This window comes from Perognathus longimembris, chromosome 7 (genome assembly GCF_023159225.1).
Source record: "Perognathus longimembris pacificus isolate PPM17 chromosome 7, ASM2315922v1, whole genome shotgun sequence".
Lineage (NCBI taxonomy): Eukaryota > Metazoa > Chordata > Mammalia > Rodentia > Heteromyidae > Perognathus > Perognathus longimembris.
The window spans coordinates 70,909,485-70,980,519 of record NC_063167.1 but is presented as its reverse complement, the minus strand read 5'-3'; the positions used below and the strand labels follow the sequence as shown (position 1 = coordinate 70,980,519).

Genomic DNA, 71,035 nt, shown 5'->3' with positions numbered 1-71,035 from the left:
ACCCTAGAGAAAGCTTTGGCCGACCCCGTGGCACCACTGTCTCTCTTCTTTCTGAAACACAGATCGTGAAACATAATAAATAAACATGCACTCTGTGCTTTCTGAGAAAGGTTGAGCTTATTATTATTAATTTTTTCTGCTGAAATGCTACCCTTTAGCCATGTTTTCTCCTTTTGACCTAATATCTGAAATTTATGCCAGTGGGAAGCATTCCATAGTGGTCCTAGCTGAAATGTTTTTGGTAAGAAAAAAAACTGAAATCATTTGTGTGTGTGTGTGTGTGTGTGTGTGTGTGTGTGTGTGTGTGTGTGCGCGCGCAGGTACCGGGGCTTGAACTCAGGGCCTGGGTGCTGTCCCTTTGCTTTTCACTATAAGCATCCTGAGTAGCTAGGATCATAGGCATGAGCCATCAGTGCCCAGCTATTTTGTTCACGTTAACTCATGGGGAAGACCAGACCTTCTTTTTCCATAGCCTCAGGTAGTAAGTGCTCTTGTCAACTTTCTTCCACCCAGCCACACCTGAAGGCAAATCTACCCAGGCAAACCTCAACATCAGACAAACATAAGGGCTTTCCCTCCCCGACTGGCAAGGAGACGCTCTCCCTCCCCACTGCTCAGCGCAGGAGCATGGGGCAAAGCTGGAGCCACACAAAACCAGCAGATCAAAATAGCAACTGAGGGGCTGGGGATATAGCCTAGTGGCAAGAGTGCTTGCCTCGGATACACGAGGCCCTAGGTTCGATTCCCCAGCACCACATATACAGAAAACGGCCAGAAGCGGCGCTGTGGCTCAAGTGGCAGAGTGCTAGCCTTGAGCAGGAAGAAGCCAGGGACAGTGCTCAGGCCCTGAGTCCAAGGCCCAGGACTGGCCAAAAAAAAAAAAAAAAAAGAAAAAAAAAAGAAATAGCAACTGAGGCAAACCAGCACAGACAGATGTGAAAACCTATGAGATCTGGTATATGGGAATCACCCAAACACCGCCCCCCCAACCCAGATGTCCAGAGAAGCCAAGAGCTGTCATCATAAATAAAAAATGATTGACAGATGGGTGCTGGTGGCACATGCCTGTAATCCTAGCTACTCAGGAAGCTGAGATCTGAGGACACAGATTCAAAGCCAGCCTCGGCAGGAAAGGCCATAAGATTCGAATTTCCAATTAACCACCAGAAACCTGGAAGTGGTGCTGTGGCTCAAAGCAGTAGAGCACTAGCCTTCAGCTGAAGAGCTCAGGGACAGCACCCAGGTCCAGAATTCAAACCCCACAACCAACAAAACAATTAAAAAATGATTGTAAGTGAGTGGCATATATATGAGATATATATATATATATATCATATGATGTGTGTGTGTGTGTGTGTGTGTGTGTGTGTGTGTGTGTGTGTAGAAATAGAGAGGGGGAGAGAATGTATAGAGAACATACAGAAGTATGCATTTATGGAACTTACTCAGAAAGAGAAAGACCGATGTCTCACACAGGGCCCGCACTCTGGGGATCACTGCCAACCTTTTACCAAGTGTCACTGAGATGCTCAAAAGCTGAGTGACAAATGTCACACTCACATTACAAAGGTAGAGAGGAAACACTCATGTGGTTTTCAGCATTTGGGGAAATTCAGACAGCTCACACAAAGCAAAGCTTGGCCACAGTACAGGTCTCTGACTAATTCCTCACATCTGAGTGTGAAATAATTCATTATCTTCATGGATAAGTATAAACACACACTGATTAAAAATAAGATGGGGCTCATCCTGGCTAAATATGTATCATTTGGTAACAAGGGTATTTAAGTAAAGTGAACAAGTAACAATTCACCAGAAATGTTTGCTTGATTTTTTTTCTTTTATATTTTCAATTTATGGGGTTTTTGTCGTTGTTGTTTTGGTTTGGTTTGGTTTTTTGCCAGTCCTGGGGCTTGAACTCAGGGCCTGAGCACTGTCCCTAACTTCTTTTTGCTCAAGGCTAGCACTCTGCCACTTGAGCCCAGTGCCACTTCTGGATTTTTCTGTTTATGAGGTGCTGAGGAGTGGAACCTAGGGCTTCATGCATGCAAGGCAAGCACTCTACTGCTAAGCCATATTACCAGCCCCTCAATGTATGTTTCTGAAATTATCTTTAAGTGGTTGTACCAAGGGATTTTGATTCACTATATCAATGAGAAATGTTTACTTGTTAACTTTTCCTTTAGCTCCCCTGCAGAGAGAGGAAGGAAGAGAAAGGCCCTAGACAACATAAACCAGGCTCACGACAAACATGCAGAGAGCAGGCTCTGCATTCAGGCTGTCTGGGGTGCATGAAAATTCTACTTTTTGTAGCTTGCTGTCTTGGAAAAGCTAGTTAACTTTTCAACATAGTCTTCATCATAGGCAAGATGAGCTAAATCAATTAAAGTCTGGGTACCTCATCAGTATTATGAGATATTTCAGTGCATCCACCTACCCACCCACCTATCCATCCATCCATTGGTTCACCCATTATCATCCCATCCATCCATCCATCCATCCATCTACGCACTCACCTATCCACCCACCCATCCATCCACTCACCACCTACCTACCTATCCATCCATCCATTGGTCTACCCATTATCCATCCATCCATCCATCTATTCACCCAGCTACACATCCACCTACCCACCTATCCATCCATCCATTTGTCCACCTATTATCCATCCAGCTATCTATTCATCCATCTATCCATTTATCCATCCATCCACCCCCCCTCCCAACCACCCACTCATCTTTCCATCTTTATCTGCCCATCATCCATCCATCCATCCATCCATCTATCCACTACCCACCTACTCACTCATCCACCCATGGATTCATCTAGCAGATTTTTTTTGTAGTCCTTCTGCATTCTTGGCATTATGATTTGCACATACACCAATGGTCACAATTCTACATTTACCCTCACAAGGCTCCCTGTACAATGCAGTAACGTCCAGTGCAGCACCTGTAGGCAACAGGGGGAGTTGGTGGGAGGACAGGTCAGGATGGGGCTGGGCCAGGTGAGACAAACACGGAGGAAGGGGCCCAGATGCAGCTGGGAAGAGACAGTCAGGCATGGGTAGTAAGGCACAGGCCATAGCTTCCTGCTGTAGTAAGCAAAGTTTGAGGCTGGTGTGAGAAGAGAAAGGTCTACAGGTTGGCTGGGGCAGGCTGGGGTTGGCTTCTCATGTCAGGTCTAAGGGGTGACTTTATCTTACAGAAGGAAGCTGTCAAGAGGTTCAGTTTTTTTTCTGGATAATTACTTATTTATTGTCAAAGTGGTGTACAGAGGGGTTACAGTTTCATATGCAAGGCAGTGGGTACATTTCTTGTACAATTTGTTACTTCCTCCCTCATTTGCCCCCCTCCCCCCGCCCCCCTTTCCCTCTCCCGCCATGAGTTGTTCATTTGGTTTACACCAAATGGTTTTTTAAGTATTACTTTTGGAGTCATTTGTCTTTTTATCCTAAGAGGTTCGGTTTTGTTTTTTGTTTTTCATACGAGAACAGCCTGGTCCAATTTTATTTTACTTGTGTGTTGTTTGCTGAGGTAGATAAAGGTCTAACCTAATTCAATGATTTTTGCATTCATTTGTATGGGGCATGATGAGGCTCTAAATTTAGGCACTTAAAAGACAGGATGAATAGATGAAGCACCAAGTATTTACTTAGGACCTATATGTAATAAGCTACCAAAGATGGGGATCACACATTATTTCATTATTATTGATATTTTTCTAGGGCTTGAACTCAGGGCCTGGGAGCTCTCCTTAAGCTTTTATGTTCAAGGCTAGTGTGTTACTACTCAAGCCACTGCTCCATTTCTGGCTTTTTGATGGTTAATTGGAGAGAAGAATCTTGTAGATTTTCTTGCCCATGCTGGCTTCGAACTGTGATCCTTAGACTGCAGCCTCTTGAATAGCTAGGAGTATAGGTGTGAGCCTCCAATGACGCCAGCCCAAAGGCTGGTTTTAAGTGGATACTTGGGGCACTAGAATGATTTATGATTCTGCACAGGGTCAAGGGTGTGTAGACTGTATGTGGGAAAATATGAAAGGGAAGTTTGTGTGGGATGGAAATTTCAAACTAACTCGCTCAGCTATTAATTATCCTTTCAGTGAACCTCCAAGTACAGGAATTTGTTCACAATGTCAGTTAGAGAAGTAGTGACCTACTTCCAGGCAGTGATATTTAAAGCAAATGCAAGGTTTTCGTTACTATGGTCTAACAACCAACAACAAGACTTTGGTGGCTTCTAACAATAGATATTTGTTTTTTATGACCATCCTCTGGGTCAGTTGTTTAGTGTGGGCGGGTTTGCTCTTGCATCTGTGGTCAGCTGCTGGGAGTATAGCCCAGGATGGCCTTGTCTTGGGTAATCTGGCTCTCCTTCCTGTCTCATGCTTCTCCTGCAGGTTAGCCTTCTATTGTCACAGTAATGTCACATTCCCGAAGAACTAGAGGAAACAGCAGCACTTTCTAAAGCTTGCATTTACATCATGATTGGTAGCAACCTCAGGCAGAGCTGCTGTTCGTATGCCCATGTTCAAATAACACAGACACATTAATCTTCTTCCTCCTTCTTCCTCCTCCTCCCCGCCCCCCCCCCCGCCCTCCCCCCCACTCCTTTCTTCTTTCATGGTACCAGTACTGGGCTTAAACTCAGGGCCTTGCGCTCTCACTTGTTTTTTGTTGTTGTTGTTGTTTTGTTTTGCTGTTGTTGTTCAAGGCTGGCACTCTACCACTGAGCCACGGCTCCACTTCTGGCTTTTTAGGGAGTCACTGGAGACAAGTGTCTCATGGGCTTTTCTGTCCAATCTGGCTTTGAACCAAGATCCTCAGACCTCAGCCTCCTGAGTAGCTAGGATTCCAGCTGTAAGCAACAGGAGCCTAGCATATTCTGCCTCTTTTCTGGGGAGAACTGCAATATGACAGAACAATGGGAAAGATTTAAAAAACAATCAACAACAACCTAGAATGTCAATGCACTCAACCTGCCAAGAACCCTGAAAAGAGATTTTGGATATGCATTAACCACAGAGACAATCACTGCCTATAATACAGAGTACCCTATGTCCCCAAAATACAAACAGCACAGTAAATGCTATGCTTCCATATTCCTGGCTGTTGCCAAAATGTATTTTTTCCCTCCTTCTATTTTAGTGGCTCCATTTCTGCCAGAATTTAACATTGACAGAGTGATGTTACCTCTTGTCTGGAGGGGAAAAAAGCTTTTTGTTGTCAAGGGAAAAAAAAGAAGAAAGAAAAGGGAAAAAAATAGAACTGGAGAAGAGACAGTTATTCTATTGCCCCCGGGAATCACCACATTGCAATTGTACCACTTGAAAGGGATGTAGAAATGTCATTTCTGATCTAGAGGGATGGAAGGTGGGCAGATGGGAGGGCAGTCGGGAAAGGGCCACTCTTGGACAAAGGAATCAGTAATGTATTAAAGGGAAATTTTGTTCCAGTTCCTGCAAGATTTTTAATAGAGATCTTTGCTCTAGGTTGGCATGCTTCAATATTGTTTGTATAGATTCATGGAAATTACAAGTATTGGTGTGAGTGTCTGTGAGTGTGTGTGTGTGTACTAGAGATTGAACTGAAGACCTTGAGCTCTCACTTGTGTTTTTTTTGTTGTTGTTTTGTTTTTTTTTTACACAAGGCTGGTGCTTTATGATTTGAGTCACACTTTGACTGGGTCCTTTCGCTGGTTAATCAGAAATAAGAATCTCAAGGGCTTTTGAGACCAGGCTGGCTTTGAACAGGGATCCTCAGAGCTCAAGCTCCAGAGTAGTTAGGATTACAGGTGTGAGCCAGAGGTGCCCTGCTCACCTGCAGTTTTATAGACTTAACTCACATCACTGCGGGGTACAAGTCTCAACTCTTCAGATGAGCAAACTGAGACTCCGGGGTCTTAGGATAAACTATCCAACCTCTCACATGGCTAGGAAATGGAGTCTAGGGCTACCTTCTCATTTAACTTGTTTTGAGCTGGCTGCTCATGGAAGGGAAAGTGTGAGATGGTGAATGGTTGGAGAAAGAATTAAGGAAGAAAAAAAAAAAAAACCTGAATAGATCCGCAGGAAGCTGATCATTATTCTGACTCCTGCCCACTCCCCCACACCGGAGTTCTTGAATTTCAAGTTAAATGTATTGCCACTCCACAGAGCCTCAATTTACCCAGATGCAGAAAGCCTCATCCCTCCAGGTACCGGAGCTCAGGCCGCAAAGCGCCACCCTGTGACCTCAGCCCCTCGCCTACAAGAAAGGAACTCATCCTGCGACCCAGAACAACTCCTGGTGGCCACTCCAGGTCCCTTCTTCTCCCCCAGATACCCTCTAGGGCTTGGGGTTGTTCTCTCCCCTGATTGAAGGGCAGGAAAGTGTTTAAAGCAGAGAGAGCTGGTGTGTCTGAAAACAAAATGGACCCCACGCATAAGTCAGGGTTTGGAGCCCGACATCCACAGGGCAGGCTGCTCGTTTATATAAGGCCCCTGGTCTCCACCCACGAAGAATGTGTACTTACTCTGATTGGTTGAAGGGCAGACGTGTGCCGTGGGGGGGGGGGCCTAGTGATTGGTTCCCCACCGCACAGAAAGGACTTCTGATTGGATGGGAGCTAGGAAGCCCCTTACTGACCCTCAGCCACGAAGGGCACATGCATTTGGTACCCGGCGCCTGAGCAGAACCAGCTGGATGTTTGGTGCTGGAGCTGGGCCCGGCCACCATCTTCTCTCCCAGGCAGTCCAGCCAAGGAGGCCTGGCTTCTCCTCACACGGTGTGGCTTCAGCGGGAGCTGACCACGAATCCACTGAGGCAGGAGAGGTTTGCGAGGCCGTGACCGCTGCCCTCTGGGGGAAGTCAGAGGCCGGGGTGGGGAGCAGGGTGAGGTGGGTGCAGAGTGCAGCATGCGCCTGGCTCCAGGAAGAAGGAAGCCCAGAGCAGCAGCTGAAGGCACTGAGGTTGGGGTTGGGATTGGGTTGCACGCCCTTGGGAGGGGCCATGCATCACCTTCTATGGGGGTGCTGTGAGCCCAGCAACAAGCTTTGATGAGAATAGCGTGGGAGGGTGTGGGGTGAGCCCCAGAGAGAGAAGGGGCCCGGAATTACTTGCCACGGGCCTCAGGCCCCTCTCAGCCCCCTCCATCGTGGAGTACTCAGCTTTGCAGTGTGTTCCAACATCTTTCTTAGCTCCCCCTACTTCCCCCCACTGTCTCTCCCCCCCCCACCTGCAAAACTTCTTCCCTCCTCCCTTCCACCTTCTGTGGGGGCGGGGGGAGGTGAGGGTACTGAGGCTTGAACTCAGGAACTCCCCTAGTTTTTTCACACAAGGCAGATACTCTGCCATTTGAATCACAGCTCCACTTCTGGCTTTTTGCTGGTTAGTTGGAGATACAGCTCACATGGATTTTGATTCCCAGGCTGGCCCTGAACCAGGATCCTCAGATTTCAGGCTCCTGAGTAGTGAGCGTTACAGGTGTAGCCTTCAGTGCCTCTGCTAAGACATTGCTCTGAATCTGACTGTGAAGCCAAGAGTCTCCTATCATAGTCACTTTCTTGTGCACACCTGTGTTGTCTCTTTTACAACTCTGATTACTGTAACCTTTGTTTTAAAAAAATTGCCGTGGGCAGACCTTCCCATGTCCTTGTGATCCTTGCCCCCACTTTACCTTCCATCTCTTACAGTATCTTTTTTTTTTTAAAGCAATGAATCCCTATTGAATTTTTCCCAGAGAACCTTTTAAAGTTCATACCTCTTTTTTAATTACTGTGGGAAAAGCACACATAATGGTAATTTCCCATCTTGGCCATTTTAACTGCACTGTTTAATAAGCACACTCACATTGTTGGGCAACAGCTCTCAGGAATCTCCTCCTTGCAATCCTGAATCTGTGCCTACTAAACAGGAACCTTTCCCCCCCACAGCTCTTGGTGATCACTTTTCTTCCTTCTGTTGCTGTATTTGTTGACTATTTTCTAAGAAGAAAAATATGTGTTTGTGGTGACCAACATTGTCACTTAGCGCAGTGACAGTGAATTTCCTTCAGGATATAGCATTAGTCAGGATTTTTCTTTTCCTAAAGATGGCACCATTGTGTGCACGAATGTTTCCTTTACTCATTCATCTGAGGGAAACTTGAGTTGCTTCTACCTCTTGGCCATTCTGAGAATACCACAGACATGGGGCTGCAGGTGTCTCTTTGAAAGACTGCTTTAATTTCTTTGGATGTCTACTCAGAAGTCAGACTGCCAAATCATCATATAGCTCTGTTTTTAATTAACTCTTAAAAATTAGCATGCATTAGTTGTAGCAGAGTTTCATCGTGTGATATTTCCACTCACGTAAACAGTGTATCTGGACCAACTTCACCCCCTCCATCACTGCCCCATCCCACTCCCCCTCAAAGTGGCATCAGCAGGTTTCCCTGTTCTGTCCTCACACTTGCAAAGCAGCAACATCCACATAATCATTTTCATCCACCCTTGTCGTTAGCCCTCCCCCCTGCCGCCCCCTCCCAGCCTAATTTATTCGCTTGTCATCCAGGTATTTTAATTTGTGTTCATTGCACCAAAGAGACTCACTATTTTTTAATTTCTCAGAGAACCTCCATACTGTTTTTCATAATGGCTGCACCATTTTGCAGTCTGATCATTCATACATAGGAATAACACCTATCATTTTCTATTCTTCGTTTTGTTGCAATGGTATCATACTGGGATTTGAACTTGGGGCTTTGTGCTTGCTGGGTAGGTACTCTACCATTTCAGCCATACCTCTGGCCTCTTATTGTCTTGGTTATTTTGAGGTAAGGTCTCACTTATTGTCTGGAATGGCCTGGAGTGCCCCCATCCTATTTATGCTTCCTTTGGTAGTTGGGATAGCAGGTGCATGCTACCATGCCCTTGAGATGGACTCTCAGGAACATTTTTGCCCCGATTGGTCTGGAACCACAGTCTCTGGAGGAGCTAGGATGACAGGTATGAGCTACCAGCATCCTGGCCTTTTGATGGCAGCCATGCTAATACACATCTAGTGATATCTCACTGTGGTTTTGATATGCATTTCTCTTAGGAATAATGATTCTTCTCATACGCTCACTAGCCATGAGTATATATATTTTTGGTGGGTTTTCTAGTCAAGATCTTTGCTCATGTTTTAATGGGGTTGCTTTCTGATTGGCAATGACGTTCCTCTTCTATTTGGAATATTAGCATGCATTTATCAGATGCATGGTTTGTAGATGCTCCTTCCCACTGTCACTAGCCCTTTCCCTCTACCAACTTCACATGCAGTTTGCAGTTCGGTAAAATCCCATTTTTTTTTTTTTTTTTTTTTTTTTTTTTTTTTTTACTGCTCATGTTCTTGGTGTGATATTCAAGAATCACAGCCAAGCCCAATGTTCTGAAGCTCTCTCTGTTTTATTCTAGGGTTTTACAGCTTTAGTCTCACATGTGAGTGCTTAATCCATTCTGAGTTAATTTTCATATATGGTGTAAGGTTAGGTCCAGCCTTGTTCTTTTACATGCAGACATTAAATTTTGCAGATAGGATCTTTTTCCTTTTTTTTTGTTTTGTTTGAACTTTACTTTTTCACTCCAGGCTGGCACTCTACTACTTGAGCCATACGTCCACTTCCATCTTTCTGCTGGTTAGAGATAGAGTGTCATGGACTTTCCTGCATGACTTTGATCCTGGATCCTCAGATCTTAGCCTCCTGAGCAGCTAGGATTACAGGTGTGAGCCACCGGCACATGGCTTTTGCTTTTAACCCCAATTGAGGAAGGAATATGTTTAATAATAAGTCAGGGATTGGCAAAGACTGGCTTTACTGCACCAGTATTTGGACATGAGTGAGTTTTCCAGATCACCTAGAAGCAGGTAATGACAGGTCATTTCAACAGTATCATGTAACTACGTTTACAGAGTCCAAGTACCTCCTACCTGCCTGGAGCAGTGCCAGCTACTCCACAGTGAGTACCACAGGGGCTCAGCCCAGTCCTTGAAGAACTCACAACTGCAGTGGTCCCTGGATGGGACATGAAAGACAACAGAAAGGTCAAGCTGGGAGTCAGTGCCTCATGCCTGTCATCCCAGCTACTCAGAGATCTAAGGATCATGGTTCAAAGCCAGGCTGGGCAGGAAAATCTGTGAGACACTTCATTTAGCCAAACAAAGCTAGAAGTGAAGCTGTAGTTGAAGTGACAGAGTAGCAGCCATGAGCAAAAGAAGGGTTCAAACCCCAGTACTAGCACATATGCATGCATGTGTACACGCATGCATACACACATACACACACCCTGAGTTCAAACCCTGGTACTAGCACATATCACATATGCATGCATACACATACACATACACACACACACACACACACACACACACACACACACGCATGCACGCACATAAAACTCAACCAGAGTGGTGAGGGAGGCTGGCTGAGGGCAGGCACCCGCTGTCCATGTTAGCTCCAGGTTATATTATGGAGCAGGGCACATGCTGTTCAGTCACAGTGTGGTCATGACCTTCGGTGTGCACACTTCCTCCTCTGGGGAGGAACGGCATCTGACTTCTCACTGAAGGAAAACCTGTAAGGTCACCTGGAGGCCAAGAGAGACCTCCCACCAGAAATGAGACGCTTGCCCTCATCCCCTGCCCCTGTGAAGCCTATTTCTTCTTTGGACAGAGAAGGAAACCTACAGTGTTTGTCTGGAGTCCCAGAGACGGCAAGGAGCCTTCACCGCTGCCGCTGGAATTCAGCTCCTGCCCTCTGGCCAGAGGGAGCTAGAGACATAACAGTCACATCAAATTCCTCACAACTTCAGTTTAAACTGCCTTTAATGAAATAAAAAACAAACAAAATAACCAATGGTGCATTGCATAATGTGTATGGTCACAGTATAAAACAATTACAATTGGTTCATATAACATTGGATATAGAGAAGAAAATCACACAGACCCCTTGCTTTGTCTATGGAGAACTCCACAGACTCAGATGGGCCAGCTAAAGGAAGCAAGTCCACCTTGCCCCCCACCATGTGCACAGGGGAGCGTGTGCTCTAACAGCAGAGGGCTTTCCCAACCGCAGCTCACTTCTTCCTCTGTTGTCATCACCGAGGCTAAAGGAAAAGGAAAAAACCAACAACAAACAGCTTTTCTAAAAGTAGCAAGTTGTGTAGTATTGCTTATTGTTCCTGCCAAAAAGAGGCTCAGTCTTTGGCTAACAGATGTCAATATCAAAATCATGGCCAGAGCCATCAGGGAAAGAGACAGAGGGCTGGGCAGGGCAGGGGCTAGGGGAAACACACATAAATACATTGCTAAATTGGGATTTAATCCAGCTGGTGAGTTGAGAGCTCTACTGTCCCATGGAAAATCCAAAAGGTTGTTAAAAGCCAAAGTTTGCATTTTTCTTGTTTTCTCTTTTTTACAAAGTGAACACGGATGTAAACATCATAAAGTAAACGATTGGAAGAATTTCCTGGGCTTCATGGAACAGCTTGGGCTCTTTCTGGGGGATGTGTTTGTGATTTGAGAAAAGATCAGCCTTCTAGAAAGTTCCTGTGCAATCTTCCTGCATGTGAGGCCTTCCTCCAGCCTCTCCCAAAGAGCACTTTGTGGGAGCCCTATTTGGTATGTCAGATGGGGGCATCTCACACCTTCACAAGACACATCCTGCACAGCTTCTCCGTGGAAGGACCTTGGCACAATACTCTGGCTGTCTGACCCCTCCCACAGTTCCCAGGGGACCTGGGATCGGTCAGTCCAAGGGATGCCAGAAGGGCAAAGGTTGGAGCCCAAGACGACTCACCCTTGACTACGTCAGTGTGAGAGGTGAGGTATAGTGCGTGAGCACACACTCCTTTCACCACCCAGGCCCAGCAACCTAAGCCTCTGGGGGTGGGGCCCCTTCCAGAGTCAGGGGTTCTTAATGTCTACTCCGAAGGCCTTGCTACAAGGATCCTGAATCTGCCAGGAGTAGATGCAAGGTTTCAAAGTGCACACTGTGCAGTGAGGAGATGACATGCAGATGACACCCCAATAGTGCCACGCTCTCTCCTCTGTCCCCTCCCCCTCCCATCTTCTCACCAGATGCCAGGCCTGGAGCCTACCTGCCACCAGAGGCTTTAGCACACAATCTGGAGTTTGTGCCACAGGAGCAGTGCCCACACTGGGCAAGCTTACCCACAGGGGGAACTTCGTGGGTATATGCCCCCCCCCCCTTGCAGGGCAGCTCAGAGATGAGCAGAGCCAGTCATGGCAACGAGAGCAGGAAGGAGAGGAGACTGTGAGCCCAGAGTAGCAGGGCTCATCAGCCCACAGGACAAAGCTGCACGGGAATGGCCATCCTTTTCCTTTTGTATTTCTTTATTGCTCAAAACAAGTGAATCTTTTTTTTTTTTTCCTTTTGGAAGACAGGGCCGGGTGAGACCCTTCAGAGCCAGAATTCACGCACAGCGCATGTCCACCGAGCTGAGCCACCAGTGAGCCCCAACACTGGAAAGCTTCTGGAAGGCCAGTGCTGGGTGCATAGGGCAGGGAGGGGGTGTTACAGGAGGGACCTGGGGGCTCTAGGCTCAGAGGGGCACTGTCAGCAGGTGAGAGAACCTGGAGGATCTTCCTGCCCACCCTTTTCTTCCTGAGGGGAGCAGGCAGTCAGAGCCGTCCCGCCCTCCTCCGTCCCAGGGCAGCAAGTCTCTGGCATTCCTTTGTGCCCACAAGTACCTAGAAGGTCGCGGAGAACGCATGTTCCTCTAGGCAGGTTTTGTGTGTGCCAGTCCTGGGTCTCGAACTTAGGGCCTGGACACACTCAGCCTTTTCACTCAAGACTAGTGCTCTACCACTTGAGCCACACCTCCACTTCTGGCTTTTTGCTGCTAATTGGAGATAAGAGTCTCATGGACTTTCCTGCCTAGGCTGGCTTCAAACCTCCATCTCCTGAGTAGCTAGAATTCCAGGCATGAGCCACTGGCTTTGGACTCCTGTGAGCAGATTCTGAATCTTGCAAGTCCGTGGAGCCTTGCGAGCGGCAATCTGTTCTCACAGGAGGGATCCTGGGGCAGGTGGAGCTGGGCCTTCTCTGTGGGGCCCCTGCAAGTCTCCTGGCCTCCAATGTCGCACACCAGGCAGGAGGGAGTGAGCCTAACACAGCCTGGGCTGCAGGAAGTGGGTGCCCCAGGAGCCTGCTCCCTGATCCCGGGGGTCCTGCAGGGCCCAGTGGCCTCGGCTCTGCCAGAGCATGCTTCCTGCTTTCCTTGCCCCTGCCCTCCTCCTGGCTGGCCTGGGCAGAGGTCGGGCTGTGTCACGGTTCCTACTCATTCTTAAGGCTAAGGTGGTGAGCTAAGGTGCTCGGCGGAGTCTGAATTCCAGACCCCAAGGCTACCATCTCCTCACTCTCACAGAAATGGATACAAGAGTTGGGAAAGGGCCCAAAAGAAAAAAGAAAGATAAATGCATTTGGGCTCCAGGAGAGTTGCATGCTCCAAATTTAGATTTCAAATGTAGACAACGCCCCACCCCCCCAAAAATAACAAAGGCATGGGGCAGGGTCGTGAGAGCCACAAGAGCCTTGGGCCTGGGCCTATGTCACCCCAAGGCCAGAGTGGAGGGTGGTAGTGCAGAGTCCCTTGCCTGAGGCCCAGCGTGGACGCAGGCCCCCTGGCAGGCAGGCCAGGAGGAACTCCATGCCACTGTGCACATCCTCCCTGCCACCCTGCCAACCAAAGTCACCAACACACACACACACTCACACACACACACACACATCAGAGATCTGTCAGAGGAGAACAAAACTTAGACAAAGGTTTAACTGTTAAAAAGCTGCAGTCAGGAAAGAGCACACACTTGAGATTGTTCTAGAGCAGAAAGTGCCGTGGGAGGAAGAGCTGTGTCAAGGTAAACATGTCCGCGCTCAGAGCTTGACGTGAAGAAAGGAGAGCGCAAGCTCCCACCTGAGATAGAGAGGACTGGTCTTTAGTGTGACACTTTGTTTCCAAACATCTCTGTCCTCACCCCACTGTCCCTGGAACCTTCTGGATGGCTGAGCTGGGTGTTCACTCCATCACCTCACCCCACTGTCCCTGGAACATTCTGGAAGGCTCCAGCTGGGCATCTAATCCATCTCCATGGACATAAGTCGGCGACGCTCCCGCCGTGTCTCCTGCACTTCCTTCCTGCAACACCAGTGGGCGCTGCAGTAGCCGATGAGGCAGGACAGGAGGCCCACCACGGTGGACAGCCCCACGCCGATGAGGAGGGGGTACTTGAAGGCGGTCAGCACTGGGGGAGAACAAGGGAGGCAGTTAGTGCTGCGCTGGCAGCCCCGGGGGACCAGCACCTCCCTCCCCGACCTCGGAGGGCTCTCCTTGGGGATCAGACCTCACAGATCTTCCACCCCAAGTTCTTCCCCCTTGACAAAGTGAGCAAATGTCCCCCACCCCGTTCTCAGGGAAGGCAGAACAAGAACTCACTGCCTCTGAATGTCAGTTTGCTTTTTTAGGGCTCTGGCAGGAGATTGATTTTTAAAAGTCGGTATAAGGGCACTGCGCATTCAGCAGCAGATGCGTCCTTAAAAATACCATGCATAAATCAGCCCTGTGCACGAGAGTACTGAAGTGTGCTAAGCAGCTATTTTAAGTAACACTGTAGTAAATTATCGAGCAAAGTGAATAATCACTCCCCTACTTGTTTGAGAAGATCTTGAGTTTTCATTTGGAATTAACTTCAAGGAAAGAATTTAAGACGCAAACACAGTACAAATGACAAGTTTCGGAAATGCACGCACACTGTGTGGACCTGAGGCCCCAGCGCTCTGCAGGTGGATGGTGTCTCACAGGAGGTGACCCTCCCACTTCACAACAGAGGAGACAATCAGCAAGGCCATGTGACCCACCAAAGCAAGGGCTCAAGTCTATCTCCTTGTGCAGAAGTGTATAAGGAAACTCCTCCCAGCCTCCTGCTTAGGTTGGGAGACACCTGGACCCTCATACTCTCCAAGGACTTACTCTAACTGGTACTTTCTTTTTTTTCCCCCTTCTATTTGATTTTTTAAAATTGTTATCATAAAGGTAAGGTACTCTTTAGTACATTTCTTTTTGGACTGTGTCACCCCTTCCCTCGCTCTCTCCATTTTTCCCTCCTGTCCCACCCACAAGTGTATAGTTCATTTTCAACATGGCATCCAGTGAGATAATTACTTTCTGATGCTTTTTGCAGGTGAGACGGATACAAGGATTTTTTGTTTGTTGCTGTTTTGTACCAGAGCTTGAACTCAGGGCCTGGGCGTTGTCCCTGAGGTTTCTCCCATGGCTGGTCTCTACCACTTGAGTGTCACTTCTGGCTCTTTACTGGTTAACTGGAGATAAGAGTCTCGTGGATGTTCCTGCCTAGGCTGGCTTTGAACTGTAGTCCTCAGCTCTTAGCTTCCCGAGTAGCTGGGATTACCGGTGTGATGCCTGGCTTCCAGTAAGCCCTGCAATCACTCCCCATGGTGCCTCTGACACACGACAGTAAAGCCAGGAACTGGCAGGGCTGCTTTCGCTCTTTCTGAGCGCAGACCAGGTCCGGCCCAGTGAGAAAGCAGACTGCCCAGTTGTGGTACATCCCTCAAGCTGGAAGCCTGGATGGCTGTCAGCCAGGCCTGGAGAGACACTACCTGCAGGGCCCGGGAGTACAGCCGCTTGCGGTACCTACCATCCATCTTCACGGTTATAAAGACAGGCTTGGAGTGAGTCTCTGTCTCCTTCTGCCAGGAGCCTGTTGGTGACTTCACCCATGGTGTCACGGAACAAAAGTAGTTGCCAAAGTCCTGGTCCTCAGAGCCATGCACCTGTAACAGGAACTCGAGCGTGCCCACGCGCTCCAGGCTCAGGCTGCTCTTCCCAGGGCGCGGGGCAGTGGTGACGATCCCCTTCCGGTCCAGAGTGGACAGCAGCACCGGATCCTTGTCCAGACCAAAGGAGTGCACAGCAAACCAGGACACATCGAAGGCCATGTCATCTAGAGTGCCAAGCCAAAACCCTGGGTCAGCACCATGAGGAAAGTGCAGCCTGCAGGCAGGCCAGCTGTTTCACAGAATCCTATTCCAATGGTGGGTCATGGCCTGAGCTCCTCCCTGCAGTCCCCGCACAAAACCACACTCTTGCCACTGCCCAGCCTACGGAGCCCGGGGAGAGAACCTGGGGCCATGAGCCCCACTCACACAGCCCCAAAGGTAGAGCAGGCAGCCAGCCTCATCACACTCTATGCCCCAAGACACTAAACGAGCCCCAGGCAGGGAAAAAACTAAACTTACAAGGAACAAAATGTCACGCTGCAGAAACAACATGGCGTAAGATATCACAAGAAATGTACACACTGCCCTACTATGTAACTGTACCCTTTTTGCACAACACCTTGTCAAAAAATTTGTGTTCAATTAATAAATAAATTAAATTTTAAAAAAAAAGATGAAAAAAACAAAAAGAAACAACATGGCTCACAGTCCCCAGGTGTTGCCGCTGGGGTGGCAAAGGCCCTCAACATTAAGATTTAGCCCAAAATAAATTAATATGCACAGAAGAGCAACAAGCCTAACACAGAAGCAAGTCTCCCAGAATGCAAAGGCCAAGCGGACCTCCTCAACTCAGACCCCCTGAACTGGCTCCTGTCAACAGCACTAGCCATGCCATGGAAGAAGGGCTGCTTGCCTTTGCTTTGCTCTTTTTGGTGGCAAGACTGACGCCAGGGCCTAGTACATGTGCCACAGCATCCTACCACTAAGCCACACCTCTAGCACAAATCTTTTTATATTCCCATGTGCCAGTGGCTCATCCCCATACTCAGGGGGCTGAGATCTGAAGATCACAGTTCAAAGCCAGACCAGACAGGAAAAGTCCATGAGACTCTTATCTCCAACTAACCACCAGGAAACTGAAAGTGGAGCTATGGCTCAAGTGGTAGAGTGCTAGCCTTGAGCACAAAGAAGCTCAGGAACAGCACCCAGGTCCAGGGTTCAAGCCCCAGGAGCAGAAAAAAAAAAAAAGAAAAAAAGAAATCAATATATATAAAGCAGGAATTGCTAAACCCTACCACAGTGACATTCTCACTTCAGCTCTTTGGAAAGCAGCCTCATTCTCTTCAGATTGACTCACTGAGGCGCTTGGGTACCATTTTCTGGTACCTAGAGAGTGAGTCATGAGGAGACCGCTCCGAGGGGTGGGTGGAGGGGGCAGAATGGGCCGGGGTCCTGCCCATTGCGCTGGGAATGCGCCGTCACACACAGGTGCTGGTGGCTTCTGAATACAGCATGCTGGAGGGACTGTGTCCCCACTACCCACAACCACTCTCCAGTCCCCGACTCTGTGCCTGCCACACAGAGTCCCAGCACCAGAGCGCCCCAGTGAGTCCTACATTCGTCCTGATTGTGAAGGTACTGAGCACAGCACCCGGAACACAGAATGCACTGAGTGATCTCCACATTGGACAGACATGGGCCAACAGCAATGCTGGACTAGCAGGTGTACTCTCTGCACCTGTCACTGCAGACGCCAGGGGGTAAAGCGCCTGTACTTGCACCACCAGAAACTGAGACCCCTTGGCTGGTCTTGTGGAGGTCACGCGTGTTCTCACTCCTCGGGCCCCCACGGTCCTGATAATTATGATGCAAATATCTGGGCTTGCTTCCAATTGTGCAACAGGTAACACAACTTGCTTCCATTCAACCTAGCCGGTACAGGGGGCTGGTGGGGGGGGCAGACCCTTGGGGGCAGGATGGCACGCACTCGCAAGGACTGGGAGGAGATGGAGTTTGGTACCTGGCTCAAGCATGGTGCCCTCCACCGTCAGGATGCAGAAGACCTTGATGGGCTCGCCCCGGGTGACAGAAGGTGTGTCTGAGTGCACGGAGGCATTGAAGACCGGACCTAGGAGAAGGCAATGCCGTCCCATCAGTCTCTTACATGGGCCCCTCAGCCATGCATGCTCTCCAATGCTGTTTGAATGTGGCTCGCTTTCCCGGGAACTGTCTAGAAACTCACCAAGTAGCTATGCTAAGGTTGCCTGCCTCCTATGCAGACGTAGGAGCGCGGTCTGTGGAACTGACACCAAATTAGAGCTCATACCAGAGGCCCTGGCGCCCCAGCTCTTCCTTTTGCTTCTCTCATGATAACCTCAGCCTCATTTCAAGCGCCCCTAGCTCAGCACCACCTAGGTGTCTGTGCAGGGCGGGTTGCGCTGGCTGGGTTTTGAGGGTCTTTTGGCTAATCAGAGGGACAGGGACTGACCCCTGGCTGGCAGGGGTGAGTGGGAGCTCCGTGACCGGGGACAGAGGCCCATTGAAGAAAGGAGACAGAAGTGACAACAGTCTTTCCACAGAGTGTGCTGGGAGCACAAAAGGCATAGGGGGCTCCATCCAGGGGGCAGGAGGGACTGAGACAGCTGGGATATTCCTTGAAGAGACCACCGAGCTGGGGAGGCAGGCATACTACTGGAGCTCTCAGTACTTCTTGCTCAGTTTTCACTTTGAGTCCCAAAGATAAAACCTCTACCCAGTCCAGTGCTGGTTGCTCACACCTATAGTCCTTGCAAATGAAGACCACAGTTTGAGGCCATCCTGGGCAGGAAAGTCCAGAAGACTCCATCTCCAACTAACCAGGAAAAAGTCAGACTGGAGGCATGGCCCAAGTGGTAAAGAATCAGCCTTGACTGAAAGAGTCAAGTGAGAGCATGAGGCCCTGAGTTCAAATCCCAGTACTGGCCAAACACAAAACCCAAACTAAAACCCCCACACCTCTCTAGCCAAATTTTGTCTTGCATGCCTCCCTGAGAACACGGCAGATGAAATTACTGCTTTCAACCTGTCTAAGAACCCAAGTTCCCAGCTCTAAACTACACTCTCCCCAAGAGGTCAGTGTTTAGTGTATGATCCTAACTCCTAAAACTCAACAACAGGCAGAGCAGAGAGAAGGTTCCAGAACATTCAGTGTTGAAGGATTTCCCATGGGTTTCCTGAGAAGCAAAGGGGATGGCCCTGGCTTGCTGGCTCCAAAACTCATTAGAAGTTAAGGAAACAACTGCTATCTTCTCATCCACAGTGACTAGAAAGGAACAACCATCAGACAGACAGATGGACACAGACAGAAAGAGAGGTCACAATATCTGATGAACTAAATTTTCATTTCAACCTGAGGCCCAGTAAAACAAATTTATGAGCTTGCTCCTTTGACAAGAAGTGTGTGAAGAGTCTGTGTGGTTCAGAATGTGGAACGCCTGGAAAGTTCTGTGCGTTCTTAGCACTGGAGCGCAGTGGGCTTGGGGACCAGGGCAGGACGCCACCCAGTGCTGGATCCTGAGCTTCCACCGCCCCCACCGGCCCCCTTGCTGCTGGGAGCAAAGCAGAGACTGACTGCCCTGGGCAGGGGTGGCCACCAGCAGCTTTGTCACCCATGGTCATTTGTGAGTTCAGAGCAGCCCCACCATCGTGTCAGAACTGGGTCAGAACTCAGGGCCTCACACTCTTAGCCTTTTTTTTTTCCTTTGAGATGATAAATTCTATACTTTCATAGAACCACACTAAGAGGCTTTCTTGGGCCTCTTGTAAGAGAATACAAAACGATAAAAACATTAAGAAACCTCCATACTGGATTTATGTCCCTGTTTATTTAATGTGAAACAGCACATATTTACTTGATTTGGACTAATGTCACCTTTTCTTTTTCTTTTCAAAGAAAACTCCAAATGCCTTCTCGGCTGTAAGTTCAAGTTCTCATTTTCCCTGTGGGGCTGTGGGGATGGAATGGGGACCTATGCCAAGGCTGCTGGCAGACTGGGCTGGGAAGAAAGGTTCCATTGTGGAGTCTGCTCACAGGGGTGATTTCCTTCTCTCCCACGAAGCCAACGGATGACTGGCAGCACGGCACAATTTCCTCACGATCATTTCTGGGGCAATGCTGTGCTGTGCAGGGGCTTGTCTGGTTAGCATCACAGGCGGCTTTCACAGAGTTTGCTCTCCCTGCACTCTACCATGTGCCCTAGGATCTCAAGTAGCCCAGTTCCAGGTCTTTTAAAAATGAGGACAGAAACAAAAATGCACATTCACCCAATACTTGTATAAGAATGTCCCAAGTAGCAGTCAGGAACCAGAAACATGGAGGAGATAAACAGAATGTGGCAGATCCTTACAATGGAGTATTATTCAATGATTAAAAATAAAAGCATGAAGAGAGCCGGGTGTCTGTGGCTGACACCTACCATCCTAGTTACTCAGGAGGCTAAGATCTCAGGATCACAGTTCAAAGCCAGCCTGGGCAGGAAAATCTGTGAGACTCTTATCTCCAATTAACCTCCAGAAAACTGGACATGGAGCTGTAGCTGAAAGTGGTAGAGCGCTAGCCTACCACTGACAAAATTTTTAAAAAAGCACGAAGTGCTGAGGTGTGCTAGAGCATGGGTGGCCTTTGAAAACATTGCGCTCTCTTAAAACAGCTGGATAATGAGAGCATGTCTTACCATACTTGTAGGAAATGAATGAACAGAACAGAGATAGAATGTAGATTTAGCGGCTGGTGAGGGGCAGGAAAGGAGAAGGTAGGATTGAAGGGTGTTGGTTGGGTGTTGTCTGGGTATTAAGAAATGTTCTAACACTTGCACACTCATGTTCACTGCTGCACAGTAAACCACAGGTAAGTCAGGGAAGCAGCCCAGAGGCCCTGCAGTGAATGAGAGGATGGAGAAAATCTCTCTCCCCCTTCTCTCTCTCTCTCTCTCTCACTCACACACACACACACACACACACACACACACACACACACACTTTACTCATTCATTGGGAAGAATATGGACCTGGAAAACAATTTGCATTGAGTGAAGTCATGCTCAGAGAGACAAAAGGAGCATGTCTCCACTTCTATGTGGAAGTTAGATCCAAATTACAAATATACATGAAAACATGCAGGGTCTATGCAGATGTATGCAAACAAACTGACTAGCAGATGGTGTATGCAGGAGAGGACTCAATGGTGTAATTGCTTTGAACAAGAAATTTACAGTAGGGGCTGGGAATGTGGCTTAGTGGTAGAGTGCTTGCCTAGCATGCATGAAGCCCTGGGTTCGATTCCTTAGTAGCACATAAACAAAGCCAGAAGTGGTGCTGTGACTCAAGTGATAGAGTAATAGCCTTGAACACAATGAGGCTTAAGGACAGTGCCCAGACCATGAGTTCAAGCCCCAGGACTGGCAAAAAAAAAAAAAAAAAAAGGGAACTTAGGGCTGCAACTGGGAGGCAGTGGGGGGCACAGATGAATGGAAAGAGGAGGTACATGTGAATAGTCATAATACTCAGGGCAGCCATCATTTCAATAAGCCAACACTGAATCAGAGAACTGGGAGGCTGGGTGGGGCTGGGAGCCATTGGGGAGAATAATGGTGACATTGATCATAAACTGGCATGTTCAATTAAAGCCCCTGTATCAGTACTTAAAGATGATTAAGAAAAATAAGTTCTACACATGGATTTTGGTGATGGCTGCTCCAGTGTGTGGGGTGGGTGGGGTCTCTGTGTGTTGGTACTAGGGATCAAACTCAGGGCCTTATGCTTTCACTTGGATTTTCCACTCAAAGCTGGTGTTCCTCCATTGGAGCCACACCTCCACTTCCAGCTTTTTGCTAGTTAATTGCTGCCAGGCCAGCTTAGAACCTTCGTCCTTGGATCTCAGCCTCCTCAGTAGCCGAGATTACAGCATGAGCCACTGGCACCTGGCAAATCCCATGCTCTGGGATGTGTAAGTTGATGGCATTTGAAGCTATTTGAAAGCATGAGGCCATCTGACAGAAGCCCGAGGTGCGATGGCCGGAGCCTGGCTCACCTGAGGTCTGGAAGTCGATCTCGATGGGGTTGGAGAGGCCGGTGGCCGCCTCCCTCCACAGGCTGCCCCCGGCCGGCGCCCAGGCGGTCACCACGCAGCGGTACAGCCCAGCATCCGACACCTGCGTTTGGTACATTCGGTAGCGAAACTCATCCTCCTGCACCTTCTCCAGCACCACGCCCTGTGCCCGCGCGGCGTCTGTCCAGTTGCCCGGCCTCACCACGGCGTCCTGGTCCAGGGAGACAATGCACCTGGTGTCGTTGGGCCCTGGGCCGGCCGCGATGGCCTTCTCGGCCGTGATGGCCACGGAGTAGCGGGGGGACCTCACGTTCTGGGAGGACACCTTGCAGGTCATCTCAAACGTGCTCCCCGCCGCTAGCAGGGGCTTGGGCTGCCGGGCCTTCACCACAAGCACAGAATCTGGAGAGAGAAGAGGGCAGGGAGGCTCTGAACTTTTCTAGAAAAATCTAGAGGAAGAAAGGGAGGCCAAGACGAAGCAGTCTCATGGGCATACAGAGGCAGGCAACTGCCACAGACAGCCTGGTACGGAGGAACTCCAAGTCCACGATGTTTTACCCAGAAGGAGGACTGGGGAACCCAAAGGTGAGCCCTTCCCAGGGCAGCAGGCAGAGTTCACTCCTTAGAGGCACGGAGGGTGCGGGTGAACCCCATGCCCAGGCCTGGCTGTGGGCCCCACCACCGCCCTTCCCTGAGACAGGGGAGCCGGTGTGGCCTTGATGGTTTCACCCAGCACAGCACACACTCATCACCAGTGCAACCAGAGTGCGCATATCTGTGCTCCATGCTCCCACATCACACCGGATTCATACTCAAAGGCCAGGGCCGAGGGCTGCACAAGCATCCCGTGTAAGGCAGCCACCTGCAGCCCATGCCCGTGGTCCCAGCGACCCCGCAGGCTGAGCTCCAGAGGCCTCTGCAGAGCCCTGGCCAACTCCAGTCCTCAGACTCCACCTCCACCTAGCCAGCTAAAAGGTAGGCTAGAGGTGTGGTGTAGGTGGTAGACTGCAGCTGGTCTTTTGGTGAAAAGCTAGGGGATAGCTCCCAGGCCCTGAGGACTGTGCTTCAAAACCAGCCTGGGCAGAATAGCCCAGGAGACTGTGCCCCGCTAACTACCAAAAGGCAGGACTGGAAATGTGGCTCGAGTGGTAGAGCTCCAGTCAAGCAAGCAAGCAAGCTGAATAAGCTCAAGGTATTAACTGACCAATAATAATAATGATGATAATGAAGAACAAATGTTTTCTCCCCCTACCTTCTGCTGCCCAGAATATGCTGATGGGCTTGGAGAAGACATCTTTGCTCTTCACCCAGCTCTTGTTCTGATGCTGGGTCCAGGCAGACACAACGCAGAAATAATTGCCCCTGTCTCCCTCCGTAGTCCTTTGGATCCGGAAACTAAACGTGTCCATGTGCTCCTTAGAGAAAATGAACTCTCCGTCCTGGGCCCGCCGCCTGCTTCTCTCTCCGTACCGCAGCGTCCAGTCCCCGTCCATGACGGCAAGAAGCTCATTGGCCGCCATGTCGTCACTGCGCCGGCTCAGCCGGTAGTACCAGGACACTGCCAGGCGGACTCGGGCCTCCGTGTTCCTCACCTCCACCACCCGGCACTCCATTTCTGTGGGCTCGTCTGCAAACCCAGGCATTCGGGACGCATTCAGGAACACCTGGTAGTCTGGCTCTGAACAGGAGACAGAGAAGCTGGCTTAGAGGCATTAATCAACCGGCTACGGTGGCTCATGCTTGTAATCCCAGCTGCTCAAGAGGCTGAGATCTGAGGATCACAGTTGAAGGCCATCCCAGGCAGGAGTCCATGAGATTCTGATTTCCAATTCAGCAGCAAAAAGTCATTCGTGGAGGTGTGGCTCAAGTGGTAGAGCACCAGCCTTGAATGAAAAAGCCAATCAAGGGTGCAAGGCTCTGAGTTCAAGCTCCAGAGAAAGGAAGGGAAGGAGGGAGGGAGGGAAGGGGAGAAATTGTCTCTTCCTGCTGTTTTACCCTTAAAAAAATGAGTTACCAAGATGGTGCATTTTTCCCGGGGCCTCTTTGCCCATGACCCTGGGATGAGGCACCACTCCTCCTGAGGGAGGGAGCCTCCTGTGAACTCACAGCCAGCAGCCGCTCTGATTCTTTGTTCAGCAAGGGCTTACCTCACTCCAGGCCTTTGAATGCTGTCCTGTGGCAGGACTGGCCCTCCTACCAGACTCCACCCCGGGGACGGCCCACCTCCACCATCTGCGCTGGCAAGAGCCCCTGCTACACGCTAACATACTTGCTGAGTTGAAGGAAATTTATTATTTGCATAAAAATGCTCATTTTGGTGATAGCATTTCATCACTGATTACAGCCACATCCGGCTTGATCTCAATCAAGAAATCAGCTAAGAATGCAATGGTGCTTGGGTTTTAAAATGCTTATCAGTTCAGATGCATCCTAACATACTCAACATTAAAATGAGGTGATAGCTGGAGGCTATAGCTGAAGGCTGGGCGTGTGGTCCATGCCTATAATCCCAGAGGAAGAGGCAGAGGCAGAAGCAGGTGGATTGAGAGTGCAGGGCTGACCCGGGCTACAGAGTAAGACTCTGACTCCAGAAAGGGAGATGACGTAATCTCAGAAAGTCCTGGTAGCTGGGGAAGTGGGTGGCTCCTCTACGATGGGATTTGCACATTTCTTTTTTTTTTTTTTTTTTTTGGCCAGTCCTGGGCCTTGGACTTAGGGCCTGAGCACTGTCCCTGGCTTCTTCCCGCTCAAGGCTAGCACTCTGCCACTTGAGCCACAGCGCCGCTTCTGGCCGTTTTCTGTATATGTGGTGCTGGGGAATCGAACCTAGGGCCTCGTGTATCCGAGGCAGGCACTCTTGCCACTAGGCTATATCCCCAGCCCCAAGATTTGCACATTTCTATCTAACCCGCCTGCTCAGCCTCCAGGCTGCACCGCAACACAGCGGCCCTCCCCAAAGGACAGGCCTCCAGGACAAACAGTGTTCAGTCAACAATGTTTGTGGCAGTGCTGGGGCTTGAATGTAGGTCCTTGCATTCTTGCTTAGCTTTTCCCTTAAGGATGGCACTCTACTACCACTTGAGCCAAGCCTTCACTTCCGGCTTTTTACTGGTTAACTAGAGCTAAGTCTCAGGGATTTCTTTGACCATGCTGTCTTCAAACTGCAATCCTTCAAAGTTCCTTGAGTGAAAAAGTGAAGTACGAAGGTGAGGCCCTGGCTTTAAGCCCCACTACCCATACAAAAATACAAAAAGCAATAAGCTGGGATAATCCTAGACAGACAGCTGATAATTGTCATCCTAAAAACATGCAAATATTCTTTCCCACAATGACAGATCTCTGAGGTTGCTCCCAAGTACTTAGCAGATTAATGGCTCCTTTTAAAGAAAAATAATTCCTTTCCTTGGTGGCCCCAGTGGGCAGAGGGGCCTGGCGGAGCCCCAGCAGTTGCGCTGGGAACCTCTCCAATTATCACTGCACAAGGCTAGGACTTGGGGCCGGAGCTCAAGCGTGAAGTGATTAGAATCCACCTTGGCCAAAGGCTCATTAAGACATCTGATGGCAGAAGGCAAGCTGGTGTGCAGATTAACCAGCTCCCCACCCGGCTAAGTTCTAGCCACACACTAAGGAGACCAACACAAAGCAACCTTTGTCCCTAGGTGGAAATTCAGATTCTTCTAGTCACTCCTTCACACACTTAAGATAGGGATCCTTAGCCCGGCCACACAGCTGTAATGTTAGCTAGGAGGCTGAGATCTGAGGATCACGGTTCAAAGCCATCCTGGACAGGAAAGTCTATGAGACAATCTTATCTCCAATAAACTACTCAGAAAAAAAAAAAAAAACCAACAAACAGTAGTGGAGCTGTGGCTCAAGTGGTTGAATGCCAGTCTTGAATGAAAAAGCTAAGTGATTAGTCCTGAGTTCAAGGCCCAGGACTGGCACATGCACGCGCGCGCGCACACACACACACACACACACATATACACACACATACCCTTAGCTTTGAGTGAGGATGCATAGAAGGATATCCATATGAACACTCATTTAAGGCATTAGAAAGTTCTTTCCATTATCCAGTCTTATGCTTCTGCGTTGAGAAGACATATGATAAATTCAATGCCAAGAAAAAGCTTGTTTTCCTTCCTTGGAGGATTATACATGCACATCTTTTTGTCTCCAGTCTTCAAATCTCAGAAGCAAATTCAGGGTCTCCCTTGCAGTAACTAATTCATCCGCCACCTCTCAATATCTATTCTTTAGATTTTTTTAAAAATCCCTTTTGATCTTGATATTATTTTCATGTCTTCTGCTTTATGCTTCATTTTGCAAGCCAACTTAAATCTCTGCCCCCTTCAAAGTAGGACATAAATCCTAAGCTAAAATACAAACACACACAAAAGATTTCTTTCTCATCCTTTAAAAAAATCATCATGATTCTGTGTGCTGGTGGTTTATACCTGTAATCTTAGCTACTTGGGAGGCTGAGTTCAAAGGTTCAAGGCCAAGAGGGACTAAAAAATAAAAATGATGGGAAATCCAAAACACGCAGATCATGGTCTGGTTGCATGCTGAGGCAGAAAATGACTCCCTGTCTCAAAAGGCCTGGCTAAGTGTAGAATGACTACCCAGAAAGCATAGAGCCAGAGTTCAACCCCCAGAAACATCAAAAAATTAATACATATATCACACAGTGGTAGATCCCACTTTCCAAAGATGTAGCACTCCCTCCATGCCCTCCATCACTGTGACCTTGCTCCTACCAAGGCAGCCTTCCCCCCAATATCTGATGTTGAGGGGACTCTGGATAGCTTTGAGTAGCAGGAGAAAGCAGAGGGGTGGGTCAGCTGGTCTTAAGTTGCTGTGGCCCCTTCTTTTCTGTGGGAAGGCAGCACCGCAGGGAGCAGAACCTCCCTGACAGCACCACAGGGTGTAGGTGCCATGGGGATAGGTGCTATGGGGGCAGGTGCCATGGGAGCAGGCACCACGGGCAGCAGGCTTCAGGGCAGTCTGTGAAAATACAAACCCACAGCCTCAGAGTATACCCCAAGAAGAAAGCCACTCTGAACCAGGGGCCCCAGCACACCCCATGGGTTAGAGCTGAACCATTCCTGACCCTCACAAGCATAAGCAAGATACAAGGCAGCACGCTCTTGGTCAGACGGTGGGAGGGAGCAGGATGTGAGCGTGTGTGGTGCATGCCAAGCCCTCAGCCGGGGCTGGGGACATAGGATGGGATCCACAAATGGTAAGGAGCATCACCGCCATCATTACTATTTTGTTTTAGTCCTGGAAGGGACTTGAACTTGGGGCCTCCAGTTCTTTTCTTAGCCTTTTTGTTCAAGGCTGGTGCTCCTCCATGTGACCCATGACTTTACTTCCGGCCTTCTGGTGGTTAGTTGGAGATAAGAGTCTCTCAGATTTCTCTGCCTGGGCTGGTTTTGAATACTGCTCATCAGATCTCAGCCTCCTGAGTAGTTAATAGTACTACAGGCTTGAGCTACAGCCACCTGGAGAATCATTATTCTTTATCTGCTAGGTGGCAAAACTGAGTTTTGTGTCATATCTGCATAACAATCTAGGTGTCTCCCCTCCCCCTTCTCTTTCTTTTTTACTGGGGATTTGAACTCAGTGTTTCCTGCTTGCTAAGCAAGTGTTTAACCATGGTTTGTGCCATGCCACACACAAGCGCATGCGCGCGCGCACACACACACACACACACACACACACAGCTCTTGAGCTTCAGTTTATTATAGGACCTCATGCTTTCTCAGAATCAAGCTCACCTCAGATTGCCATCCTCCTACCACTGTCTCTCAAGTAGCTAGGATTACAGGCATGCACTACTGCACTCAGCCTCATGAATCCAGCTTGCTTAAGAATGGTTTGGTGACAACACTTCATGGTTACCTAAGCTGACCTCTACTGGACAGGTCAGCTTTCTTTCTATATATATATATTTTTTAGTCATGTTTTAGGTCTTTATCTCATACAGGCCCCAGGCTGTGTCTGATGTGGAATGTGGTTACATCTCTAGAGGTGATGTTTAGGGTCAGGCAGACACTACATACTCAAGCCTGGTCACATGGCTGCCACGGGGTCACAGCGCGGGGCCAGGGGGAAGATTTAAGAGGAGAGTGAGAGTGGAAGAATGCAGTTGCTCATACTCAGGTTGGCTTCTTCATGTGCAAATATCCCTGACCACATGTGCTTGTTTTTGCACATGCAATTACGGTTTTCCCTAGAACACCTTTAACATGCCCATGGCTGGAAACCATTCAGCCAGTGTTTATTGAGTGTCTATTTGGGGTTGAGTAAGTCTTTAATTTCTTTTTGGTGCTAGAACTGTGGTGTGCTAAAACCTTGTGCCCTTGCTTAATTATTCTGCACCAGGGTGGAGCTCTACCACTTGAGCCACAGCTCCATTTGGGGCTTTTTGCAAGTGATTAGAGTCTCACAGACTTTCCTGCCCAAGTTGGCTATGAACCGGTGTCTTCAGCTCCCAGCCTCCCCAGTAGCTAGAATTACCAGCGTGAGCCACCAGAGCCTTGCCCACAGTTGGCTTCTTTGTTTCTTTTCAGTGTGGAGAACACGGGTGTCAAGTCCCCCCAGAACTCCCCCTGGTGTCTGACACACACACCCTCATACTGCAAAGAAGGCCTGGAGTCAGGCTGCATGCTGGGGCTCAGTGTGGGGACCTGAGAGTTGGGCCACAAGGTGCTGGGCCACAAGGTGTGGGGTCACAACCATTATTTGGAAAGCTGCTAAGGAGTCCTGGCTGGCCCAATTCCTCCCCACTCAGTGCTTCCATGCCAGGCCCGCTTCCTTGCCCTTCCACATGTCAAAACGACAATGGGAACAGGGCTGGCCCCAGGGCAGGCCCCAGGGCAGCTCACTCCTCCTCACCCTCCTCCCCTGTGCCCCCTTGGTCCCTACTCAGCCCCCACCTTTGCTAGCTAAAGGAACGTGGAGCAGTGAGTCCAGCACCCAACCTGAGAGCTCACGCAGAGAAGGGGAGAGCTCACCATGCTCCACCCAGAGCTAACTGAGGGGACACAGATGGGAGCGAGGCCAGGGGACAGAGGCCACACGGGCGACATGTGGTTGACAGAGATGACAGATAGTATGTCACCATGAATAAAGCAGACAGGTCCCGGGTGGAAATCAGGTCAGCTGGGCCCCGGTGGCTCCCACCTGTCATCCTAGCTACTCAGGAGGCTGAGATCTGAGGATCAGGGTTCAAAGCCAGCCCAGGCAGGAAAGTCTGTGAGACTCTTATCTCCAATGAGCCACAAAAAGTAGGAAGTGAAGATGTGGCTCAAGTGGTAGAGCACTAGCCTTGAACACCAAAGTTCAAGGACAGCTCCCAGGTCCTGAGTTCAAGTTCCAGGGCAAGCATCAAAAACAAATTCTTCCCTATCCAGCTTTAGAAAGCAGAAGCCCTGTTCCTGGAGCACCTAGGAGTGTGGAAGAGGAAGGGGGACGGAAACCCTTCCCTCCAATAAAGATCTAGTCCCTTTTCTCTTTCTTTTGTCTGTGTGTATGTGGGGGGGGGGGTGGGGGGGAGGGATATACTAGAGCTTGAACACAGGGACTGAGTGCTGTCCTTTAGTATTTTCACTCAAGGTTGATACTCTACCACCTGAGCCACAGCCCCACTTCCGGTTTTTTGCTGGAGGTAAGTCTCATGGATTTACCTGCCTGCTCTGGCTTTGAATTATGATCCTCAGATCTCAGCCTCCTGAGTAGCTGGGATTGCAGGTGTGAGCCACCACATCTGGCTTGACCCATTCGGACAATGAAAGGAAACATTACCCTCTCAAAGAAGGTAGAGCTGATGGAAGGCAGGAAGGCAGGTTTCCTAGCACCGTCCCTGCCTCCAAACTCCATATCCTCCTCCCACACTTTGCCTTTCTGCCTGGGATTCGTTCTGAACAGAAGACTGTCTCAACTCATAATCCCAGCACCCAGACTCTGCCAGAGGCCTGGAGGCAGGAAGAAGCCATTGGGCAGACCACTTACCTAGCCAGGTCACGTCCACGCTGGCAGGGGCAGACCTGGCCTCAGCCACCTTGTGCCAGCTCCTGTTGTGCCCCAGAGTCCAGAGTGCCACTTGGCAGAAGTAGTAGCCGGTGCTGTCTCTGCTCACATCTCGCACGAGTAAATGGTAGGACCGTGTGTCTGTGTGACTCAGGGCTACGCGGGGGGCGCTATGCACCAGGGAGGTGCGGTCCAGCCGGGCTAACAGCTGGGAGGCAAGCAGGGTGCCGTCAGGCAAGCGGCTGAAGTACCAGGCCACCTCGGGGCGCACATCGTCCGTGCGGTCGGTGCTGATGTTGCAGGCCAGGTCCAGGTTCCTCCCTTCAGCCACCGACACATTCCGAGCCACAGTGGCTCGCAGAACTGTGGGGTCAAAAACAAACACTCTCAGAGACCTGGACCACAGACCGGCCCCCCCCACCAAAGCCCAGCCTCGCCACCTGTGGAGAGTACGTCCTTCTGTCTTTTTGGTGGTCGTGGGGCTTGAAGGGCCTGGGTGCTGTCCCTGAGCTCTTCAACTCAAGGCCAGTGTTCTACCACTGGAGTCACAGCACCACTTCTGGTTTTCTGGTGGTTAATTAGAAATAAGAGTCTTCCAGATTTTCCTGCCCAGGCTGGCTGTGAACCATTATTCTCAGATCTCAGCCTCCAGAGTAGCCAGGCTTTTAGGAATGAGCCACCTGCCAATGGCTTTTTTTTTTTTTTTTTTTTTTAATGCTGGTATTGGGCTTGAACTCAAGGTCTGGAGTGTAGTCCAGGGTAGCTAGGATTACAGGCATGAGCCACCAGTGCTCAGCCAATCATCTCCTTTCAAATTCTGATTTACTGTATTAAAATTAGATGGCTTGTACAGTTAAGGACTTCAGAAATATTTAAAGAATAAATTCATAAAACATACTAGATTCCTCTTCATGTTCTCTATGCCTGATATGTTCTTAGTGCTTCATTTATTTATTTTATTTATCATCTCCAATTAACCAGCAAAAAGCTGGAAGTAGAGCTATGGTAGAGCACCAGCCTTTGAGCACAAAAGTTCAGGGAGGACCCAGGCCCTGAGTTTAAGCCCCCGTATGGGCACCAAATACAAAAACAAACAAAAGGAACGAAGAAGAAAAGAGGTGGGAAATCCTTGTCTGGGGCAGCCCTGAGTCACAGCGGTCTAGCTTGTGCTTAGGAAATAACACACCAAGTGACAAATCTGAACAAGAAAATCCGGGGAGGTAAAATCAAACAATTATCTTTTTCAATCAACTTCTCCTTCCTCGTTGATTTCATTAGCTACATCTACATGAAAGGCAACCAGAGGCCCCAAATCCTAAATCCTAAAAGCAATGAGTTTGGGATTATCAGGCCGTGCCCTTTTCGCCAGTGGGTATAATTAAAAGGAGACTATATTTAGGTGAAACACACAAGAATTAGCCATCACGGACAAGACAGCTGTAGTCTCAGGGTCCCCCTGTCAAAGCTTCTCAAGTGGAAATGCTATGCTGCATGCAGGGGAATGTTTAAAAGACGCTGAACATCAGTAAAGGGTGGGGAAAGCAGCGACAATGGGCGGGGTTCTGGGAGTGAGCAGAGGACCAACAGCTCCCCCGGGGGGCCCCAGCCCTGACCATGTAGCGAAAGTCACTCTGCACGGTTCCCCAGGAAGTGAAGGGCACAAAAGGCCCAACTCAGAGCCTCCGATCTCCACCACCATCACAGCCCCTTCCAAGCTGCTGGCACTGCCAGACTGTGGGGCGGGCATGACATTCACCTACAAAGTTCTTCCTCCTCTGTCACCCCTTTCAAAGGGCCCTCAGTAATTTGGGGACATCGTGTGTGTGTGTGTGAACTCGGGGCTTAGGTGCTATCCCTGAGCTTTTTCATTCCTGGCTGGTGCTCTACCACTTGAACCATAGCTCCACTTCCAGCTTTTTGGTGGTAAACTGAAGAAAAGAGTCTCATGGACTTTTCAGCCCATGCCAGCTTTGAACCATGATCTTCAGATGTCAGCCTTGTGAGTAGCTGGGATTACAAGCGTGAGCACGTATGCCTGGCTTTGGGTATCTTGTGAAAAGGCCCCCAGAGCATTGAGGGCAATGACCACCCTCAGGCAGATTCCACCCTTTGGACCATCCTGCATAGAATGCTTGTGGTCATAAGGTAAAATCTGGAGAAAAAATGTACCATTATTATTTTTATTAACTTTCCCTAAATGACAACATTTCTCCCGTTGTGAATGAGCTACAAGCCCTTGTAGTGTGCCAGTCCTGGGGACAGGCCTAGGCCCCACTCGCCTCAGAGCAGGTGGCAGTTGCCACAGGTGCCAGGAGACATTGCTGATGGCATGGCCACCTACAGATCACTCACTAGGCTGCCATCAGATCCCACAATTAGTGTTCATAAAGAAGGGCAATATTACTACAGAGAAAATGCATCTTAAAAATATTTTGACAACTACTTCAATAAAATTATTTTCCTCTGTGAACTCATGTGTTTTTATTTTATAAATTAAAGGCAAATTAATTCAGAGGAAAGATCTATTGGATTCTAAAGTCTGTTAAAAAGGTCCATGGCACACAAAAAAGGAAGATTAGAAGGCTGGGCCTTGAGGCTCATGCCTATAATACCAGCTAATCAGGAGGCTAAGGTAGGAAGACCACAAGTTCCAGCCCAGCCTGGGAAACTCAGCAAGACTCTAGCCCAGTATAAAACTAAAACACAATCATCCAGGCAATGTCATCCTGTGGCCTGTAATCCTAGCTGTTCAAGAGGTTGAGATCCGAGGGTGGAGGCTAAGAGCCGGCTTAGGCAGAGAAATCTGAAGGACTAGCTCCAATTAATCAGCAAAAGGTGGGAAGTTGAGTTGTGGTTCAAGTAGTGGAGCAACAGCCTTGAGGGGAAAAGCCAGGCAAGAGCACAAGGCCCTGAGTTCAAGTCTCAGTACTGGCTGGCATGTGTGGGGGCATGCACACGCACGTACACGCGCGTGCACACACACATGCTCTAGACTACAGCTCAAAACAATGTGCTCCTCCCTACAGGGCCCCCAATCCCACTAGAAGCAGCAAAGGAGGGTCACACGCGCAAGCACACAGGTGCATGCACACACAGGTGCCCGCACACACGCGCTCACCTGTGGGCCGGATCACCACCGTTGCCACCTCCACTGCCTTCTCCTGGATCTCCTGCCAGGCGCCGCGCTCGGCGATCCACTCGCCCACCACGCACCAGTAGGCGCCCTGGTCGGCGGCCAGCGCGGGGTCGAGCACCAGGCGGAAGCCGTCGGTGCCCTCGGTGCCCAGGCGCACGGCGCCTGCGCGGTAGCGCTGCTCGTAGCCCGGGCCCGCGCGCAGCCGGCCCAGGTGCGTGAGCGCCAGCACCGGGCGGCGCTCCGGCCCGCGTCGCAGCTCCCAGCGCAGCGCCAGGTGCGTGTGCGGTGCCGGCGGGGCGGGCTCGGGGGACGGGGAGGCTGCGGGCGGCGAGGCCGGGGACGACGAGGCCCAGCACCGCAGCTCCAAGGGCTCCCCCTCCCGCAGGCCCAGGCTGGGCGCGGGCCGCTCGGTGGGGCCCACTCGCAGGGCGTCAGCCAGCACTGCAGGGGGAGAGAAAGAGAGGGTCAGCAAGGAACCAAGCACAGTACCCATGAAGGAGACCCTGCACAGCACCCATGCATGAGACCCCAGCACCTTAAGGACCAGAGAATTCTAGGCCTGGGCTAGGGGTGAGGAAAATGAAAAGCCAAGCAGTGGTAGCTTGCACCTGGAATCCTAGCTACTCAAGAGGCTGAGATCAGAGTGGTTCAAAGCCAGCCCAGGCAGAAAAATCTAAGAGACTCATATCTCTTGCTAGCCCAAAAAGAAAGGGCTCAAGCAGCTCGTGTCAGCGTTGAGCAGAAGAGCCGAGGGACAGACAGCACCAGCCTCTGGGTCCAAGCCCCTGTACCAGCACAAAGCAAGCAAACAAGAAACAAAAAAACCCACTCAGGATTTCTATGAGGAAGATGTAATGGGTGAAGTATATGTAATGTATTAATGCTCTAATTCAGTTTATCATGCACATGGCTGGAATTTTATGGAGGGAATCATATCTGAGTTGCAGCATCTTCTCCAATCACTGCCAAATCAATGCTATCCTCTGTAGCATCATTTAATCATAGGTACTCCTATCCCAATTCAAATCTTCATGGCAACAAGGAAAGGCACAGAATGAATATAAAATAATAACAATAATAATGTTTCTATTTTGTGAGCCTCAAATTAAAATGGTTTGTTCTTGCTCATTTACTAATTAGCTGGGTGATTTGGGGCAAGTAATTATGAATGTTCTTTCATTTCTTTGTGTGTAAATTATCCTATCCTATCATTTTCATTGGAGTCAGAGATTGAATGTGGGAGCAAATCTGCTTGAAACATGGAAGCAATAAAAAGCATGAGGAAGCTAGGTGGGAGCTGTGGCTCATGCCAGTAATCCTGGCTGCACAGGAGGCTGAGATCAAGGCTTCAAAGCCAGCCTGGGCAGGAAAGTCCGAGAGACTCTTTATCTCCAGCTAACCAGCAAAAAAGCTTTCATTGCATGGTCCGGTCAATGAACTCAGGGTGGGCACATCTTTCTTTCTACAGAAGACCCACAACTTCCAGGATAGCAGGCACTCAAGTCGTGAAGGTCATGAGGATGGGAGCTGTGCAGGACCTGTTAGTCCTCTCAACTCTGATGCCACTGTCATGACCATAACTTCCCCCACTACCCAGTGAACTGCCGCAATCCGCGATGGTGCTGCTCTAAGTCCTGGCCGGGGTTCCCTCTCCCGTCCCCAACCTTTAAGGCAGGCTCTGTGGAGAGAAGGAGGCGGGGGCATGGAACATATCCATGGCCACCGAGCTGACAAATGGCAGAGCCAGTTGTTGGACTGAGAGCCAGCCACCCGGCTTCAGAGCTGGGCTGGCTGGCGAGGCCCTGTGCTGCCTCCATCTCATTGGCCAGGAGACGCTGCAACTCAGCAAAGAGAAAGGGCGCCCAGAGGTCAGCTGGCTTACCTCTGCCAGCACTGGAGCTTGAACTCAGGGCCTGAGCATTGTTTCTTAGTTTTTTTGCTCAAGGCTAGTGCTCTACACCTTGGGCCGTACCTCCACTTCCAGCTTTTTGCTGGTAAATTAGAGATCAAAGTCTCACCACCTTTCCTGCCTGAGCCACTTTGAAGTGTGATCTCCAGATCTCAGCCTCCTGAGAAGCCGGAACTAGAGACAGGCGTGAGCGCTGCCTTTGGTCAGGCACGGTGCTGTGACTGCCCTGCACAAGGGACTGGAGAGGCCCATGGCGGGTGGCAGCGGTGGCCAGTGTACCTTTGACCTGCACGGTGTCTTCATAGTTGCCCTGGACGGTGGCATCCGTGCTGGGCGTGGAGCACTTGTAGAGGCCTTGGTCTGCCGGCTGCACATTGTTGATGTGCAGCTCCACGGCGTCGTTGGCCGTCCTCCTCAGCACGACCTGGCCAGTTTGTAGCCGCTCCCGGTAGGGCTGTGCCGGGAAGCCCACCTCCCACGTGCTGGCCAGCTCCACGAAGCCACCCCCCGGGGGTGAGAAGCTCCAGTCAAAGTTCTGCTCGCTGGGGCCATCGTAGTCGCTGACATTGCAGGGGATCACCAGCTCCGTGCCCACCACTCGGACCAGGGCTCCCGCGGGGACTTTCACCACGCGGCCTCGACACACAGCTGCAAGGACAGGAGAGGAAAGGCACGGACTTAACCCCGGAGAAATCTCCCCAGATGTGAGGCTGGCAACCGGAAAGGCTCCTGGCCACAGGGCAGATCACAGCATCCGAGTCCCCGCAGGAGGAGGTGGAGCCAGGGTTGGACCCCACTACAGCCAGCGCCCCAGCACAGGCTGGGAAGACTAAGTTCTAGAAGTAGATCACCACACCCCGTGCTGGTCGCTCATGCTGGTCATTCCAGTTAATCCATGAGGCTGACATCAGGATTTCTTGTTCAAAGCCAGCCCCACCAGTAAAGTCCATGAGACTCATTCTCAATTAACCAGCAAAAACCAGAAGTGGAGCTGTGTCTCAAGTGGTACAGCACTTCAACCCTGAGTGAAAAAGCCAAGCAAGAGTGAAAGGCCCTGGGTTCACGCCCCAATACCAACATGCATGTGCACACATGTACCCACGCATGCACACATATGAAAAGTAGGCTAGCCCTAAACCCAAATAACGTAGTCCATCCTATTACCATTCAACATGCCATTATCACTCAACATGATGTAGAAATATTTAGCTAATCGAGTATTTACATTCCCACCCACTGTGCGTCAACCTCCTCCCTAGAGACTGCTTGCTCCCCGCCACTCCTGAGACCCAATTTACAGTGATGGATGCCAATATTTTAAACCCTAGAATGGCCTGCTGATATAATGACTTAACTCTGGCTATCTGACATTGCCTGTAAATTAATTTTGAAATATGACAATTCTACCAAGTATTAATTTTCTATTTTCTGGCTCATTTCCTTCTCTCCACTTTTCACCCTAATCTAAATTCAGAATGCAGGTGGGAAGGCACGCAGGGAGTGGGCCAAGTTAAGGCTGCGGTGTTGGGGGGTGGGGTTTCAGCAGACAGGCAGTGTGGGGTCTGCTGCTGTCCCTTCCCCCGTGTGTGGATTATAGACCTCCCTCCCCCGCAACAGGATCCTCAAGGATTGGCACCCATTATATTTTCATTATCATTATGTAGTTGTACACAGGAGCTACGAGTCCCATAGGAAGGTTTCATAATGGGTGCTGGGGCTCACATCTGAAGTCCTAGCTACTCAGGGGGCTTGAGATCTGAGGATTATGGTTCAAAGCCAGGAAAGGCCCTGAGCTATTATCTCCAACTAATTAACCAGCAAAAAACCTGAAGTAGAAGTGTGGTTCAAGTAGTAGAGCAACATCTAGGAGCAAAAAAAGAAAAGTCCAGCAAGAGTAAGAGGCCCCATGTTCAAGCTCTAGAAACACACACACACCCAGAAGGGGCAGGGAGCAGTGCACACAGGCAACAAGGCAACAGAAATTAGGGGACCTGGGCCAGACTCTGCCCTTCATCTTGACCTTGACCTTCCAGCCTCCAGGATAAGACAGAATGCCCGTGGCTTAAGCCGCCTGGCTGTTTGTGCCAGGCTGGCTCTGCACAGTGCTCTAGTCCCCTATCTCAAATCCTGCTGCTTCCCATTCGTGGGTTGTGCAATGAATTGATGGTGGTTGTGACCGAACAGGTGTGGTTTGAAAATGGAGACGTAAATGAACAGAAGCCATTCCAGTGCACTATGCTTAACAAGGAATAAATACTGTCCAATCGGGGAGCATTTTGTTAAATAAGCAAAGGCACGCCCATGTCAGATCATAATGAAAACCTAGTATCGTGGGCCGGGGCTGGAAGCACTGGTGGCTCATGCAGGGATCCTAGCACTTCAGGAAGCTGAGATCTGGAGGATCGTGATTCAAAGTCGGCCTGAGCAGAAACATCCGTGAGACTCCACGCCCAGTTAATGAGGAGAAGCCAGGCTAGGGGGACAGCTCAGCACTACAGCCCTGGCCTCGCAAGTGCAAGGGCCCCCTGGATTCCATCCTTAGCACAGGAATAGTCCACATCTGTCCCCCCATCTGTGGGGGAGGCTGAGGTAGCGGAATCACGTGAGCCTAGGAATCAAGGCCAGCCTGGCAACACAGTGAGACCTCATCTCAAAAAATATATTCTTTTAAAGTAGGTAGCTGAGGAGAACTACTGGCACGCATCTCCCTCTGAGAACTGCAGCACTTAAAGAGAAGTTCTGGAGCCTGCTACCTTCTTTCTAAGGCAACTCGGCCGCCATGTGATGACCCCCAGTACCTCACCCCTACCTCCGCCAACGTTCACAGCCTGGCCCAGGCAGCTGAGGGGCTGACCCCACCACCTCACCCCTACCTCTGCCAACGTTCACAGCCTGGCCCGGGCAGCTGAGGGTCTGACCCCACCACCTCATCCCTACCTCCGCCAACGTTCGCAGCCTGGCCCTGGCAGCTGCCCCTCAGAGGGGCTGACCCCCCCCCCCCCCGCCCAGTCCCAGGAATGGGAGCTAGAGCTGAAACCATGGAAATCCCATGTCTGCTCTCTTTGCCTAAAGCTTATCAGAAAGACAGTTTTGTTCTCGGGGGAACAGGTGCAAGGAAGATGACTCACTGAAGCTGCACATAGGCAGCCCTTAGGCCTGACTGCAAGAGGAAGCCTTCTAGCTAAAACAGGCCTGTAATCCTAGCAACTCAGGAGCCAGCCCCAGCAGTGAGACTCATCTCCAGTTTAAAAAGCTAGATGTGGAGCTGTGGCTCAAGTAGAGCACCAGCCTTGGGTAAAAAAGCTAAGGGACAGCACCCAGGTTCTGAGTTAAAGCCTCAGGTCCAGCACATTAACAAAAAGGAAAGGGAGGGAGGAAAGAATTAAGAAAAGAAGCTTGGACCAACACTTGCATTGCAGAAGTGAGCTGGAGGTTGCATCAGAGCCCCTGGACCAACCCACCTAGGGCCTGTCCATCACTTCCACACAGATATAGACACATCAAGCATGTGTACGTGCATGTATACACATACACACACACACTCACCAGCTTCTTCAGTTTCTCGCAATGCCGCCTACCTCCACTTAGTTCTTTAAGCTCATTTCCCTCACTGGCAACTCCACAGCATTGAAACAAAAGATCTTTCTGCCCAGCACTGGCCAAATGTGGGACACCATCATCACCACTGCTCAAAATGTTTGTGCCAGGCTGGCTCTGCACAGTGCTCAGGTCCACCGTCTCAAATGCCGCTGCTCCCCATTCGTGGGTTGTGCAATTAATTGATGGTGGTTGTGACCAGTATTTGTTTGCTTGTTTTTCCACTTAGCTACAGTTCAGGATCTGCCCACGAGCGCTTTCAGAGAAAGGGGTGGCACGGTGGAGCTCTGGGAGGCCAGTGCACCGCTCTCCTCGTCTGTGACTTTGAGAAGATCATGGTCGCCATGTCCCCCAGGTGTGTGGTCAGCACGCACTGGGCTCTTGTGACAGTGCATGGTCAGAGTCTGCGTGGAGCTATAGCCATCCAAGCAGAAACTCCACCATATGATCTACCTTGCTTCCTTGGCAAGGTTTATATACAAAGCAATTTCCAAATATGTAAGCTTTATCAGTTCCTTTTCCTTGTCAAAAAGTTATCTTGAGCAGGAGCTGGTGGCTCATGCCTGTCATCCTAGCTACTCCAGAGGCTAAGATGTGAGAATTGTGGTTCGTAGCCAGCCTGGGCAGAAAAGTCCATGAGACTCTAATTTCCAATTAACCACCGGAAAAAAAAAAAAAAAAGGCCAGAAGTAGAGCTGTAGCTCAAGTGGTAGAGTGCTAACCTTGAGTAAAAAAAGCTCAGGGATAGCACTCAGGCCCTGTGTTCAAGCCCCAAGAATGACACAAAAAGGAGGAAGAGGGAGAGAGAGAGGGAAAGAGAGAAGAAGAGAGAGAGGGAGAGAGAGAGAGAGAGAGTGGAGAGAGAGAGAGAGTTGGCTGGACAGGCTTGGAGCCTATGTGAGTTTTCCTTTGTATTTCTGGCGACTGGAGCTGTGAATGAATCCAACTCATTCTCTTTATTTTCCATTTCTTCTCCCATATGGCTGCCAAAACCTCTCTCCCTTTCTTTTGGCAGCGCTGGGGTTTGAACTCGGGGCCTGGGGCTTGCTGGGTTGGCATGGTCCTGCTGAGCCACCTCTGCAGCTGAATTCCCGGCTGATGTGGGGGAAAGGCCTCACTGCTCAGCTGCCGTTGGCCTCTTGTCACCACACCTGGCCTCCCTCAGTGGAGAGAAAGTCTTGTGAACTTTTCTACCTGGCTTGGCCTGAAACCGTGATCCTCCTAATCTCGCGCTTCCATGCATGGGACGACAGGTGTGCGCCACAGCAGTGAGTCAGCGTTGGGAAGGGGCCATCTCAGGAACGTTCCCACCCAGGATGGTCTCCAGCCACAGTCCTCCCATTCTCAGTCTCCCACATGTAGCTAGGATTGCAGCTATGGGCCTCTGCTGCCCGGCGTGGAGCATCTTTTAAAGATAAATCCAATGCCATTCCACGATTGAGATTCCTCGTGTCTGCTTACTACCAGTAAGACAAAACTCCTCCAGCCACCCCTCACAGGCCTCCGCCTCTCACCTGCCTGCCATCCCGCATCCTGCCTGGCCTTTCCGATCACTGCAAGGGGATCTGGTAAGAACTTGAGGGGTTTTTGTTTTGTGTTGTGCCTATACTGGGACTTGAACTCAGGACCTCAGAATCTCACTTGGCTTTTTCACTCAAGGACAGCACTTTACAGCTTGAGCTATGCCTTTCCATCTCGCCTTTTGCTACTTATCTGGAGACAAAAGTCTCTCAGATTTGTTGGGCTGGGCTGGTTTCAAGCCACGATCCTTGGATCTCAGCTTTTTTTTCTTGAGTCTCCAGGATTACAAGTGTGAGCTACCAGAGCCTAACTTGAAAGACCAAATTCTAATCCAGGACACAAACCAACGTGGGCAGCCCCGTGCTAGGCCGTGCCGTCCTCGCCTCCATGCAAAGCGAGATTTTCAGTTTCTGTAACAGAAATTTCAACTTGCCACCAGCAATCTGGTATTTAGTACAGACTTCTTTTAATATTGTTAAATAACAGCAAATGATACTTAAAAATAAATATAACTGGTAAGAAATAAAGCATATGGCCCTTCTCAAATCAAAAAGGATATCTACAGAGCCACCCAGTGCCAATTTTTGTCAAAACCTTTTAAACAGTTGATAACAGAGGGAAAAAGAATAAAAATTATTTCTCTAGTTTTCCAAGTTCTACTAGCATTTCAAATTAAAAGCCCCTGACACTTCCAAAGCCAAATAATGCTCATATAGCTCCCCATAAAAATGTATTTTATAAGTAACAGCTTTAAACTATAGCCTCTTTTGTTTTCAAGGGTTAAATATAAGAAACCTCAAATGTAAAACATTTTTTATTTCTTTTTTTTTTAACACAGAGTCTTGATACATAGTCTCAAGACTAGCCTCTAACTCACAGTCCTCCTGCCTCAGCCTCCCAAGAACTGGGATTACAAGCCACCATGCCTGGCTAAACCATTTCCTTATCAATTTAAAAGGAAGTACCACTGAGGGCTGGGAATGTGGCTTAGTGGTAGAGTGCTTGCCTAGCATGAAGCCTGAGTTTGATTCCTCAGCACTACATAAACAGAAAAAGCTGGAAGTGGTGCTGTGGCTCAAGTGGTAGAGTGCTAACACTGAGCAAAAGGAGCTCAGGGACAGTACCCAGGCCCTAAGTTCAAGCCCCAGGACTGGCAAAAAAAGAAAGACAAGTATTATTGAAAGCCTGGGCTTCATAAAGAGAGCCTGTCTCAAAATAAACAGAAAAAGGAAATAAGGGCTTTTCTTGTGTGCTAGTACTGCAGCTTGTGTTCTTGCTTGGCTTTTTCTCTCAAGGCTGGTGCTCCACCTTTTGATCCACATATACACTTCAGGCTTTTGGCTCGTTAACTGGAGGTAAGAGTGATGTCCTGGGCCTGCCTGCCAGGGCTGGCTTTGAACCTCAATCCTCAAGACCTCAGATTCCAGAGTAGTTATGATTACAGGCATCCAGCTGATACCATGATGTTGTGTCACAAAAACAAAAATGCATTCAAGTTTAGCACAAGTCAGAACACAGAATAGTTTACAATGACTGATTCTTTCTCCAGAGACCAAGAACTGGGTGGGTGTCTACTGCCTCTCAGGTCTGTTAGGGGAGCCCCGGGTCTCTTCAATGTGCAGCACAAACCAAGCATGCTTCAAGTCTGTGCAGTGATAGCCCCAATCCTGGCGCCCGCACCTTGCGGGAGTAGCCGCCCAGGTCAGCCCTCCTAGACCAGGACTCAGAGCCCTCCAGCTGCCAGGCCCATTTCTGTCTAATTCCTATTTGTAAAATTCTTTACTTACGACTACAAAAGAAAGAAAAAAAAAAAAACATTTCGGCTAAAGCCAGGCACCAGAGGCTCATGCCTGTAATAATTCTACCTATTCAGGAGACCAAGTCTGAGGATCCAGGTTCGAAGCCAGCCCAGGTAGACAAACCCAAGACTCTCCAGTGAACCAACAAAAAACCAGAAGTGGGAGTGTGGCACAAATGGTAGAGCACCAGCCTAGAACACAAAAAAGGAAGCAAGAACCTCAAGCCTTGACCAAGCCCCAGTACTGAGGTATGTATGCATGTGTGCACGTGCACACACACCCCCCCCCACACCCCAAACTTATCTTTCTCTTGCCACCTCCTTCCGAGATCCATGGAAAATAACTATATTTCTCAAATATTGCTAGCATTATTCTAAATCAAGACCTGCAGCACGCTGTAGCCTATCCATAAAGCATTCCTGCAACTGTTTTCTCTCACTGCTCAGTGCTCATCCTACAGGTGCCTAGAAGCAAACAAAATCAGCCTTTCAAATCTGGCCATTAGTAAGATAGGTATCGGCACTCCAGAAGGGCCCTGCCTGCAGTCTCTGTGTGCTTCCCTTTCTTCTTTCCCTTCCCTTAATTCCCCCCTTCCACTGCTAGTACAGAGGCTTGAATTTAGGGCCTGGGGGCAGTCCTTGAGCTTTTTGCTTAAGGCTAGCACTCAGAGCCACAGTTCCACTTCCGGTTTCCTACTGGTTAATAGGAGCTAAGAGTCTTACAGACGTTCTGGCCTTGGCTAGGTTTGAACCATGATCCTCAGCTCTCAGCCTCCTGAGTAGCCAGAGTTAAAGGCTTGAGCACTGGCACTGACCCCTCAAGATGGCGTCCCTGTCACCAGGCAAGTTGGGAGTGAACATAGAGAAAAGCTCCTTCGCCTTTCCTGGAGGAACAAAGAGGCTCCATCTCCCCAGCTCAGCCACAGAGGGGGCCGGCAGGGTGGAAATGTACCAGTGCTCTTGAGAAAAAGGCACCAATGTGCACTGTCAACAACACAGCCAATGCAGGACATGTGGTGAAGTCATGGGTGGCAGTGGTCCAAGACCCCATTCACGGGCACACAGGGTTCTGCCACGGCAGTCAGCCACCACCACGGAAAGCTGAGACACCCAGACAACCACCACACCACCATACATTCAATGATGACACCTAGACAAGCACCCCACCACCACACATTCAATGACAACACCTAGACAAGTACCCCACCAACATACTTTCAATGACAAGCACCCAACAAACGGGCACGGGGAGGGGGCAGTAACCTTCTCCAAAGGCATCAAGGTGTTTGTGGACCCTGAGATGCAAGGAGGGATGTAAGCAACCACAGACAAATGCTGGCTAGAGCTCCAGGGGCCTGCTCCCACCCAGGGATTCTGGAAGGATCCCTGCTAGGTCACTATGCAAGCTGGGCCTGTGAAAAATGGCTGGGTAACAGGGCGCTTAGTGGCTCATGCCTGTCATTCCAGCTACTCTGATATCCAATGAACCAGCAAAGAGACTTTGATATCCAATGAACCAGCAAAAAGCTGGAAGTGGAGCTGTGGCTCAAGTGGTAGAGCACCACTCTTAAGAGAAAAAACTAAGGGACAGTGCTGAGGCCCTGAGTTCAAGCCCCAGGACTGACACAAAACACACACACACACACACACACACACACACACACACAGGACTTAATCTTAGAAGGACAAAAAAGGAGACTGACCTTCCGAGAAGTTATATGAACAAGTGATAATGATAATAAGAACTTTATAAAAGATGCCAGGGGCTGGGAATATGGCCTAGTGGCAAGAGTGCTTGCCTCATATACATGAAGCACTAGGTTCGATTCCCCAGCACCACATATATAGAAAATGGCCAGAAGTGGCACTGTAGCTCAAGGGGCAGAGTGCTGGCCTTGAGCAAAAAGAAGCCAGGGACAGTGCTCAGGCCCAGAGTCCAAGGCCCAGGACTGGCCAAAAGAAAAACACAAAAAACAAAAAATAAAAGATGCCAGGGCTAGGAATATGGCCTAGTGGTAAAGTTCTCTCCTCATATACATGAAGCCCTGGGTTCGATTCCTCAGCACCACATATATAGAAAAAGCTGGAAGTGGTGCTGTGGCAGAGTGCTAGCCTTGAGCAAAAAGAAGCCAGGGACAGTGCTCAGGGGGACAGTGCTCAGGCCCTGAGTTCAAGCCCCAGGACTGGCAAAAAACAAAACAAAACAAAAAGATGCCAAAACCACAGGAAGGCAATCTGTCCTGAAAAATAACCAAGAAGAGGTCTGTCCAGCCAGGCTCTGTGCCTCATCAATCCATGAGGCCATCTCTAACCACTCAAAACCCAGAAGTGGCACTGGTACTCAAAATGGTAGAGCATCATTTGAGCTAAAGAGATCAGGGACAGTGCCCAGGCCCCACAACTGACTGAAAAAAAAAATTATCTGTCCAAGGACCATAGCCAGCCACTGCTGATGCCACCAATACAAGGATGATCTGAGCGCGTGGTATGTAATGAACAGCTGCTCCAGCCCTGGCCGGCAGCCCTCCACGAGCGGCCATTTCCAATCTTCTCCTGCACAGCCCGGCCAGCGCTGCCTGCCAGGTTCTGCAGGACCCTGGTCCTCAGGTTACAGTTACAGAGAATGACACGTGCAGGTGGACAGCACAGGAGTCGGGGCAGAAAGTGGCGGGCAGCGCCTCCCTCTCCCTGCTTCTCCCTCTGCCTTGTCTTCAGCCTCCATACCTGTGTTTCACGCCTGGCCCAGGCCCCGACCCAACACACCTGCCTCTCTCATCTGCAGGCCTTGCAGATGCTGGGGTGCGGGTTCTAGCCGGGCTGGAGCCCCGGAAGGAGAGGGGTCAGTACCTCACACCGGTGCCCCACTGCACAGGTGCATGGTCCTACCAGATAAACCGCCCGGCCCCTGGCACCTCTCATTTGAAGAAATGGCACAGTGGGGATCACTTCAAAGCAGGCCTGGGGGCAGGGCAGGGTGTGAGAGAGAGAGAGAGAGAGAGAGAGAGAGAGAGAGAGAGAGAGAACACATGTGCACACATGCATGCATGCCACTACTGGGATTAGAACTCAGGGCTTTGCACTTTTTGTTTTGTGCCAGCCCCAGGACTTGAACTCAGGGCCTGGACACTGTCCCTGGCTTCTTTTTGCTTAAGGCTAGCACTCTGCCACTTGAGCCACAGCACCACTTCTGACTTTTTCTATCTATGTGGTGCTGAGGAATCGAACCCAGGGCTTCATGCTTGCAAGGCAAGCACTCTACCACTAAGCCACACTCCTAGCCCCAAGGCTTTGCACTCATGACTGGCTTTTTCACTCAAGGCTAGTGCTCTACCATCAGCCACACCTCTGCTGCCAGGATGAGGCTTTTTAGGCATCAAGTAAACAAAGAAAACCAGGAACCCCCAGCACATTTCCAAGAAGGCATAACCAGAAAACAAAATGAGTGATGTGGCACTCTCTCACATCTCAGCCTCTTACCAGGGAAGAACCTACAACCCAACCCTCCACTCGGGGGCATTCACTGAATGCCAGAATGCCAGCACATTGCAGCTTCTCTGAAGGCAGAGAGCATGGCCTAAGTAACTGGACAAGCACAGTCCTGAGTTCATTTCTAAAACCACCGAAGCGTCAAGGCCGCGCATTCTTCTTCTTCTTTTTTTTTTTTGGCCAGTCCTGGGCCTTGGACTCAGGGCCTGAGCACTGTCCCTGGCTTCTTCCCGCTCAAGGCTAGCACTCTGCCACTTGAGCCACAGCGCCGCTTCTGGCCGTTTTCTGTATATGTGGTGCTGGGGAATCGAACCTAGGGCCTCGTGTATCCGAGGCAGGCACTCTTGCCACTAGGCTATATCCCCAGCCCCTTCTTCTTCTTTTTTTTTTTTTTTTTTTTTCCTTTTATTTGCCAGCCCAGGGGCTTGAACTCAGGGCCTGGGTGCTGTTCCTGAGCTTTCTTTTGCTCATGGCTAGCACTCTACCACTTGAGTCACAGTGCCACTTCTGGCTTTTTCTATTTATATGGGACTGAGGAATCAAACCCGGGGCTTCATGCATGCTAGGCAAGCACTCTACCACTAAGCCACATTCCCAGCCCAGCCACACACTGTTCTAAGTGAGCATATTTCTTCCTTAAGTTTGGAACAAATCATCTCCACTCCCACCCCGGGCCAGAGGAAATCCACAGATGACAGAGACAGAAGAGTCCTCACTGACACCATGCCTGAGGCTCCCCCAGAGTCCGTCGCTGGCCCTGACAGAACAGAGCAGCCCCTGCTGAGGGTCACCTTACCCTGGCTCACCCCAAACTTGTCCATCTGCTTCTTTCACTATCTGGGAGCCCTTAAGAGTGGGCACGGAGCTCCCTGCTCAGCACTCCCCTGCCCAGCTACAGGCCTGGTGAGGTAAAGACATGACCAATCTTATCTCAAAATGTCTGGAATTTGAGACTCAGCATTAACCTTTAGGCTGTCCTATAGATAGGATATCAGGAATTGCTTAATCTCATTAACGTCAGAAACATCCTCTCATTAAAACATTTTCAAGAAAGCTCTTGGTCCAGGGCATCACAGAATGCAAAAGGCATCAGTGTGAGACAAGTACAACACAAAGCACAGACTGGAGATCAGCTGTGGCCGGGCCCAGGTACTCACACCTGTCATCCCAGCTACTCAGGAGGCTGAGATCTGAGGATCAAGGTCTGAAGCCAGCCTGGACAGAAAAGTCTCTAAGACTCTTCTCTCCAATTAACCAGCCAAAAGTAGGAAGAGGAGTTTGGCTCAAGCTCCAGGACAAAGGCGGGCACCGGGCAGAGAACACACAGTGGTTGTGGCATGCAGGCAGCAGGACAAGCCCCCTGCCCCTCCCTGCCACGAGGCGCAGAGCTGGCAGCTGCTAGATCCGAATGATGTGCAGGTCTGTGGTCTGGACCAAACCAGCCACAGGCACTTGACATTGCACCAGGACTGCAGAAGTCTGATTCTCCCCCCGGCCCACATCAGCATGAAGCCAGGAAGGGAATGGATGCCATTTGGAGCCTAGAAGCTGCACGACCCTAATGGGGAAGGGGACAGCTAAGGGGACCCCATGGGTACTGTGTCTCACACACACAGTTTCCAGGCAGTACTGGGGCTGGAGCTCTTGCTTATTAGCCTTTTCTCTTCAAGGCTGGCGCTCTACCACTTGAGCCATGGCTCATTACCAGCTTTTGGCTAGTTCATTAGAGATAAGAGCCTCATAGCTTTTCCCGTATGAGCTGGCTTCAAGCCCCGATCCTCAGATCTCAGCCTCCTGGGTAGCTAGGATGACAGGTGTGAGCCACCAGTGCTGGGCTCCACGCTGATACTGCTAATTAAATGTGTTTGTGGGATAAATGGTTATTCAAGCACTACACCGCACAGGTGGAGACTCCACAGCACAGCAGCTAAGCCCAGCCCTTCCAGAAGGTACCCAGGTTTCTTCCCAGCGTTACTCCTCAGAGCCTCCATAATTGTTTTGCGAGCTGTTTTCCTCCTTAGAAACAACCAGAAATAGGATTACAGCCTGACTTATCAGCTTCATTTAGCATGCTGACAGACTATACCAGATCCACGGGAGGCGGGAGCTGCTCAGGGCCTGCCAGCACCTCTCAGAAGTTCCAGACGCTGACCTGTCCAGCTGAAGTCAGATAATCCCAGTGGAACGCGCCAAGGGGGACTGGAAACAGCAGAACTGGTCCTTTCCTATGCGAGATGCCTTTCCTGCTCCTGGGTCTCACCTTGCCACCTCACGGGCTCTCTAGTGCTTTTCTATAATATCCACTCCATGCCAAGAGCCCCAACAGGGATCTCAGGGCTCATTCAGGCCATCCTTCTAGGGCACCTAACGTCCACCCTGCAGCTCAGTTACAACTGGTTTTACTCTGGACTCCATTTCCTAATTCCTTCATGATCTCCCCGTGCCAGAAGTATGACCAACAGTCCTCAAAGGAAGACTGAAGGGAAAACAGTCGTTGGACACAGTGGTTTGAATCTTGGAGGGTCACAACCACACTCGCTTGCACCAGCACACCTGTGCCCCCACACCCCTGGCGGGGGCTGGGCACTGCGGTCCCAGCTTGCAGTTGACTATATGGGTTTCTTGACTAAGATGACGGCTATGATTTCTTCTAATAAATAAGAAAACATGTGGAGTGCCAGCTTCCAGAAAATGGAAAGAAACTCACAGAGTGGTGCCAAAAGTGCTTTTTGCTTTTAACTCATCACTGCAACAGAGCCAACTCAGAGCCCAGGTCAGCTAACAGGTCATTTTGGTACAGGCAACAAGGACAGTGGCATTGATAAAGTGCTACCCCACCTTCACCTCTGACATAGCAGAAGACAGCAACTGACTTAAGTAAACATCCCGGAATTCACTCCCAGAGGTTCCTAATAAACTTCAAAATATCTGCACGCAAGCTGGGCATCGGTGGCTCACCCCTGTAATTCCAGCTACTCAGGAAGCCGAGATCTGAGGACTGAGGTTAGAAGCCAGCCCAGGCAGGAGTCTGCAAGACTCTTATCGCTAGTAAAGTACCAAAAAAGCCAAAAGTGGAGCTGTGGCTCAAGCGGTAGAGCATTAGCCTTGAGTGAAAAAGCTCAGGGACAGTGCCTAGGCTCTGAGTTCAAGTCCCAGTACTGGCACAAAAAAAAACCAACAAAACAGGTACACAGACAGACAGGCAGGCAGGCAGACAGGCAGGCAGACAGACAGGCAGACAGACAGACAAGCAGGCAGACTTCTCCAGGCCACACAAGGTAGCCAGTGGACTCAGCAGGAACGGCAACAGCAGCACAGCCAGGGTGGGCTGGGCAGCGCCCCCACAAGCCAGGGCTGAGGTCAGAAACACATGTTCCTGATGACATCATGGAGGTTTTCTAGACGTTCCTTTCTAGTCTGGAAGCTGTCCCCTACCATTCTAAACACCCCTCTTATAGACCAAGGAAGAAAGGAGCTTCCCCAAAACCTGGACACATTTTTTTCTGCTGCTGATATTGGGGCTTGAACCCAAGGTAACTTGAGCCTCAGCTCTCCTTACTGCTTTTGCTGCTTAACTGGAAATAATGAGTCTCTCAGATTTGTCTGCTCTGCCTAGCTTTGCACAGAGATCCTCAGATCTCAGCCTCCTGAGTAACTGTGATCATAGACATGAGCCACCAGCGCCGGGCTTAGGACACATCTCTAACCGATGAAGACCACAGAATGGAGCCATCAGCCATCAGGAAGTGTATAAAGTCTAAGGTGGCTCTGACACGTAGACACATGGTCCCATGGGGCCTGAGGCCTGGGGGAGGAGTCCAGGGTCCGGGAGAGGGGCCTGCAGGGCACAGGCCCCCACCATCATTGAGAGGTAAAGACGAGAGAAAGTGCATGTCACAAGTCTGAGATGTGATTACTCAATTCCAATGTTCTTCCGGCTCCATATCCCCAGTCAAAACTAGCAGATCAAAAAACAAGACACAGCGTGTCAGCAGGTGAGGCCTCCCTGGGAAAGGCCTCCCACCCTCCCGGGCGGGGGGGGGGCTGAAAAAGACCCCAGCACAGGAGATGGGCTGAAGGACAGACACGCACAGCGCCCAGGGCCCCGCGGAGACACCGGCCAGCCATGCAGCCGGGCACAGGCTGCAGGGACCGGCGAGAAGCCAGGAAAGCCAGGAGCAAGCAGAGGCTACAGGGCCCTCAGCAGGGGTTAGGCAGGCCCAGAGGCCTCTGGAGATGGGAGTGAGGCCCCCTGGGGCCAGCTGGAGCCATCCTTTCCACAGGGGCTCAGAGCTGTTCACCACAGCTCTCAAGGACACAGAACCACCGAGAGTGAGAATTAGGGCCAGAATCCAAGTCTCCTGTCTTAAAAAGCAAGCAACAAATGTTACCACATTTTAGCTATTTGTATCAACTCCTTTCTAAGTGTGCAAAGACACATTTTGACTCAGAATGATCTGAATCACCCTAGAAAGAACAGCCTCATGAAGGTGGGGGACTAGAAGCAGAGGGTTTGTGTGGGTTTGAGTCCGCGGCAACCCTGCCACTTACACGGTGGCCTTCAGTTAGTTCACCATGCTTCAGTTTTCTCACTTGTCAAGTGAGTGAAGTAGTAGCAGTAGCTTCGTCATAGGATTGTAAAGACTAGAAAATGAGTCACCCTAAAAGCACAAAATAAATGCTACATAAAAGGGGGGAAGGAACAACCATTGGTGGCTCACACCTGTTGTCCTAGCTATTTGGGAGGCTGAGCTTTGAGGATCGAGGTGTGAAGTCAGCCTGGACAGACAAATTCCAGAGACATTTATGTCCAATGAGCCAGCAAAAACCAGAAGTGAAGGTGTGGCTCAAATGGTACAGCATCAGCCTTGAGTGGAGAAAGCTAAAAGAGTATTGCCTGGTCAAGTTCAAGTTGCAGTTTGGGCTACAGGCACTCTCTCTCTCTCTCTCTCTCTCTCTCTCTCTCTCTCTCTCCAGTTAGTATAGAGACAAATATTTTTAAACTCACTGACTACGCCAGTTGCACTATTCACCTTTTCCACAAAATAAATTATGTTATTTTTCCCAAGCAGTGTCACATGTCTTTACAGCTCTGCTTTTAACAAACCAATTCAGTTAAACTGCATAGCCACTGGTGCCCTGAGCACCCTTCTGCCCCCCAGAAAACGTGGGGTACAGACACCCCCCCCAGACTACCTACACTTTATTTCCCACGGCCAGATGCAGCCCCAAGGGGGGGGGAGGCAATTCACCCAACAACGGAATGCCCACATAAATGCCCCAGCCCGACACTGCTCAGCCATGATCCTGACACTAGGGCTCTAGTAGGCAGGCTAATAAGAATAATTAGAGCCAGGGCAGGCATTAATCAGCTTGGCAGATACAGGAATTCTGTTAACAAGGCTAAAGGGAGTGCCAAGAAATCTCTGAAGGCCTCCGTGCTTCAAAGACTGCCGAAGCTGCTGGACGTTCCTGGGATTTCTCCTGCAGGCCTTCTCCTGGAGAAGACTGCCTCCTGCCTCTCTCCACAGGCAGGTGTGGGGACCGGCCTGGGGTGACAGGCTAGGGTGTCTCAGGGGCTACCGCCACTGCCTGCCTGTTTCACCCCAGGTCCTCCTTCTTGTCTGCAAACACACTTTGGTGAGCAAAGCATGATCTTCCAATTTCACCTAAATACTCAAGGCAAGATTACATACAGTGATGTTCTCCTCAGAGTTGTGAGATCAAACCCTGCCATGAAGACCTCTGTGTGATTGGACCTGGACAACAGCTTCCTCATCGGTAAAGAGAAAACACCAGTGCCTTCTTAGAGTGACAGAGGTGTGTGAGGACGGACAGGTGACAGGTATGCAAGAATGGACAGGTGACAGAGGTGTGTGGGGATGGACAGGTGACAGGTATGCAAGAATGGACAGGTGACAGAGGTGTGTGAGAATGGACAGGTGATAGAGGTGTATGAGGATGGACAGGTGACAGGTATGAAGACAGCCAGGTGACAGGTGTAAGGATGGACAAGTGCTCTGTGCCCACAAGGTGTAAGGAAGAGCAGGTAACAGTGGCTCACGCCTGTAATCCCAGTTACTCTGGAGACTGAAATCCAGAGGATAGAAAGCCAAAGCTAGCCTGCATTGAAAAGCCCAAGAGACTCTTATTTCCAGTGAACCAACAAAAAGCGAGGCTGGAGACATAGCTTAAGTGGTGGAGCACAAGTCCTGAGCAAGTAAGTCAAGGGAGAATATGAGGCCCCTGAGTTCATGCGCCTGGTATGGGGGAGAAGGAGGGGGGGCACTGGGAGAGAGAGGAGGCGGGGAAGAGGGGGAGCCGGACAAAGGGGCGGTCTGATGACTAAGGAAAGAATAGAGACAGGGGTATGGTGGTCTAATGGCAGAGCCCTTGCCTAACATGCACAAGGCTCTGGGTTCCATCTCTAGCACCACAAAAAAAAAGGAATAGTTTTGTTTTTTTCTTTTTCTCTGACATCCTTTCATACTGACTGAGTGCTAGCTGTCTCCTCAGATCTGGGGCTGGAGCACTGATCACAAGGGAAACAGACCCCCAGGCACCGGTTCTCAAAGGCACATTGTTGCAACCACTATTGAGTCTACTTGTTAGCTAGCTTAGCCTACCTCATTAATGTAATACCCTTCTGTAGCATTTGAATTTTAAAATGCATAGGGAATGCTTTTGTCACTTAAAACTGATTTCAATGGATCTCAAAAAAAAATTAAAGAGATAAAGAGAATATGTAAATCCTTCTCTACAATCTCTCCAGGCCTTCCATTCTCCCACTACACAGCCTCCCTTAGATACACACCCTCCTCCCTCAGACACACACTCCTGCCTGCACGGTCGCACCCCCCCGACCCCACCATTTCCCACACTGCCCAGCCTCCTAACAGCCTGGACCTAGTGGCTCTCTAGCTGCCAGGAAGGCTGAGACCTGAGGATGACAGTTCAAAGCCAAAAGGAAAGCTGTGGGACTCCAATCTCCAGTTAACCACCAAAAAGCCAGAAGTGAAGCATAGTAAAGAGTCAGCTTTGACAGAAAGAGTGAAGGGACTGTACTCAGGCCCTGAGTTCAAGCCCTCCAACTGCGCAGAACAACTCCAGAAAGACTTGATGATCATTTATATGTATTTAATCGGCCAAACGTTACCAAACACCCACTATGTGCCATGAATGTACCAGTAATTGACTAACACAGTGATTGCAGGCAGGGTGGCCCAGCCCCAGGGCTGCAGTGGATCTAGGGCAGGAAACAGGCACACCAGAAGATCCAACAAGTCTACCCCCTCAGATCCTGACCTGGCAGAAACCCTTGGGACATGCCCAAGCTGTCAGCATGCTCCCCACTGTCCCCCTCCCGCCACCCATGAACTCCAGGGCCATTTCTGATTGAGCTGTGGGCTTTAACCCAGCCACACTCTACGTAGATCCCCAGAGGGCTCCCCCTCCCTCTTTTCTACCCATCCTCTCCAAATTCTAATTATTCTCAAGGCTCAGCTCAAATGTCATCTCTTCCACAAAAGCAGCCCCATCCCCAAGTCAAAATGAATCCTCCTCCTCCTCCCCCTCCCCTCTCCCCTTCCCCCTCCCTAATCCAGCCTCACTACCAGTACTACAAGCCTGTCTAGCAGGCTTTTGCTTGGTGCTCCCAATAACTTTTGTGGACTCAATGGGGATTCAAGAATGGCTGGTAGCTCACTCCTATAATCCTGGCTACTCAGAGAGCAGAAGGATCATAGTTAGAAGCCAGCCTAGGTAGAAAAGTCCATGAGATTCTTCTTTCCAATTAACCAGCAGAAAGGCAGAAGTGGAGATATAATTCAAGTAGTAGAGCACCAGCCTTGTGGGGGAGGGGGAGAGCCAAGTGAGAGCACAAGGCCCTGAGTTCAAGCCCCACCACCACCACTACCTCTGCCCCCAAGGCAGGCTTTGTTTGCAGGACCACGGCTCTGGCAGTAGTTGCAGGAAGGACTGACCAGGAAGCCACAGGGGAGAGGGACTGGGCCAGGGCAGCAGGCCAGTGATGTGATGACAGAGACTTTAAGACAGGACATGTCACCCGCTTTGCAAATCCTGGAGCTGGGGGCTACTACACCAACAGTTCACAGAACCCTTAGCTGGAGACTTAGAAAATTCCTGTGTAGTCACCATGAGTTGCAGGGCACATAGGAGAACCAAGCTTTTCCCAATTCTGCATGGTTATGTGTGTCCACATGTGCTAGCAATGGAACTTGAACTAAGGCCTCTGCTCTATCCTGGCTTTTGCATTCACAGCTAGGGCTCCACAGCTAGGGCTCCATCTCGTGAGCCACATCACCTCCAGCTTTGTTTGCTGGTTACCTGGAAGTCTCTCAGATTTGTCTGCTCTATCTTGAACCACAATCCCCAGATCTCAGCCTTCTGAGTAGCTAGGGTTGCAGATGTGAGCTGCCAGTGCCCAGGTTTTTGTTCTTATTCATTTCTTTCTCTTTTTTGGTGGTGCCAGGGATGGAACCCAGGGCCTCAGGAATATGGGCAAGTGCTCTAACCCTGAACTTCTTTCCCAGCTGGCCAACCCAAGCGCACACTTTTCCAGCTCCTCCCTCCTCCACTCTTAACTGGTGTCTGCTTTGTGAACTGAGCACTTCAAGGGGGAGTCATTCCCAACACAAATACCAGCTCTGGAGTTGTACATTTACACAATCTAGGCCACCTTGGGCCACAGCCTCCTTGTCCCTGACACACCATCATTACACTGCCATGTGCCACACAAACTCCCAAAAGGCCCGGGGGAAGTTTAACACAAGTGTCAGAGACCTCCCCCCTCCTCCCTGGGGAGATGCTCTGAAAGCCAGAGTGGAAGCTTCTAGGCATCCCAGGCTGGGTGTGCTGACAGCGGGAGTCCAGGCAGGCAGCTTGTCCCTGGTGCCGGAGGGGAGTGGCTGCCACAGGCCTTGCTCTGGGACCCCCAGGCTTTAAGTGCTAGGTCCTCTACACCCCCCCCCCCCACACACACACCAGCTGGGTCCCACCGGGCCCCACCCCATCACACACCGATTGCCGGGTGGATCCCCTTCCCCCGCCCTTGCTGGGGTCTGGGGATCTGTTCCCCGGGCTCACAGCATTGTTCAGAGATGGCCTGGCCGTGCCTGGCGGAGGAGGTCGTCTAATGATCGCCTAGGTGGTAGTTATGACGGGGTGTCCACATAAGGGGTGAAAGGAAAGCGGAGAGGGGAAAACAGCCAGGAGATTCGACACCCAGGGCCAAGGGGCAGGCGGAGCCCAGGGACAGGCGGAGCCCAGGGACAGGCGGAGGGAAAGTAACAGGTAGGGAAAGTTGGCGGAGCCAGGCTCTTGGTCTTTGTGTACACACGGGGCGGTCAGAGCTGGGGCCACGCCGTGACCTTCGTCCAAGGAAGTTGGACGGAGAAGGCAGCAACTCGGCCCGGGTCTGCGCGTGCCGGGAAGAGCAATCCCGCCGATCGCCGCCCGGGCCGGGCCGCATCGAAGATCCAGATCCACCCCGGAGCTAGGGACGGCGGGGACGGCGGCGACCCGCCGCCTGCTCCGCCGAGAGTTCAAGGTGAGCCCGGCGTCTGCGGGACAACAGGTAGGGCGGGACGGCGGGTGCGGGGCGCGGGCCCGGCCTGGCAGCGCCGCCACCTGGGGTGCATGGGGGTCGGGGCGACCCCGCATGCCAGGCCCCATCGCCGCCCCTGCGCGGGCCGGGTCTCCCGGGAGCCGCCCGGGACCCCCACGGCGCCCCCGGCCGCGCCCCCGGGCTCCCCGGGCTTCCCAACGTCCCCCCGAAACCCCCTGTGCTCTCGGGCCTCCCTCGGAGCACCCCCGATCCCTCGGGCCTCTCCCCGGATCCCCTCGAGCCCCCCGGGCCTCCCCCGGAGCCCCCCGGTCCCCCGGGCCCGCGCGCACTCACCCAGCCACAGGAGCGCCAGCAGCAGCGGCCTCGGCGCCGGGTGCCCCATGCTCGCGGGGCTGGAGCGCCGCCGCCCGGCCTCCGCCTCCTCCCCGCCGTCCTCCGGGCCGGCCTCCGCCTCCTCGCCGGCCTCCTCCCCGCCGGCCTCCCCCGCCGCCGCCGCCTCCAGCTCCGGAGTCAGCGCCCCTCCGCCGGGCCGCGCGCCCGCTCCGCCCTCCTCGCCGGCCGGGAAACCCCGGGCCCGGGCGTCCGAGCGCCCGGGGCAGCGATCGCCCTTCCCGCCGCCGGCGTTTCGACTCCCTCCCGCCGCCGCCGCCGGCCGGAGCCCGGGAGCCCGCGCCGCTCCGGCGCCCGCGCCGCCCGGCCGCTCCCGAACCACCGGGAAGCACCGCGGCGCCCGCCCGCGCGCCCGCCCGCCCGCGCGCCCGCCCGCGCCTCCGCCCCGCGCTCCGCCAGCCGCAAACACAAACTTCCCCGGCCCCGCCCCCGCCGGCCCCGCCCCCTCAGGTAACGGGGCGGAGCCAGGGCCCGCTTAAAGGGGAGGCGCCCTGCGAAGCCCACCCAGGCCCCGCCCACCGGGAAACTTTCCGCCGACCTTTAAAAGTTGGCCTGGAAGACAGGTCTGGAAATCCCACCGTGTGGGCATCCCGCCGCGGAGGGCCCCTCCCCCGCCCCCACCTCCGGGCGTCTGCCGGGGAGGGCTGCCCTCCTCCCGCCCCACCTTCACCCTCTGCAGGGTACTGGGGTGCTGAGTACCACAGGTTCCCACCGACACCAGTACACACACATACACACACACACACACCACTCAGCTGTGGTACTTCATTCATATGGTTTGTACTTTTGTGTGTGAGCCGGTGGTGGGGCTTGAACTCAGGACCTGGGCTCTGACCCTGCGCTCTTCTTCACTCAAGGTTAGCGCTCTACCACTTTGAACCACAGCACCACTCCAGTTTTGGGGGTAGTTAATTGGAGATAAGAGTCTCATAGACTTGTTTGCCCAGCCTGCCTTTGAACTCAATCCTCAGATCTCAGCCTTCTGAGTAGCTAGGATTACCTGCGTGGCTAAGGTCACATTTTTTTTTTTGCTAGTTGTGGGACTTGAACTCAGCACCTGGGCACTGTCGCTGAGCTTTTGCTCTCAAGGCTAGCCCTCTACAACTTTGAGCCACCATCCTCAGATCTCAGTTTCCTGAGGAGCTAGGATTACAGGTGTAAGCTACTGGCACCCAACAAGAAAAGTTTTGGGTTTTTTTTTTGTTTTTTTTTTTTTTTGGCCAGTCCTGGGCCTTGGACTCAGGGCCTGAGCACTGTCCCTGGCTTCTTTTTTGCTCAAGGCTAGCACTCTGCCACTTGAGCCACAGCGCCGCTTCTGGCCGTTTTCTGTATATGTGGTGCTGGGGAATCGAACCTAGGGCCTCATGTATCCGAGGCAGGCACTCTTGCCACTAGGCTATATCCCCAGCCCTAAGGTCACATTTTTAAGTTATTAATTAAACCTGAGCCACAACTCCAATTCCAGCCTTTTAAAATTTTTTCCCTTTTTGTTTTTTTTTTGTAATTAAGAGATAAGACTCACCAATTTTCTGCCCCAACTGGCTTCAAACCAGGATCCTCAGCTCTCAGCCTCCTGAGTCGCTAGGATTCCAGTGTGAGCTGCCAGTGCTGGGCTGACCCTGCTACACCACCAGGGAAGCTGAGTATCTGGACCATACATTTTGGTGTGTGGTCAAGTACAGCTTAGTACAGCTTGCCCCTGTTCCCATCTCTGTCTAGCAAAGTCAGGGCTCCCAGGGCTGGCACGTTGCCACCCTGTTTCCCCAGGTCACTGCAGAGTAGATTTTTGCTAGAAATGCTTTTAACAAATGAGTGCAAGTCTGGGCACATTCCCAGTGCGTACTAGGCCCTTGCTATGGATTTGTAGAGAGCATGAATGCCAGGCACCAACACTACAACAGTGAGTCACCCGGGCAGGTCCTGCACCCTTCGGTGAAATCAGTCTTGGAAGGTGTGGCAGTGGGGACAAAGGCAGCCATGATACAAGCTGGGAGAGGTCTGTCCTGGCTGGCCAAGCACTGAGTATGAAGATGGTAGTTCTCTAGCTGTGATGTACTTGTGGGTGATTGACAGGAATTGCGGGCTGCATGGGACAAGGGGCTCTTCTCTGCTCCTGTCCCTCCCCAACTAATGGTGCATCTGACAACCATAGAAATCATGGTGAACAGGTAAAGTGGCTAGAATAAACAAGACTGTCCAGGCAAGGCAAGGAAAATGAGACTTTGGTAGGTAGCTGTTGGTGCAGGCAATCACTCAGAGAAGAAGAACAGAAATTAGTATTCAGAAATCAGGCTTGAACTCAGGGCCTTAAACTCTTGCTTGGCTTTTTCACTCAAGGCTGGCGCTCCACTGCTTGAGTCACATCCTCATTTCCAGATTTTGCTGCTTAATTGGTACTACAGTCTCTCATATTTGGTTCCCCAGGTTGGCTTTGAACTGTGATCCTCGGATCTCAGCCTCCTGAACAGCTAAGATTATAGGCATGAGCCACCAGCGCCAGATAAAGTATGTTTCTAGCACTGAAGAAACCTAACTCTGGCAGCAAACTCTAACAGCTTGTTAATTCACGACCCTGGGATCTGAGATGCTTTTATTATGACACATTCATTTGAGGCATGAGTAACCTCCAGCCCGCACAGGGAAACCTTTGCCCCAGCCAATTGCCTTGGGTTTGGTTAGTGTACAGACCTGCTTGGAGCTGGAAGACTCACCCTCTCTCTACTCATTCTCCCTAATCCAGTCCCTAACCCCAGTCCTGAGGGGGACAGGTCCTATTGGGGCCCCCTTCCTCCCTTACGAGATTCTCAACAATGAACTTCATTACTTGTTTTTGTTGTTTGCTTTTCCTGGTCTTGGGGTTAGAACTTAGGGCCTTGCACTCTCCTTTGGCTTTTTTTCCCCCCTCAAGGCTGGTACTCTACCACTTGAACCACATCTTCATTTCTGGCTTTTTGTCAGTGAGTTGCTGGTGAGAGTCTTTTGATGTGGCTGCCTTAGCAGGATTTGAATCATGCATCCTCATATCTCAGTGGGAGAAGCTAGGATTACAGGTGGGAGTCACCATGCCCCGCTCCACTTTTATATTTCCTCTTGATTATGTGTATCTGTCTGCAGGTGTTGACCCTCCAGAAGGGCCCTCATGTTCTCCCCCCAAAACATGTGTTCCTGATGGGATGGGCATACACATTGTATTATTTGAGAATAATGATATTAAAAGCTCCCCAGTGAATGAGCCTGCTTGTTGTTGTAAGATTCACCCAGACAGTGTGTTCACACTGCCCCTGTCCCACCAGACGCTTCATCTCTAATGCATTGACCCTCACTGCTGCAGGGGCTCAGGACCAGACCCCTCTACACTGCATTCCATCGGTTGCTTTTGTTAAAAGATATGCGTGCAAGCCGATGCCAATAGCTCATGCCCGCCATCCTAGTCTGTAATCTTGGGATTCTGAGAATCAGGGTTTGAAGCCAGCCCAAGGCAAGAAGGTCTGTGAGACTTCCATCTCTAATTGGCCAGGAAAAAGCTGAGAGTAGAGGCGTGGCTCAAGGAGTAGAGCACCAATCTTGAGGAACAAAGCTAAATGAAGGTACCTAAGGCCCCGAGTTCAAGCCCCAGTAACAGCACCAAATATTTATATATTTCTGTGTCCAGGTGGATATTTCCATGAGTGAATTTAAGCCAGGGAGTACTAATCAAAAGAATGTAGATGGAGTTATGGGTTTATAAAGGGAGGGGTGGGGAGAGGAAACTGGAACTTCCGGATGAGTGAGAGTTGTTCGTTTTTTGTTGAAGCCAGGGGAGGAACATCCATCTGACAAATTTCAAAGGACTTGGAGCTGGGGCCAGGCTCTGATCTGCCCCCAGGGCAATTCTGCTCAGTATCCTTCCCACTGATATTGCCCTTCCCTTCCTTTCTGCAGCCCTCAAGACTGAAGTGAAAGTTGGAAGAAGTCTTAAGGGGCTTTGAATAGCCAAAAATGTCTGCCAGTCACTCACCCCACAAACACCCGCCCGTACAGCTGTACTCCTGTGGGACGAGGAAGCGCGTGAGGAGGGGAAATGAGGACATGGAAGAGCAGAGGCCTTGGCGATGCTCGCACGGGGGGTCAGCGCAGGGCTGTGTGGCTAGGTGCACTGGTAACCCTGCCCCTGCGTGTGCACTGAGCCAGTGTACAGATGCTGCATGCTGGGGAGAGCACAGGGACTAGAAGAGCAGGAAAAGTGAAAGGAAGGGAAGCAAGTGACCCTGTGACAGCACCACTGGCTGAAAACTCTCCTAAAATGAGCTGAGGGTGAAGGGGGAGTGTGGCCACCCAGCAGCACCAGAAACAGCTGGTTTGGGCCGTTGAGTGCTGGGGCACATTCTCTACCAAGGCCGCAGCTGCCTGGCAGATACGTGGCACCTCCTAGGTGCCTTGCCCTGGCAAATCTGTACCCTGAGGTCCCACTGCTATGCCAGGGCAGCGTCTCGACACTCCCCTCCCCACCCCCACCCCCACCCCCCACACAGGAAACTGATAGGTGCGTGTTGGAGGAGTCCGGAGCCTCTCATCTTCACTCTGTGTTTTCCCCAGCCCCTCTCGCCACATGCTGAGCTGTTTTCCAGATTCTCTGTGTCTCCACAGTGGCATTTGTTAAAATGCATCCGAGGATGGGTGTGTAGCTAAACACAAGATGCTCACTCACATTTGAATTTCACAAAAACAAGGCACACTTCTTTTTAGAATGAGTGTTTTCCAGATACGCGCGGAGAGCACATACTCATAAAAATATTCCTTGTTTATCTGAAATTCAAATTCAGCTGAGCAACGCATGGTTTTATTTGTAAAATCTGGCCATGCTCCATCAAATAGGAGTCACCTTATAAGGAAGTAGGTCCGCCTGAAGGAATGGGCAGAGAGCGCCAACCTCTGACTACGCTGTCTTCAGGTTGGTGCTTTAGTTTAGTCTTTGTGCCAGTTCTGGGGCCTCAACTCAGGGCCTTGAGCTCTTCCTTGGCTTTTTTACTCAAACCTGGTGCTCTATCACTTGAACCACACCTCCACTTCTTGCTTTTGCTGGTTAATTGGAGATACCAGTCTCATAGACTTGTGTACCTAGGCTGGCTTTGAGCCTGGATCCTCAGATCTCAGCCTCCTGAGAGGGAAGACAGGTGAACCGCTGGCACGAAGAGACTGGTTTTGCACTGAATCACTGGGTGGAAGATGCCGAAAGAGAACTGACCTAGTGTGTGACAACCAGAGTGAATGAACTCAATGCCCAGCAGAGCCACACTGAGCCTGGCACCCTTGGCTCCCTTCATAGCTCAGTCCCGAGTCGAGGGCTGGCATCTGAAGGAAGCGCTTGGGGCCTGGCTGCTTGAGGCTCCCCATTGGTCCTGTACTATGGGTGGACATTCTGTCCATCTCCACACTGGTCCAATACTACGGGGTGTGTGTTCTGTCCTGGGCAGGATTCCCTCCCAGCCCCCCACTGGTTCAGTACTATAGGGTGTGCATTCTGTCCTGGCATCGCCCGCCTTACAGCCACTGACCTTGAAGGGCGTGCTGCCTACCTCTCGTGTGTTAGCAGAGTGGCCAGCCAACTCTGACCCCTTCCTCTTCTCAAGTCAGTCTCTCCTTGGCTTTGCTCTTCCTTCTGCTCTTAGGACTATAACCCGAGAGACCCAGGAAGCTCGTGTGTAGATTTGAGCACTGTATTGTTGTGCCTAAAATTACTGTGAGAAACACACTCGCCCATCAGGCTCAGGGGATGGGCTCAGAGACAAGAAGCACAGCAGATGGCGGTCTTGCAAGATCCAGGTCTTTCTGGTGTCAGGCATGCTCCCTAAGATTACAACTGCAATTCCATACCCAGTGCATTGGGCCCTCCCGCAGCTCCCCGTTGGTGTGGTGCTATGCAGTGGGCATCCTGTCCAGCCCCCCACTGGTCCAGTATTATGGGGTGTGTGTTCTGTCCTGGCATCACCTACCTTACATTTCTTTCCTCTGGGTCACTGGAGTACACACCCATCTACAGGTGGGTTGAGCGCAGAAGCAGCGTTTTCCGTCTGCACCCTGCTTTGTGGCTTTGCGCAGGAAGATGTCCTGGGTGGGTGCTTCCTAGAAGGTACAGTTTCCACCCATTTTCTCACTTCACTGTAGTCCCTTCTTCCCCTTGCTGGTTAGCCCCCTTCAGAATCCATGCTGCTTATCTATGCATGGGCTTCCCAATGCATGATCCTTGTCATGCCACCAAGCCACTATACCAGCAAGCCTCTGGTCCTTATCCACTCAGAGTCAAATGCCTTGTCCAGAAAATGGGCCACCACTGACTTTATGTCTAGCTGTAGCACCTAGCTGCCCACCTGCATCTTGCATGCACTGTGAAGGTCATAATCCCCTAGGAAGGTCACCTGGCTACGGGCAGAGTGGGCAAATTTCTTGCCTTGGGGGTATCTAAGGAGCGGCATTTCCTCAGCCAGCCACATCTTGGGTACCAGCTAGATGGCTTGTCATCACTGCTCCTACCTTCGTTGTTCTGGCCTCCATGTTTTCCCCTGCCTAAAATTATTGTGTCAATGATTGATGAGAAAAAATGTCATGACCCTGCGTTGATCGCACTTCCTGAGGAGGGTTTGGGTACCCTGCCCATTGGAGCATGGCTGGTCCACTTCTGGGGTATAGCTGGCTGCCCTGGTGTGGCCCCGTGGCCCCACGTGGCCCAGCACCTCCACAGAGGAGCCAGGACTGCCCCAGGCGGGATAGTTGATTGGCTGAGCAGATGATTTTCCACTTGTCCACTGCTGAGAACAGCCATCATCCGGATAATGATTGCAAACTTAACTGTCTCTCAATATTTTTTAAAAGCTCAGCAGAGCAAAACAATATTTATGGAAGATTACCCCAAAGAATATGCAGCCTGTACATTCTTCTAGAAACCCTCCAATCTCCCCAGAGTCAGGAACGAAGTAGATAGTGCAGTTAGCAAACCCGGATGCGGCTCCACGAAGCTGCTGTTTCCGAATTTGCTGTGATGTCATCGGCCTGCGTGGAAGGGTGTCCTAAGAAACAGCCCCATGCACTTTGTCATTGTGCTTTGCACACGACATGTTTCCAGGTTTGCAGCTGGCAGTGGCCTCTCAGCTGAAGACCACAGAGAGCAAATCGCTGTGCTTTCTCCTTAGCGACCTCATTCTTTGCACTGCAGCCTGTGCAAATGCTGTCACTGCCCAAGCCGTCCTTCTCAGGGCAGGCGCTAAGCAGAAAGCTCATGGTGGATGCTGCTGCACGAATAGGTCTGAAGGCATGAATTGTGCATACCCATAAAGGGAGCCATCCACCCCCCGCCCCCACCTTGGCGTCATTGTCTTCCCTTTCCCTCATCTTCCTTTGTGTCATTTTCATCTGTATGTCACTAGTTCTCTTTGACAGTGTGCAGACTCTGTTCCTCCTCTCAGTATTGTAAAGTCCCACGGCACTCCCTGCCCTCTGAGCACGTGGGGACTAGACAGCCTGTCCAGCAGACTGTCTGGAGGGGGTTCCAATGAAGCTGACTGCGCCCAGGGCAGGGCTGATCCCCAGGATGGCACAGCACCTTCATGGACCATGCAGGCCCGACGCCCCCTCCTCAGCTCAGCAATGCACCTGTCCCCATCTATCCTGGGCCACTTTCTCAGCCCCCCGGGTCTGGGGCCATGTGGTCTGACAGTGGCTGGAGCCCACAGGCAGCCATAGCACCCCAGTTCCTTGCTGGGGCTGCACAGAACAAGAGAGTCCTTGGCTGCCTCTTGCCATCCTCTGGCTCAGAAACACCACTGCCCCAACACCATGCAGCCACACACACACATCTTACCGGGCCCCAAAAGTTTGAGTCACTGAGTGGATGTGAGTGGCTTCTTTGGGAACTGACCTGGGAGGTGGCGCTGAGGGGGCAGGGGCCCCACGTAGGTTGGGGAAGCAAGTGGCTCTGGGGAGTGGACCCCAGGGCTGCCCCTCAGGGCACATGGCAGTGCTGGCCCCACAGCACCCTGAGAAAAGACTGTCCTGGCCCTGCACACAGTAGAGCCACGCAGTCAGAGTCACAGCTCTAACGCGCAGAACTTGAGTCCTAATGGCTTTCACCAGTGTCACATGAAAGTTTATGTGGAGAAAAAGTAATCACCGATGTGGCCAGCCCTCAGCTCCCAGAGGCCGGGAGGCTCAGAGAACCTAAGCCACTAGACTGAGATCACACAGTCTATTAAAGCAATTACGGAATATGAGAACGATGCCACAAAGCCCGCCTGCTGCAGCCAGGGAGCCCGCTAAGAGCTACCCTGTGAATTATTAGTGCTGCAGATGCGCGCCTTGGTCACCCGGAGCTGGCTTCCAACAGGAAATTGCTTGAAACAAATGAAGTTGGGAAGTTCCTGAACTGGGATGCAGAAGTTGGGTGGGGAGCGCACTTCCTGGGGAAGAAATCCGCCTTCTGTGAACATGGGCACGGGACGGGACAGGACGTAGCTAGGACGCAGATCTAAGAGAGCGCATTTACTATCCTCTCTCTCCAACCTGCTCAGCCAGTGAAGGCAGCTGCTGCAGCTTTCAATAAAACAGGAGCTCTGGCCCGGTGCTGGTGACTCATACCTGTAATCCCAGCTACGTGAAGGCTGAAATCTGAGGATCACAGTTCAAAGCCAGCCAGAGCCAAAACGTCCATGAGATGCCTCTCTAATGAACCAGCAAAAAGCTGGAAGTGGAGCTGTGGCTCAAGTGGTATAGTGCTAACCTTGAGGGGGAAAAAAAAGGACAATGCCTAGGCCTTGAGCTCAAGCCCCAGGACCAGCACATACAAAAAAGATGAGGTCCGAATTTTCTCCCTCTCCTGCCCTGCCCGCCTCCCTCTCCCTCTGCAGGGCTCTCCTGCTCTAGCCCTTGGTGTGGCCCTGGGCAACATAGAGCGCGCAAACAGCCAACCATCTTGTTTAAAGCCAAAGCCAACGGCTTCTCAGCACATGCCAGTATGGGAGACAGGGCAACACTTGAGGGGTGGGGGCGAGAGAGGCTCCCCAAGTCCTGGGAGCCGTCACTCCTGCCAAGTGACAGCCAACTAGGAATTATTTGAACAGCCGCACTCGTTCCGAGTATCATATTTGCCCAGACTTGGGTCAACATTGCTCCGGAAAGGAGGGGCGGGTGGAGGGCGTGCAAGTCCCTGACCGTGTGATGCGAAGGCCCTTGGGGAGCCTGAGGCGGTCACCTGCTACCTGGTCCTTACAACATTTCCTGCCAACACCTGCCTACCCAAACCTCCATACCAATGATGGTGAGAAAGAATGGAGTTTTCCTTCAGATGATGTGAAATAGAGGTTAAGAGAACTGGATGTGGAGTCACAACAGTGCAGGGGACCCTGCTCAACCCTGCTCCTTACAAACTCTACCGGAGGCCCTGCACTGTGGCTCACGCCTGTGAAGAGGCTGAGATCTGAGGATTGCTGTTCAAAGTCAGCCAAGCTGGAAAGTTTGTGGACTTTTATCTCCTATTAATCTGCAAAAAGGTAAAAGTGGAGCTGTGGCTCAAGTGGTAGGGCACCAGCCTTGAGTAAAAATGACAAGAGAAAGTGAGGCCCTGAGTTCAAATAAAAGTATTGGCACACATGCTGCACACACAAAAGAATATCTCATCTTTCCAAAAAGTTGCCTGGTCTGCTTATAGTTGATATATTTAAACAACACCCAGCCCCTGGAAGCGACTAGTCTATCTTTTATCATGATTGTTCTGTTATCTTTTTTTTTCTAATACTTCAAATACATTGATGTATATAGATCTATGGCTTGGGCTGGGAATATGCCTAGTGGCAAAAATGCTTGCCTCCTACACATGAAGACCTGGGTTCGATTCTCCAGCACCGCATATATAGAAAACGGCCAGAAGTGGTGCTGTGGCTCAAGTGGTAGAGTGCTAGCCTTGAGCAAAAAGAAGCCAGGGACAGTGCTCAGGCCCTGAGTCCAAGCCCAGGACTGGCAAAATAAATAAATAAATAAAATAGATCTATGGCTTAAATAGCCCAAGATCTCTGGCTGCTGGTATGCGTACAGCCCACGAGCGAGCAGCGCAGGCACTGGGAAGGCCAGTGGGCTGAGGTTGTCGTGGACCTGCCTAGGGTCCGCCTCTTGAAGAACCGCTCAGGAGCAGAAAGATGGGACCCTCATCTGACTAAGAAACCCCCCATGAGTTTCCTAAGGCCACAGTTTGGAACACAGTGTGGGATGTCTGGCCTTTTGTGCATAAGTGTGAAAGTGTGGAATGGTCAGATTTTGTTTTTCAGAGCAGGGATTGGATTCCGGGCCTCACACTTGCAAGGTGAACACTCTGCCCTGTGAGCCCCACTTCCAGCTGTTTCTTTGCACTGGTCATTTTCAAGGCTGGGCCTGGCCCTGCATCCCAGGCTGGGCGCCCCGCATTTGCACCTCCACAAGTGTCCCTGCCGATTACATGGGCACCACCTCACCCAGAGATTGTGCATCTCCTCGAGCTAGGGTTGTAGGTGGGCACCACTCTATCTAGCAATTACTTGAGATGGAGTCTCAAGAACTTTTTTTATATCCAGGCTGGCCTTGAATCTCAGTCCATCCCCATTTCTGGCTCCCAAGCTAGGACTACAGACTTGAGCCACGCGCCTGCCCTAGTGAGTGGGAGTGCTCCCTCATTGTGGTTCTGGGCTCCATCTTTTTACGTGTGTTCTGCCTTAGCCACCAGTGTGAGGAGTTTAGGTGTGTATCACCACACCCAGCTCTAACTGTATATTCCAAATGCAAACCATTTATCAGGGGGCTGAAGGGCTGAAGGTTAGCTCAGTGGCATGGATTTAACGTGTGCAAGGATTTGGGTTTGCAAAAAAAGTCCAAATCACTGACGATGACAACAACAAAAATGTATCACATGGGCATTTTTTGTGTTTGTGTGCCAGTACTAGAGCTTAAACTCAGGAACTCACTCTCATTTACCTTTTCACTCACAACTGGTGTTCTATCACCTGAGCCATGCCTCCACTTCTGGCTTTGGGCTGGCTATGAGGAAATAAGAATCACACAAATTTTTCTGCCCGTACTAGCTTTGGTTTTCAGATCTCAGCCTGCTGAGTAGTCAGGGTTGCTGGTATGAGCCACCAGCATTTTGCAGGTGTGTTTTTTCGATTCATATTCATGTAGGTAATTTCCCCCCAATCTTTTACCTCTACCTACTTGTGACTAAATGAAATTTTAGTAGACAGTATATTGTTGGGTTTGCATGTGTGTGTGCGTGTATGTGCGCACGTACACGCATCAGTCCTGAAACTTGAACTCAGGGCCTGTGTGCTTTCCCTAAGCTTTTTTGCTCAAGCTAACACTCTACCACTTGAGCCACAGCTCCAGGTCTAGCTTTTTTGGTGGTTAATTGGAGATAAGAGTCTCATGGACTTTCTTGCCTGGGCTGGCTTCAAACCACAACCCTCAGATCTCAGCCTCCTGGTTAGCTAGGATTGGCAGAGAGCTCTGTGCCAATCTCTGCCTTCTAAGTGAGGTGTTTGAAACACTTACATTTCATGTAATTTCAGTATGGTTGAGAGTGCAGGTCTGAGATTCTGGGGCTTGATTTCTATTTGTCCCATCTGGTTGTTTTTGTTAGTATGGCTTTGTAGTAAAATTTGAACTCCTGTACTGTGATACCACCAGCCTTATTCTTTTAGCCTAATTTGGGTCCTTTGTGCCTCCAAGTGAATTTCTGTGAAGAATATAATTTAATGACATTCTTTTTATTTTTTGAGGCTACTGTGAATAAGATTGCTTTCCTGATTTCTTTCTCTGCCTCTTTATTGTTGGCATATAGAAAAGCTACTTTAAAAAAAAAGTGTTGCTTTGGTATCCCACACTTTGCCAAAAGTATTCAGCAGATCTAAGAAATTTTGGTTGAGTGTTTAAGAACCTTTAATCATATCATATTATTAGATCACCTACAAATAAACATACTTTGATTTTTTTTCCTTTCCTACTTGTATTCTTTTTTTTCCCTTTTACTTGTCTTATCATGCTGGCTAAGAATCCTAGAACTGTAGGGAATAAGACTGAGGAGAGTAGATATCTTGTTTCTTCCTCAACTTTAGAGGAAATTGTTTTAGTTTTTCCCCATTTAGGGTAACAGTGGAAATAGGCCTATCATATATAAATTTCATCATTCAGGAGTATGTTCATTCTATTCCTAGAGTCTTCGAGACTTTTATCATAAAGGGATGGTGGCTTTTGTTAAAGGCTTTTTCTGCATTTTTGAGGTGATGACATGATTTTTGTCCTTATAAAAGTCTGCATTACACTTACAGATTTGGGTATGTTTAACCATTCTTGCATTCCTGGAATGAAACCAACTTGATTGTCACCTATGATATTTCTCATGTGTTGTTGAATTCAGGTAGTATCAGTTCCCATTAGGGAAACTGGCCTATAATTTTCTTTCTTATTTTTTCTGTTGTGCCTTATCTGGTTTTGACACCAAGGTAATAATGGCTTTGGTAATAACATATCTGATATGCTTGGTGTTTTATGAAATATTTGGAAGAGCACTGGTATTCAATCATTGTGAAAAGGTCTGGTAGAATTCAGCAGCGAACCCATCTGCTCCTACACTTTCCTCTGTTGGGAGATTTTTATCACCTCTCCAATTTCATTGCTTCTTGTGGATTATGTCATCCTGGATCAATTTTGGTTGGCCATACGTATGTCGAAATTTATCCATTTCTATTAGAGGAGAGGGTTTTAATCGAATCTCTAATGATCTCCTGGATTTCATTGGCATTTGCTGTGATGTTCCTTTTTTTTTGCTTCTAATCCCATTAATCTGATTCTTCTCCATCTTTCCTTCAGTTAGTTTGTAAATCTTGTTGATCTCTTCCAACAACCAACTTTTTATTTCATCGATTCTTTGTCTTATTCCTTTAGTCTCCATTTCATTGATTTCTGCCCTGACTTTGATTATTTCTTTCAATCTACTACTGCTTTCCAACTTCTTCTATTTTTTTTTTTTTTTTTGGTAGTCCCAGGGCTTGGACTGAGAGCCTGAGTACTATCTTGGCTTCCTTTTGCTCAAGCTATCACTACCACTTGAGCCACCATGCTACTTCTGGCTTTTTCTATATATGTGGTGCTGAGGAATTGAACCTAGGACTTCATGTATACGAGGCGAGCACTTTACCACTAGGCAATATTCCCAGCCCCCAGATTATTCTTTGAGATAAAGTTTGGTCCCAAACTTTTTTTTCCTGGTTGGCCTTGAACTGTGTTCCTCTTACCTCTGTCTTCCAAATATCAGAGATTACAGATGAGAGCCTTTAAAGTGGTTTCTTTGTTCACAGTCTGCATCCTTAATTTGAATAACCACATCAGATCTTACCAGGTCACCTACAATAACACAAGTTTTACAAAAGTCTCTCCCCATTTGGCCTTCTCCCCACTGTGACGTTCATTCCATTTCCGTCTGCCTATGTTGAAGATCTCAGACTGTATTACTGTCATTTTTGTTTTAAATAGTCAATTATTCTTTTAAAGAAACTTTAAAATAAGAGAGCAATTTCACATTAGTCCATATGTTCCAGAGCTCTTTATTTCTGTGTATGGCTCTCAAATTCCATCTAGTGTTATTTTCCCTCCACCTGAAGACTTCCTTAATGTTTCTTACCATGCATTTGCTTGTAATAAAGTCTCGCAGCTTTTGTTTGAAAATGCTTTTATATTCTCTCTCTCTCTCTCTCTCTCTCTCTCTCTCTCTCTCTCTCTCTCTCTCTCTCTCTCGCTCTCTCTCTCTCTCTGGAAATGGAGTCTCATGAACATTTTTTTGCCTGAGCTGGCCTGGAACATTAATCCTCCTGTCCTTAGCTAAGGTTATAAGTGTAAACCACCATGCCCAGCTCTTTCTACTTTTAAGGTCTCCTATTTATCACAGGTTTTCTATATTGTTTAAAAAATTATATGTAGCTGTGATTTTTGTTTTATCCTCTCTGGGGATTATCATTTTAAAGATGGATGGCTAACAGCTTTGACCAACATTTAAGCGTTTTGGCAATTTTGTTTTCAGTTTTTCTTTTGCTCTCACTGTTTTTTCTAACCTTCTTAGGACTACAATTACATGTATGTTAGTGGCTTGATTTTGCCCCAGAGGCTGTCATGGCTTTGTTTGAAGTATCAGACTTTGAAGTCAGGCCCCATTTTTACCACGTGAACCCCATTTTACCATGTGAACCCCACTTTACCAAGCGAACCTGAGATAAGCAGGCCCTGTGAGCAGACCCAGGACAAGCCCATTAGGGCCCAGTCGGTCTAGAACTCTAACCGCTGGGAATGCTTAACTCTGACCACCCCTAGAATCGAACCCTGAGCCAATCAGATTTGTACCTGTATCCTAATCTTGCTTGCTTGAACACCTGATTGTTGTAACTTTGTTTTTTGCCTTTATAAGCCCTGTGTAATCGTAGCTCGAGGCTCCCTCCTAACCTCCGCTGTGTCGGTGGGTAGGACTAGGCCCAAGTTGCAGCTCTCTTAAATAAAGCCTTGCCTTGCTTTTGCATTTCGGAATGTCTGAGTCTCGGTGGTCTTCTTGGAGGTGGTTTCGCGACTTGGCACAACAGTTGATTGTTTTCAGGCTGTTTTCCCTTTATGCTTCAATTTGGAATGCCTTCCCTATGAAGTTTCTATGTTTGATCTCTCTCCTACTGTGGACTAAGTTATTAAGTCTGTCTGGTGGAATTTTCACTTCAAAACTGGAAACTATTTCATTATTTTTATAATTTTCATTAACATGATCTTCATATTCACTGCAGAGTCCTCCGCCGTGCTGCTCTCCGTCCTCCCACCAAGCAGCTCCTTGCTCATCCAGACACTCCTACACAGGTTCCCTTCATGTGGATTTCTGGGGCTCCTTCTCTGTGAGTCTGTCTCCTCTCCAACACAGGGTCTCACCCATCCAGCACCCACCTCCCTCAACCCCATCTCTGTTTCCCAAGCTGAAGGGGATGGGGGGAGGGGAAATGAGCATGTCATTAGCTATGGGAAAAAATCACAATTAATTTGCCTGTTATCAAAATGAATAACTTCTTTAAAAGTGGACATCCTGCATTTGAAAGTCAGGACTCTGCCCTGATGTTCCCAAGTTTCCCTTCCTGGAGCCCCACTCCCCTTCCCACATGCTGGTGGCGCTTTAAATGGATCTGGGAACAAAGAAGGTGCCTCTGCCACATGTTAACCACCTCCAGCTGTGGACAGGCCTTCCTGCCCAGCCGAGCCCAGCCTTAGGCGAGGCTGTTCTTCGAGGCTCACCCCACCCCATGCCTCCCCACCCTGTGTGGCCACCTAGGAACCAACACACCCTGGGAAAGTGTCCCCACACCATGTTCCTTTGCATGAGAAGCCTCGATGGCTTTGTTCTACCAACATTCTATGCAGGGGAACCCACCCAGAGCGGATCCCAGGAGGGGGTGTGTGTGTGTACACTCTCTGCAGACTCAGCAGAGAGACTGGCGAGAGGCCTGGTCCACCCAGCAGTCCTTAGCAGTCACCCATTCCATGCAGAGTTACTGGCAGCATGCATGGTCCCCCAACTTCACTGACACCACATAGGGGTGTCAGCACGGATGACGTATTTCATAAGCCACCAGATTCCATGGTCAACCCTTGATCTACAACCTAGATGCTGAAATTTCATTTATTTAGTTATGCATGTTAACTGAAACTGCATGTTAA

The 71,035-nt window shown here is 50.3% G+C and overlaps 1 protein-coding gene across 1 annotated transcript; it reads right to left on the bottom strand.

The window, feature by feature from the left end:
* Nucleotides 1-10,810: 10,810 nt before the first annotated feature.
* On the bottom strand, nucleotides 10,811-55,377 carry Ptgfrn (prostaglandin F2 receptor inhibitor). The gene is made up of 9 exons (XM_048351857.1): nucleotides 55,253-55,377; nucleotides 35,211-35,579; nucleotides 33,005-33,463; nucleotides 29,869-30,249; nucleotides 23,099-23,524; nucleotides 21,829-22,248; nucleotides 17,782-17,889; nucleotides 15,680-15,985; nucleotides 10,811-14,266 (listed from the first exon to the last, which is right to left on the bottom strand). The coding sequence occupies exons 1-9, from the start codon at nucleotides 55,299-55,301 to the stop codon at nucleotides 14,100-14,102; spliced, it is 2,685 nt and encodes an 894-aa protein (XP_048207814.1). The 5' UTR covers nucleotides 55,302-55,377; the 3' UTR covers nucleotides 10,811-14,099.
* Nucleotides 55,378-71,035: the final 15,658 nt, after the last annotated feature.

Bases quoted from the DNA above. Each gene is read 5' to 3' on its own strand.
- Ptgfrn (XM_048351857.1), bottom strand. From the start codon at position 55,301: ATGGGGCACCCGGCGCCGAGGCCGCTGCTGCTGGCGCTCCTGTGGCTG. The intron at 35,580-55,252 runs GTGAGTGCGCGC...CTGTCCTTGCAG, and splicing joins GCTGGCGCTCCTGTGGCTGG to CTGTGTGTCGAGGCCGCGTG. The intron at 15,986-17,781 runs GTACCAAACTCC...TTGGCACTCTAG, and splicing joins GGGCACCATGCTTGAGCCAG to ATGACATGGCCTTCGATGTG.